General features: G+C 45.2%; 1 protein-coding gene and 1 pseudogene across 1 annotated transcript; both read right to left on the reverse strand.

Moving 5' to 3' along the window:
* Window positions 1-10,120: 10,120 nt before the first annotated feature.
* NRROS (negative regulator of reactive oxygen species) lies at window positions 10,121-38,583 on the reverse strand. Its single transcript, XM_044255148.1, has 3 exons — window positions 38,511-38,583; window positions 15,735-15,855; window positions 10,121-12,348 (listed from the first exon to the last, which is right to left on the reverse strand). Exons 2-3 carry the CDS (start codon window positions 15,840-15,842, stop codon window positions 10,378-10,380), a joined length of 2,079 nt encoding a protein of 692 aa, XP_044111083.1. The 5' UTR covers window positions 15,843-15,855; window positions 38,511-38,583; the 3' UTR covers window positions 10,121-10,377.
* Window positions 38,584-43,387: 4,804 nt separating this feature from the next.
* On the reverse strand, window positions 43,388-50,827 carry LOC122910121 (annotated as a pseudogene).
* Between the last annotated feature and the right edge of the window lie 8,366 nt (window positions 50,828-59,193).

Here is a 59,193-nt window from a genome sequence, read left to right on the forward strand (position 1 = left end):
CACCGGGGAATCTGATTCTCCCTCTCCCTGTGCCTGCCGCTCTACCTATGTGTGCTCTCTCTCTCCATCTCTCAGTCAAGTAAACAAATAAAATCTTAAAAAAAAAAAGTTAAACAAAACTAAAGGGTCTGTGATGTTGAAATCATAGAGAAGACACTGAGCTGTAATTCCCTGATAAGGACATCAGATTTGAGGATGTGGTAGTGGAGTGATAAAGCTGTTTCCTTTTTTTTTTTTTTAAGTCCCGGTTGACTGATACCAAGAAACCTGTGGGCAGTTCTCCAGCAGAGCACCCCTTGTCATGCTTGGTAACGTCTAACCTTCCTCTTGCCCTGTTCTCCTCAGCTGCTGTCCGTTGGTTTGGGGCAGAGGGGAATTCCAGCCCACTTTGAGGGCATTAAGAGGGAGGTTTCTGGTCAGTATCCCTTAGGTGGACCCTGGGACCCTGAAGAGAAAGGCAGAGCTCGGACATACCAGTCTCAGAGGTTACTGGACCAAAGTTGGTGAAAGCCTCACAGACAACAACCAAACAAAAAAATCCATATAAGTGTTCTCAGAAATCTGGAAGCTCACAGTTATACACAGTAAGATAAAATGTGTAGCAGAGGCTAATGCAGTTTTATTATCATCTCTGGGCTATCAACACGCCAGGAACCTTTATACTGCTTCATCTCTTACCTAAGCTGACCCCCCAACTTGGTCTAATTTTGTTTTTCAAATTAATATTTTATTTATAAACATTTATAATAGTTGCCAGCTTCATTCACATAGTCCAACAGAAAGCTCCTTAGAACCACGGAATGTTAGATTTGCAGAATGCTATAGAGATGATCTAGTCCAACTTCCTTATTTTGCAGGCGAGGAAGGCGAAGTACAAGAGAGAAATGTGTGTATTTAAGGAGACACGTCGAGTGAGAAGCCATGCTGGGACCATACCCTTGGCTATAACTCCCAGTCTAAACCTCTTCTGTTGTCCCAGTGTGCTCCTGACTTGTGAGTAACCTCAGAATAGATTCAACAGCCAGCCCTGAGACCGTCCCGCCTTCCTACTATCAGTGCTCAGGAACTGACAGTGAAAAAACTTATCATTAAATGGCTAGTTTAAAAAAAAAAAATCATGGGGCACCTGTGTGGCTCAGTGGGTTAAGCCTCTGCCTTTGGCTCAGGTCATGATCTCAGGGTCCTGGGATGGAGCCCCATACTGGGCTTCCTGCTCAGCAGGGACACCCCCCCCCCGCCACCGCCTTCTTCTCTGCGTACTTGTGGTCTCTGTCTGTCAAATAAATAAGTAAAATCTAAGAAAAAAATCAGGGTGCCTGGATGGCTCAGTGGGTTAAAATCTCTGCCTTCAGCTCAGGTTGTGATCTCAGGGTCCTGGGATGGAGCCCCACATCAGGCTCTCTGCTCAGCCGAGAGCCTGCTTCCTCCTCTCTCTCTGCCTGCCTCTCTGCCTACTTGTGATCTCTGTCTGTCAAATAAATAAAATCTTTAAAAAAATTTTTTTAAATAAAAAAATCATTTATGTAGAAAAGAATAGTTTGGGCTTGGGAAGAAGACTATCTCCCATGAAAGGTAGAAATTGTTAGTCATTGAGGACTGAAAGGAACAGGATCATTCAAACAGCAACCCTCCCTCATTTGATACAAGCCCCCGGAAGAGACTGTATTCAGTCATCTCATAGGAGGTGATGAGCAAGCATTGTCATACCCTGACAGAAATTAAGCAGGATCTAGAATTTAATATTGAAACCCAGTAATATAAGAACCTAGTAGTTTCGGCTACCAACTCAAACTTGAATTGTCCTCTAAAAATGAACAAACCTTACAGACATGAAAGTTCAGGCATCAGTTAAGTCTTGACAAATGAGCCATGACGGTAACCATCTTGGTTACCATGCAACAGAACTACTTCTCCCTAAATGACTCAGTGATTAAAACTACAAACAAAATACAAAAAGAAACAGTAAGTCCAACATTTTGTGAGAGTACAGAGACTGACATTTATGGGGCAAATAAATCAACATTGGACCTCCAAAAGAAATGAAATTTGGTCATGAACTCACAAAAATAAACCCAAGAAGAGCACCTAAAAATGAAAGAAAAGCGAGGAGTGGGGGCAAATGCGTGCAAACTGGTAAGGGAAGATTAAATAAATCAGGAGGGGAAAGAGTGATCAATTCAGTGACCACCCAATGGATTTCAGCACCAGCCACCAGATGCTGAGCTTCTTGAGTAATTAGAGTATTAGCAATATTCTTCCTTTGAGGCTTGGGAAACAAATTGTACCTATTTATGAGGTCTTAAATGCCAAAAAAGGGGAGTGTACTTAAGTTAATAGCTATCAGAAGAAAATAAAATCCAGTCGTTAAAAGGTTTTACCACTTGTCTGAATTAACTTAAAAAGTACGAAGTTGGGGATGCCTGGGTAGCTCAGTGGGTTGGGGCCTCTGCCTTCGGCTCAGGTCATGATCCCGGGGTCCTGGGATGGAGCCCGGCATTGGGTTCTCTGCTCCGCGGGGGCCCTGCTTTCTCCTCTCTCTCTGCCTGTCTCTGCCTACTTGTGATCTCTGTCTGTAGAATAAGTAAATAAAATCCTTAAAAAAAAAAAAAAAGTACAAAGTTGAAAAAAAAAAAGTACAAAGTTGTTCTACCTCCTAGAGGAGGAGGGTGGGGTGTGGGACCGCCCAAACCCAGAGAAGGCTAAACAGTTCAGGAACTCCTCCCCCTTGAGAACCTGAATGCAAGTACCAGCAGCCAAAAGTAGACAAAGTATATTTTATCTATTTATTTTTTAAAGATTTTAAAAATTTATTTGACAGAGAGAGAGAGAGAGAGAGAGAGAGAGAGAGAATGAACACAAGCAAGGGGAGTGGGAGAAGGAGAAGCTGGCTTCCCATCGAGCAGGGAGCCCGACATAGGGCTCCACCCCGGGACCCCGGGACCGTTACCGGAGCCAAACAGACGATTAATGACTGAGCCACCCAGGTGCCCAACAAAGTGTATTTTAAAGAATCTGTGCCTTCATTCCTTTCATGCACAGGATTCTATTTCAGGAGGGACTTCACAAATACCAGTTTCTTGTTTGTGAACACACTCTTTATGCAAACAATCCTTTTGTTTCTGAAGGTAACTGCCTTTATGAAATCAAATCTCTTTAATTTCTTCCCCTTTTAAGTCTTTTTTTGTTATTAATTTGTCCTATTTCATATTTTTGTACACTTTGAGTTTCTACTGTTCTGTTAAGCTTTTATTCTTTAATATTCATAAAAATTCTTTTTCCATTTTTGGACTACCTTTTTTCTCTCCCCATATAATTTCTTCATCTGTCTATCCTCATACAATATCCAAATGGTACTAAAATCCATGTGAAACTAGAACTTAAATGAAGGCCACTGTGTCTTTGCCTTACCTTGGGCAACTATTTTCTCTAGATCCATTGGATTGACCTTGTTCAACAATTTAACATACTCATGAGCTGCACTGTGTTTTCATTTCTACCCAATCCACATAATGTTACCCCACCCCTTTTTTACATTATGATCATTTAAGCTTTCAATTCCTGGACTATATCTGTACAGTCTTTTCGTTCTTTCCTTCTTTCTCCTTCCTTCCTTCTTTCCTTCCTTCCTTCCTTCCCCTCTTTCTCTCTTATTTTTAGTAGGCTCCACACCCAGCATGGAGCCCAACATGGGGCTCGAACTCATAACCCTGAGGATCAAGACCTGAGCTGAGATCAGGAGTCAGATGCTAACCAAGGAAACCACTCAGATGCCCCCAGTTTTTCCTTTCTTAATGAACCACTTGCATCATATTGGCTTCAGTTAATGCTTTAGTAGAATTGGTAGCCGTTTTTGCAATTAATGGCAATTTCAACAATGAAAAGGAAAAGAAAACTTAACTTGGTCTTCATCACAGTGCTCGCCACTCCCAAGGAGAGCCAACTGAGGGAGCTGGGCACCTTCCTCTGCAGACCTTTGGTGTGTCAGGTTGTCCCTTGACACAGACATCAGGTCTTTTCTCCAGGATATGATACATATTGCAGAATATCTGATAATCTTTGAGAACCTTCAGTCCAGAAGTTAAAAACCGTTGGAGCTTCTAGCAAAGAAGAGTGGAGTGAGGTAGGAAAACATTATCTTTAGAAATAAAGTTGGATATAACAAAAAAAAAATAAAGAAAGAAAGGTGATTTTAGTACCCAGGATATCGGTGCCTCTTTGCCTCTATCACTATGCTCCAGGCAGCAGATACTTGGCCAGTTAGGAAAACAGTAGGACACGCAGTTGGGGTAACAAACTTAGTCATATTTCAAGGGGAAAGTATGACATTTTTGAAAAGTCAGAAAGTCGGAGGGAGTTTCCTTTTCTAATGGACCCTGACGATCACAGTGGAATTTTTGTTGTTTTTATCTCCTTCGGAGGAAGGATGTTCTGTGATGTGAAACACGGGCAGTAGAGGAAGATAATATTGTTAAAGAAATCGAGTTCAGGAAAGTCAGGGTTGGCCTGAAGAGTTTAAAAGAAGTTTCTTGCATCATCTCAAAGTTTTAGGGGGAGGGGACATTAGCAGACTGCAATTTGAAAACAGCCTTTCCCATAGATCTCCAAAAAACATGATCTAACAGCATGGCTTGGGGAAGGTACGTGGCCAAAGCAGATTTTAATGGGGATAAAACTGGCTTTTTAAAGAACTGAAGAAAAAAGCTGGCCAGTGGAATGCAAGGTGAGAATAGCTTATTTTGCTAAGTGGTTTAAGTTTTCTGATGATATAAATAAGTAAATCCGTACGTATGGCAACCTGTTGGTGCCACCTGTTTACTCCACGCCAGGGGCCAGGACGTTATTTCAGTTAAATCTCAGGAAGTATCTCGTAGAGGGTGAAGAGCAAGAAGATGCTCTCAGCAGCAAAACAAAACCGAATCTGATTCTTTCCAACACTGTAAAACATTGGGGGTAAATTCTCATACACAGAAGGATCTTAAGGGCATTGAACCGACATGCGGGTGGGGTGGGTGCATTTCTTTGGCAATATTTCCCTGTACACATTTCTTTATTCTTCCTTATAAGATCTTTGACTTTGTTGTCTATTCTGTTGTCTTTCAAAAAGGTCCTTTTCATGGGAGATGATTTTCTGGATCCAGACTGATGTGAGAAGCAGCTGACATCTGGGATATACCTTTTTCTCTACCTCTCCGGGAAAAGGGGAGCTGCATTTCCGCCTGGAGTCTGGTATCCCTGACCTAGCCAGAGGAGCTTCCCATTGCTTTCTCTTTTCCCCATTTTTCTTTATTTCTAGCTTGCATTTTGCAGCACTGGTAAGACAACAGGAAGCTCGGGGCTTCCTCTCCAGGGCATTCAGCAGAAGGGACGTGCTTACTGCATCGATAACAGTAGCCGGAAAAGAAAGAAACACACCCACCCTCCAGAAAGCATGACCCTCCTGCTCGCTCTCTGTGCCCTCCCCACGTTGGCCCCATTTCTCCCTTGGAGGCCTAGCGGCCCCTTTGGGGTTGTACTTTCTAGACCAGTCCAGTGTTCAAGCCCAATTTTATCCCCATTTAAATTGGATTTGGCCATATAGCTTCCCCAAGCCCTCCTCTTAGATAATGTGTTTTGGAGATCTGTGCGAAAGACTGTTTTCAAACTGTGATCTGCTAAGGCTGCCTCCCCTAAGATTTTGAGATGACGTGAGAAATTTCTCTTAGTCTCAGCAACACGGGGGGGTTGCCTGAAGTAAGTAGGGGTTAATCTTTGTGACACAGGCTCAGTTGGTATCAGTAACTCTGTGCATGGTCTTATACATAAAATGGTTCATGTTGCCCTTTATAAGCGAAACAGCTGTGAAATAAGCCAAGGGAGGGACTGTCATGTTCAAGGATAAGAGCTTTCAAGATGACGGAAGTTTGGAATCTAGTTTTCCATATTTTCCATATTAAGGGATCTGAAGGCGGCAGAGGTGGAGTACTGAGCGCCTGAGGAACATCCATGAAAAGCTGCTGAGGACACCATTGCATGGATGTGATGACGGGACAACGAAAACGAAAGTGTGAAAGACACAAGCAGCCCCTGGGAACACGCATTAAAGAGCATTTTAGGAGCCCTAAGAAGACAGTGTGAGAGAGGCTCCATGTGGAACGTGGAGGCCTGTGTCCAGCAGTTCTCCTCCGCTTGTCCTTTCTGGGGTTTGGGGTCCTCGTAGACCACGCATGGTGACACTGAGACCAAGAGCCGCCTGGGCTCTCGGAGGTCTTCGATACTGTGGACTTGCTCACCTGTGCCCCATGTGAACCTCCCCATACCGACCATTTAGGCAGCCCGTGTGCGCTGGCCAGCAGTGGCCAGCCCTCTGGGGGGTGCTGTCCGAGGATGGTTGGGTGGACTTGGTAAAGATGGTCAAGTTGCCAAAGCCCCATTCTCCTCTTCAGCTTAAAGCTGATGTCTCCCTGCCCACCCCGCCCCTCTCACTTTGACCTTGGGTAAAACCGAACTGCCCTCAGCCAGACATTTCCCCAAGTTAAATGAAATTCTCCATATAAAAGCTTAGCCCCAAATAAACACTTACTAAATAATGATAAGGATGGAGAAGACACTGCAGTTAGTGAGGAGTATTTTCCTTTTTCTTTGGTTTATAACACTTTTCTCCCCAACCCCATTGCCTATTTTCTTTGGCGCCATGCCATCACAATACCCAGGTTTTCAAATTTTATTTTATTTATTTATTTATTTATTTATTTATTTATTTATTTATTTATGTATGTATTTAGAGAGAGGGCATGATCAGGGAGAGTTGGGGCAGGGCAGAGGGAGGGAGAGAATCTCAAGCAGACCCCCCCACTCAGTGCAGAGCCTACACGGGCCTCAATCTCATAACCTTGACCTCATGACCTGAGCTGAAATGGAGAGTCGGACGCTTAGCTGACTGAGCCACCCAGGTGCCCCACAATACTCACACTTTTTAAAAGAAGGTCTCCAAGCCTGGAAACTTCTCCCTCTCTAGTTTGGAGAGAGACGACCAGCTGTAGGGGATTTGCCTCTACACCCCTGGCTGGATCCTTTAGCCGTCTGTGGCTTTCCAGCCCCGGTACCAAGATTTCTCTGGCTCAGCATTACTGAATACATAGCCGACTGCATTCCTCAGTGTCCCACTGGAACCAGATGGGTAAATGTAGGAATCCTAGTCAAACAAGAATAACTCAAGGAGGATTTAGGAGACTGTTTACGGAGGGATGGGCAGGGAAAGGCAAAACACAAGGCCTAATGCAGTGACATGGGGTTGGTAATGAACTTTTACCCATCTCTAGCAGCTCCTAGAACCTCGATACAGCAGTGTGTGTAGAAAGTGCTACCTTAAGAGGAGAGTGAATTTTGGTTTTAAGTGTGACCAGTTTGAGACAAATCTGTAGGGAACACCCTGACCTCACTATCTTCTTCCTCTCTGATCTACCAAGGCTTCTTCTTAGCCAATTACTATTGGAAACCAGAAACGAGGAAACCCATTGAGGTAAATCTCTCAGGGCAGGACAGGGGAGGGTGGAGAGTGCATCTGGAGGGGCACCTGGAAGCTATCTGGCGCATGAAGCAAAAGTGGACCCTGTATGGATCCATGATGACAAAGGACCAGTGATACTAAATAAGGATTATAGTTTAGCCAATTTTTTGCAACTAGGGGCCTTCAAAAAAATCAGTGGACCCCTAGCAACTTATTTTGTGCCTCTGGGAAAAACTTAAGTGCTTGTTTTATGACTGAGTTTTAAAAATCTGAATAATTCTCACTCGGGTTAACAGTTCAGTCTCTGACATTATTTATCTTTAATTCTGAATATTCTGGCATGTGGCAACTAGAGGTGGCCCCGCTTCCCACCCACTGAGGAAGACCCACTTGGTTCAATCTGGCTGTCTGGGAGGCCCTAGGCACACACCTTCTGGTCATGCCAGGGAACTCGAAACAGGCCCTGTGGGTCCTCATGCCTCAAGTGGTAAACTTGAGGAAGAGTAGAATCTTCTCCTGTAGGTGGAGGGAGGGATGGGCCAAGGAAGACAAAGGGACAGAATTTGCTGGTGAACCCTAGCTCAGGACGGGATACAGAAATCCACCCGCTCTTCCCGTTCTTCTCACCATATTGACACAAACCTAGGAAATCACCTTTGGGCCCTGGTGATGGACTGATCGACTTAGACAAGGCCACAGCCTTCTGAAGTCACTACCAGGGGCAAGAGGAGGACTCTGTCCTAAGTCTGCAATTTGCCATTCTGCGAGGCTAGGCCCTAAGAACAGGTAGAGTGTGGGTGTTGAGCTACGTGGTGGGACTTGAGTGGCTTTGAAAGCCTTGCCCGACCCCTTGAGTCATTCCTTCATGCCAAGAATTTGCTTCACGAAGTCCTCTGCTGAATGCACATGCTGCCTGAAAGGGTGTGGTGCACATTTGTCTTTCTGTCTTCTCAACATTGAACTTCCCTTCCTGTTTTGAGAACTCCACCCCTTGTAAGTATTTATAGGAAGCAGAACCCTTTTTCTGCTGCCTGGGCAGGGGCACATGACCTAAAGTCAACCGACTCTGGACTGTGGCTCAGGAGCTAGTGACACAAGATGGCAGAATTTGGGAGGCCCTTCGTTTGGGCAATGGGTGGCAGCAGTGGTGGTGACCCCAGTAGCGGTGGCCCCGTCCAGAGCTGTCCAAGGCAGCAGAGCAAACTGTGTTGTCCAGCAGCGATGGCTTGTGGCATGATTTGGACTGTGGTCCCAATGGTCGAGTAGCCTCCTGGTTCCTGCCCACTTCCCAACTCTGTTCCTCAGCCTTCCCAGAGAGGCTGGGCTTCCAGATGTCCTTTTACTCAAACTGTATGCCGCTTAAATCAGACAGAGATTATCCTCGGTTGCAAGAAACTGAGAAAAGTAACTGATGTGAGGGGTAACACATTAACTCAACGGAAGCCATAAATGCACAAGCCGTGGAAAGACTGATTTGTCTCGTTTAGCTATTTGTCACCTTGGGAAACAGCAGGACCCCAGGAAGAAGTGTTTGTGTGGATGGGAGGGGAAATCAGGCCAGTCTGGTCTTTGGGGCATGGCCGGGGCTTGTAGGCAACAGCCCTGGACAGAGGCTCCAAGGGGTTCTGAGGTATGTGCAAGGCTCTGGGCTGGGGCATGCAGGCTGGAGAGAGCGCACTGGCAGGAGAAGGGGAGGGGCGGTAAGGGCAACCACTAGTGAGCACAGGTTATCTCGGTGAGTGCCAGAGTGTGGAGCCTTACCCAAAGGGCCTTTGGTGCCCTTGTAGGGCTGCTGAGGAAAGTCTCTGTTTTGTCAAATGAAGACCACTGTTTTTCTCTCTCTGATCAGCCCGAACACTTCTGCTGACGTGTAGTCTCCATGGTAATAGAATCAGCTTGTGGGACTTCTGTCCTTTCCCCACCCCCTCACCCCAACCCCACCCCTGCAACTGGGCCCTTTATGATTGGATAAGTGGGATAAAAAGCACAAAGACAGTGACAATTCTAAACTACCAAAAGGGCAAGTCCGTGTCACCCCCCCCTCAGTCCAGTCTCCCCCCAACACTGCAGAGGAGCAAAGAAATTGTTCTCTATTCCCACTGAGAGAAGGAGAAGGAAACCAGGAATGTCGTGAGTACAGGTGCTCAACCTCTGCTGAGTTGTTTGTGGGTTTTGTGAAGAGTAGGGGCAGCCTACAGGTCAGCAGAAGCACTCCTGTCTACATTTTTTTTTTCCTTTCCATCAGATCAAGGACTGTGCCTGGTGTTCAGCTTATTGCTTGAATAAACTCAGGGCCCGGTTGTCATTCTCTTAACTTCTCCATGAAAGGGACGTGTTTGCCTGCACAAACTGTGGGGCATTTGGGCCACCCTGGCTGCAGTGGCAGAGCCAGCCGCCACAGGAGGTGAGAACCCTTCTCTCAGACTCCCAGCTCAGAAACTCCTGTCCTTGGGGAACCCCCGGGGCACGGACTCTCACAACCATAGGACAGGCTCTTGGAGTTGTCGTTGTCGGGGAGCTCTGACCTGCCGCCCTCTCTGGTCAGCTCCATGGGGATCACCCAAGGGGAGGATGCTGAAAAGTAATCTGGGTGAAATTACCAAAAAATACGGAAGAAAGAGAAAACAAGCCAGGTTTGATTTAAAAAATATTTAAGAGACACGTGTTTTATTGTCACAGAACATCACTTAATAAATATTTTAGCAGAATGATGAGCCTGAATCACAATGATAGAGGAAGAGCTTGGGGACAACTAGGAAGGCAACATTTTAAACTTTTAACTTAAACCTCAATTCACCAGCTCCATCCTCTGCATCAGGCCCCGAGGTCGGGCGAAGAACCTGTGTCCTTTGGCGCAGGGGCCCAGTTTCTCACCTCAGTGTGGAGCCGGGTCAGTATATGGAAGACCAGTAACAGCGGCTCTTGATGACCTGAAGCAGAGGCTTCCTGAAGGTGAGGAAGATGACGGTGCAGGCCACCAGCAGGGTGAGGCAACTGGGAAGAATGAGCACCAGGTACAGCAGGCCCATGTCCACCCGCTCCCATTTACAGTCCTGAGGCATGCCTCCGGGCAGTTCCATTAGGCGAATGACCTTGGAGGAGAGGTTGCAAGTGACCATGGCCAGGTCAGCAATGGTATGCAGGTGCTGCAGGGACCCCCAGCCCTCCACCCCACAGCAGTCATAAGGATTCTGACTGAGGTAGATGGTGCGTAGACTTCGGGTGAGCTGCTCAGACACGGCCCTCCAGGGAAGGGCTGTGAGAGAGTTTCTGCGCAGATCCAGGGTCTGCAGGGCTGGGCTGCCCCTGAACCGTGGGAAATTGGTCAAAGAATTCCCTGACAGATCCAAGTCTCTCAGATTCCCAAACGCAGAGAAGTCCAACTCTGTGGAGCTGGAACCAAGGCCCACGTTCCTGAGAGACAGGACCTGTAATGTGGGGGCGATATCCCGGAGAGGGGTGACAGTCCCGTTCAGAATCCCCCAGTTGCCGGACAGGTCTAAGTGGGTGAGCGCGGTCCCCTGGAATGAACAGTCTTGTAAGGCCCCCAGCCCACAGCCCTCCAGAGAGAGGCTCCTCAACGAGGCCACGTTCCGGAAATCCACACAGCTTGGGGGGCCCCGGCGGTGCAGGTCCGCCGGCGGGGGGCAAAGGGAGATCTGATTGTGGCTCATGTCAATTGTAGTGATGTTACTGGCATCAGCAAAAAGGCCAGTGGGGACGCCCACGAGCTGGTTGGAGCTCAGGTTGAACCACCGGAGGTTCCTCAGGCAGCCGTGGAGGCCTGGGGCCAAGTGCAGCTCGGACAGCTGGTTTTGGCTCAGGTCCAGCTCTTTGAGCGCCCCGGGGGGCTCGTGCTCTCGGATATGAAGCGTCACCAAGCAATTCTGGTTGAGGTTCAGGTGCGCAAGGGAAGGCATTTTCTTCAGGAAGCCGTCGGGCAGGTACTGGAACTGGTTCTGGCTCATATCCAGGAAGCGCAGCTCGGCTAGGTCGCTGGAAGCAAACTCCTCCCAGAGGTTGACGGTGGTGATGTTGGTCACGTTGCCATCCACGAGGAGGAACTGGGCCACCATCTCCCGAGGCGAAGAGGCGTTGTACAGGTCCCCGTAGAAGCCCATGTTGTTGTCCCGCAGCAGGAGCGTGTGCAGCTTGCCGCACTGGGGCAGGAGCGGGAAAAACAGCAGCTGGTTGTGTGAGAGGTCCAGCGTCTCCAGCTCAAAGGCAGCCTCGGCCCCGGATGCCAGGAACCATTCCAGGACATTGTAGCTGACATTGAGGAGGCGCAGCTGGGTGAGGCTGAAGTCCACGATGCAAGGAAGGTTGTTATAGGCCAGGTTGAGGTGCCTCAGCTCGGTCAAGCCATCGAAAGCGCCACCCTCAATCTCAAAGATGTAGTTTCTCTGCAAATCCAGCTCCCTGAGGTGCCCCAGGCCCTCAAAGACAGAGTCGTCGAGCCTCATGACGGTGTTCCTTGCCAGGGACACGGACTCCAGTGAAGACAGGTTCCGGAGCATGAGGGCCACCATGTCTTCTGTCAGGGAGTTCCCCGACAGGTCCAGCGTCCGCAGAGCCCGCAGGCTGCGGAAGGCAGCCGCCGTCTCCCTGTAGCTCTCGGACAGGGAGTTGTCGGGCAGCGCCAGGCTGCGTAGACGGGCCTGTTCTTGGAAGGCGCCACAGCTGATGCGCTCCAGCTGGCAGCTGCGCAGACTGAGGCTCTCTAGGAGCCGGTAGTGCCGGAGGGAATGGTTCCACAGGGTCCTCAGCGGGTTGGCGTCCAGGAGGAGCATCTGGGAGTAGGGCGGGAGATGGCTGGGCACCAATTCAAGCTTCTGCCCTCGGCAGTCGGCCACTCCATCAGCCTAGGCCCAAAAACACACTGGTCAGCAGGAAGGGGGCCTCCAAGGCGGACATTTATGCACAGAATCCTGGCCTGTTCCCTGGACTATTCCTCCAACCACTGGGAGGGACTCTAGAGATTATTTTTTTTTAAAGGGAAAAAGGACAGGAAAATGTCGCACAAAAGGAACTTTTCTCTGTTCTTTACCATCACGGTGAAACAGTCAGCTAGGAGCTGGGGCCCAGACTCACTCGAGACCCGCTCATATCAGAGGAGAGGTGAGCTCCTGTCCGTTGGCTTCTGAGCAGGGACAACTGTGTCACAGTGTGGTTTCAGCTGTGAGAGGAACTGAGGATCAAGGCGGTACCTGGGTGTAAATCCCACCTCTGCCATTCATTTCCCAGCTGACCTTGGGCAAATAACTTAGCCTAAGTCTGTTCTTCCCTGTGAAGAATGGAGATGAAGAAGAGAGTGCCTGCCTCAGAGGACTGCAGTGGGATTGGAAGGGAGGCTGCACAGTGCCTGACACAGGAAGCACCGTTCACCCAAATGGCCACTGTCATATCCTTATCGCTATTACTGTGACATCTGTGTGTCCAGCAGGATCAATGCCAGACAACTGAGATGCTGTGGCATCTTCATTGCACCTGAAGGAATTTTGCCTGGGATATTCCTCTACATTCTGGATTGATCAATATTAAAGCTGAAAAGGACTTTAGAGCTCATCGCCCCTCTGAATGGTACTGAGAAGTGGGGCCTGGAGAGAAGTGAAGAGTCAATGGCATTGCAGGGACAGGAGCCCAGAGCTCCTAATGCCCAATTCAGTGCACTTCCAGGGTGCTGTTCCAACCCGACTGTGCTGCATAAGGAGGCAGGATGGATGAGATGACCCTGTTCTCTCTGCAAAAATCACACAAGCCTCAGGATGCTTCAGCGCAGCCCCATGTTTTACGAGACTGGCAAAAACAATCAGTTGCAGGATGTCAGATGTCTAGGAAAAAAAGTTTTAAGGGATAAGATAGAAGAACAATGGCCTTCCTTTTCAAGGACTGGTCAGTTAGGACAAGGCCAGTGATAGCAGGGAAAAAAAATTTTTTAAATTTTATTTATTTATTTCAGACAGAGAGGGAGAGAGAGCGTAAGGAAGGGCAGAGGGAGAACCAGACTCCCCGCCGAGCAGGGAGCCTGATGTGGGGTTCAATCCTGGGACCCTGGGATCATGACCTGAACCAAAGGCAGATGCTTAACTGACTAAGCCACCCACTCACCCCCCAAAATTTTTAATGAGACCACACTCTGCAAACTGTCTAATAATCTTTTACCATCCTTGATAATATGTGCAGACATATTGCTGTGGCAAGAAAAATAAATTTGACCACATCTGTTAAGCAGCTGTATATTACTTCGCTGCACAAAGAGCACAGTATTAAAGAACAAGAGTTCTAGGGTCGGTCCAGTCTGGTTCTGCTTTTCAACAAATGGGTGACTTTAGGCTGTTACCTAACCAGTCAGGACCTTCATTATTCCATGTGTAAAACGGAAATTATATTTACAATTTTCTCACAGGGGCTTCTTTTTCTTGAGGATTCAGTGCGATTATTTATGTAAAACAATACAGAACCTGGCACGTAAGTGCTTGATAAATGTTGGCTTGATGATTAGCATTATTTGATTAATTAATCTGTTGTTGAACATTGGAGTTGTTCCTAATTTCCAGATGAACATCAGAATGAATTTGTCAAGTTCCTGTCACACTCCCCCGAAAGACTTTGGAATTTTGATTGGGATTGCATTACAATTATGGGTTAATGGGGGGGTGTGTGGATAACTGATGTCTTTACAAAACTCAGTCTCCCCCTGCAGAAATAATGTATTCCTTTATTTGAGTAAGTGTTGGTCTTCCCCTAACAGGACTCTCTGGAGAATGTTGTGGTTAGGGGCTTTCTTCAAGCCATGGGACCCTGTTAAAGCACAGCCGCTGCAACTCTGGAGTCCCACCTCTGTAATCCCCTGGCAGCCCCAGTGAAGGGCTACAAAAAGACCACATGACTGTCAGAGTCCAAGAGAACCTCACCATGGCCACTTTATGACCACACATGGCTTATGCAAGGAAGGGCACTGGAGATAGCTGGACTCTGGAAACTCTCAGCACTAAGCGAGCCACAGGGAATCCAGTCTTTGAGCTCCTGGCAGCCCCCTCACCCTCCACACCACTCCTCCCCACCAGGCTGGAAAGGGTCAGGTAGGGGGTCTAGCTGGAGCCCTGAAAGGCTATCAAAGAATTCACACTTTATTCCCTCTTTGTTCTAAGCCTGACTCCCTCCTGAATCAGCTACTGGGAGATTCACCTTCAGTTGCCTCTGTAAGGGAATAACGGAAGTCTGAAATTGTAGCAGAGACTAACAACAATAATACTAGATAAAACCCATAGCTCCTATTACATACAAGGCACTGTTCTGAGAGCCTTATATATACACTATTTAATCATCATAGCAATGCAGTATTATGGTATTATGGGCTGGTACCACTATTCTGTATTTAACAAAGGAGGAAACTGAGACACAGAGTGCCCCCTGCCCTCCACTGATGTCACCAGCTGGTAAGCTGGGGTTTCAACCCGCTCTGGCTCATAACCACCACTCCATACTGGAGTATCTTACAGCACAGTGGTTAGAGGCTACTAAAAGTGGTTAAGAACCATGATCAGCTGGGCTTTGAGATTTATTAGCGTTGAATTCAGGTATTACCCCAACATGCAATTTGTCCTCCCAGTGCCTTGTATATAATGGGACTCAAGGACTGTTTATTAAATGTATGTTTCCCAAGAAGACTTTTGATATCACAGACTTACAGGCAAGGGAGAACATTTCCAGAAACGTGCTCAGTCGTTATGAGCCAAGTCTGTTTGCACATACAGGCCAAAAGTCCTGCAGAGGGTAAGCTGTAAAAGCTCAGCTCTCCACTCCCTGGATCATCCTCAGCCTGAACGTGATTGAGGATGTCGCTCTCAGCAGCACCCCTGTATTTGAGCCCTTGCTACTGGCTCACCCACAGGCTCTGAGTCAGGGCTTCTCCAACTGTACTATGCCCTGCTCAGGGATTCCAACATCATGAGTGGATCTCGACCGTCCAGACTTTTAACAAGCTGTTCTTGTTCTTGACCTCGGTCTCTGGGGCGTCCTATCTTCAGCAAGTATGAAAAAGATGGGGCAGGGACTGCCTGGTCTTTCCCAGGTATCATCCTGACCTTTGGTTCAGGAGCAGCTTGCACACGACAGCCCGTGGGCAGCTGCAGAGTGACTCAGACGCCTTCCTTCTCTGCCCTCTTGGATGGACAATCCACCAAAATGAGCTGATCTTTGTCAGGGCAGAGGCAACAGACAGCTCAGAGGTCCTGGGAAAACTCACCAACTCGCAGCCCCCTTCGTAAGCTGCTGTGGCCATTCCACTTGGATTTCTCCATTCCAGTGTCAAGAAGTGAAAACCCAGGCAGAGCCAGAGGGGCAGTAACTCCATCTCAAGTGCAGCACTGCAGACAGAGGGCAAGGAAAAAGTGGGTCAGAGAAGGACATCTCTGAGGGCTGCTTTGCACTCTCGGTCAAAGGAGCTGGTTCCCAGCTGTGTCTGGTCTTGGAGGCCCACAGCTATAAGGAGGCGGAAACCCACAGATTCTTCAAATATCTCAGGTTAGCCAACACTTTCAGCCTCTCACTGCGACTATAGACGGCACTTATTTTTGTTTTGCCTCTGCCATTTGAGGGACAGGTGGCTGAACACTGAAACTTGTAAGAGAGAGGCAAAGGACTCAAGGAACCAGGTCTCAGGTCACCTGGAGTTTTCCATGTTTTGTAGTTCTGTTGAAGTTTTTTTCCCAAAGCTCAAATCTGCCCAGTGCCTTACCTGAGCTCGATAAATATTTGCTGAACAAATGAATGAATGAAAGAACAGTGAATTGGGATTTAAATATTAATGGTAGCTTCTGGTCCCATAAAGTTACTAATTATTGTATTGACACGAGGCTTTTAGGAGGGTGGATCTCATTGGAAATGAGCCCTTTGAATACAGCCCTTTGGGAAAGAAAAAGGACTTTGATATTGTGCCTGGATGAGAGAAAAAACTGAAGGGCAAATGGAGAGTCATCTTCAGATATAATAAGGATTATTGATGAAGTGTGGTCGCCAGCCCTTTGGCCAGTTAACACAGAACAGGAACCAGGAGAAGGCTTAAATTTATACATCTACCAGCAGAATTTTAGAACTAAGAGACTATAAGGCAGAGACATCTGGTATGTGCTCTGCCATCACAGTTTTACAGAAGAACATTCAAAGGCCCAGAGATAATAACGGCTTATTCAAGACTCCAGATCAACTTAGGACAGGGCTGAGAGCAGGCCCCAGGCTCCCTTCCCTGAGCTCCCGTAGTAAGCAGCATCATTTCTCTCGCTGAAGGTGCTGTTGAAATGACTGCCCTCTTGTTGGGAGGGCTGAGAGCCCAGTGGCATTCCCCTCTCAGCTCTGTGTTCCTTACTCTCAGAGGCAAGCACCTGGCCCCAGCATTTCAACTGCTCCATCCTCTCCTTGACATCCCCCCAGGAGGGACCACAGGCCCTGCTCCCTAGTCTTCTCCTAAGCCAGCAGCACCAGCACTCACAGGAACCTCCTCACCTACTTCAGGGGACCCACAGACCTTTCTCCCTCACACATCCAGGCCATCTCGGGCCCCTTCCTCTTTCTCTTTCTTTGAATGAGTTTACACATCTCTGAGGCTACCTTCAACTTCCTGGTCAGATCTGAATACTCACCAGTGAAAACAGAATAGCAGAAAAGCAAAGTGAAACCAGGTAAATCAACTATAGCTTTTATGTCAGGTCAGGTCAGCTCTCCTTACCACAGAGGGAACCTCTAACTCAGAATTCATCAGTCTTTGCTGGACACTGGGAATCCCCTTCCAATCTCCCCTTCCGCTTCTGCGCCTGTGCAGAAACTAATACCTCATGGCAGGTACAGGGCACAGATGGCAGGAGCAAAACCATATGGGCTTTGTCCTTAGGATCATTGAAAACACACACACACACACACACACACAGGAAACAACCTTGGGATCACTGCCCAGCTTGAGATAAGGTTGCCAGATTTAGCAAATTACAGGATGCCATTTGAATGGAAGATAAACAGCAAATAACTCTTAAGTGCAATATGTCCCTTGCAATATTTGCATAATACTTAAACAAATTGTTTATCTGACATTCAAGTTTTCCTGGGCATCCTATATTTTATTGACGACAGACAGGGAAATGGCAACCATGGACTTGCCCCCTGCCGCCTTCCTCCCTCACCCCCTCTATCAGGCTTGGGATGGTAGATGCTGCTGTCACAATCAACCTTCCAGAAGAGCCATTTCAATCTATATCGAAATGCCAAATCTAGATGGGTGCAGGGCGAACTTGGGATTTCTTCAGGGAGAATGTAACTCTTTAGCCTGGAATGCTAGATAGACCCAATGTCATGCCCAGGGTGTAATTTTAATTTCTGGGTCAACGAGAAAATTTCTGCGAATTTAAAATATACTTTCTCCTTTCTCCTAATCAGCCAAGCAGGAAAGAAAAATTATTGCTGTTCCTTCTGGGTGACTCCTCTCATGAGGCAGCATGGGAAAATCATAGGCTTTAGAACCAGACAGACAGGGGTTTGAATTCTGGCTCCAGCATTTGTTCTCTATCCTTGAGCAATTCATATAAAGTGGCTAAGACTCAGATAATCCTTCTATTAAATGGGGATAATAATAACTATTCAGAGTTTTTATGAGGTCAAGTAGCATATGTGAAAGTGCTTCATTTACTATGAGGATGCTTAATAAAATAATTACTATTTATGAGTTTCAAATACTATTGAGCTGGTTGAGTGGTTGTTATTTATTAGCTCCAAGGTAATTTAAAGAAGGAAAAAGAATGGAAAGTGTGGAAGGAAGAAGAACTATATCATTATGCCAACTGAACATGTGAAAGGCATGCAGGAAGACTGCATTAAAAATTCTGTGTTAATAAATTCCAGAACAAGGTTAATCCCACTAACAAATGATTATGCTGGTTGAGAGCTGGTTGTCCTCAGAGAACAGTCTTACCCTGCTCTGTACCACAGGGAGTTGACTTCTGAAGGCTGTTTCCCCAGCTCTGGGTGTCAGCTGCTCTCCCGCTGGTTCGGTCAATGGGAGGCACAACGGGAGGTTAGACAGCAGAATACCCCGAATCCAGGGTATTTCTTTCCCTCTCTCTCTGCCTTGGACAGAGAAGTCCTTGAGCTTCGACTGGTGACTACTAGACTCTAGTAACATCCTCTTGCCTCTATCCTTTCCGAAGATCACAGCTTCCTGAAATTGCGAACCTCTGGATTGACTGTCTACTTGCCCATTACCTTCTTAGCCTCTTCCATCATGTTTAGCCAATTTCCTGCATTAAATTTCCTCTTTAAAAAGTAATCTGGGTGTTTCTGTTTCCTGGTTGGACCCTGACAGATGAGATGACTTAAGTGAGAATGGCTTTGGATCAGTCCTAAATATGGGGCGCCTGGGTGGCTCAGTGGGTTAAAGCCTCTGCCTTCGGCTCAGGTCATGATCTCAGGGTCCTGGGATCGAGCCCCACGTCGGGTTCTCTGCTCCGTGGGGAGCCTGCTTCCTTCTCTCTCTCTGTCTGCCTCTCTGCCTACTTGTGATCTGTCAAATAAATAAATAAAATTAAAAAAAAAAAAAGATACATAATGACCCTAAAAAGAATAAAAGGCTTTCAAAATAATCACCATTCACATTGAGAAACACTATTCCGGGAGCGTACAGAACGATTTCTCAGAGGCATAGTATTGCAAAGAGTACAAGATGAGTTTGGATGCCAAGTCTTACTGGAAATCCCAGGAACCCTATACTGCGTGCTTAAAACAACTTCCCCTCCACCCATAATTAACCCCAGCTGGGGGAGGACCACTCCACAGAGTATCCAGCTGTAAGAGAGCATCTAAGCTTATAGCAAATAATAACTGTCCCACTTCACTCCAATCTCTCTGACATCTTCTAGAAAATACATCCATGTATAAAGCCAAGTCATCTTAACTACGTTTTTGGTAGAGAAAGAGAACCGAAAGGAAAATAATTATAATGGAGGGCACACAGGGCAGTATGACATTAATAATTTAAATAAAGTAACCTGGAAACCCACCCCCCAACCCCAGATTTAAAAGGGCCTGGATCCACGGTTCCCATTTCACGGACTGTGAACCACTTTCAGGAGCCACAGAGGAAATGGAGCCACAAGGAACTGCCAATCAACCTGAGTAGGGTTTGAGTAAGTACCATGTCTCCTCCGGGTCTGGGTGGCCAGTGGGAAAGTCCCCTGTATAGAAGCTGAGGCCCTGACAGGAGAAGCAGATGGCATCTACAGACTCTGCTTGTATCTTCTTCTTAAACCAGATAACAAAATTGAAGTGTTCCTTCTAAGTGTGGAGGCAAAAAATGGTAAGTCTTGCTCTCTTTTATATAGAGTCTACAATTCTGTATTCTTCTATTCAGTTAACAATTTCTATAAGATCTCTATTTTATCCAGTCATGGTTTTCATGGTCATGGCTAACACCAGAGATTGTGAGCTTCTAATTAATGAAAGACAAGGCACTAGTGACCCAGGTGCTAGCCAGGTCTGTAATACATCTCACCTGGAGGTATGAGGACTCTAAATCTGACCTTCTGTCACAGGAATTCTTCTTAGTATTGCATTTATATTTCTTCTTTACCTTCTAAATATTTTGTTTGTGTTTAGTCATCACAAAATGTCCTTGCCAGTTCTTCCCCAAGAAGTCCTTGAAATATTAGGACCTCCAAATGCTTTATGGCATCCCCTGGGCAATCCTTAGTCTTGAGGTGCAGCATTCTGATTGACTATCATGGAAACCTATGACTCAACCCGTATCAACCCCAAGTCTATAACAGTGTTCCTTTTAAAAAATTTTATTTATTTATTTTAAGTGATCTCTGTGCCCAACGTGGGGCTCGAACTTTTGACCCTAGGATCAAGAGTCTCATGTTCGACCCACAGAGCCAGCCAGGTGCCCCTATATAGAGTTGCTTTTTCAGGCAGAAATACGATATAGCTTTTTGTCTGGTTTTTCTCTGTTCGTACCTAGTTATAATAAATAAGTGGTGAAATTCTTTTCATAAAAGCAACACAAATCAAGACTATATTCTAGAACAAGAGAACACTAACAGTAAGGAAGAAGATCGCAGATCAGCTGTAAAAATTCCTCTTTGTTTTAGAAAGTATGCTTGTTTGCTTTTTCTGGTTCCACAAAATAGTACGGAGAAGCTCCTGCTTCACTGAGCCAAGTAAGGTCAAAGAAGACCAAGGGAATGGTTGTGCGGGCTGAAAGGGATGGAGCATAGCATTTCCTCCTCTCAGACAGGGTGTTCCGATCCTGCTGGCAGCAGCTGGGCTGTACACTGGGGGAGCGCTTTCCATATCCATTCCCATGCCCACCTCAGTTCTGGGCTCAGGACTGCTCGAATGGAAGATGGCAACATGTGGCCAAGGAATGGCTTTAGTGAGGGGCTGTGCGGGTGTTGCTTGCTTTTGACAGGGAAAACATGGACATGGAAGAGAGGGTGAGTGAGATCTTTTCACTGAAAACATGGACATGGAAGAGAGGGTGAGTGAGATCTTTTTGACTTCCCTGATATGGACAGGGAAGAGAGGGTGAGTGAGATCTTTTGACTGGTCTCTGCTCCTTGAAGTCCTGTCATTTCCACATCCCCGTCGTAACAAAATTTACAATTATTCAGGGGTGCAGCAACATCCCTAGTTTTGTTAGACGGTCTAACACTGAAACATATACGTATACTACTTTTTTCCCCCAATGCATAGATTTTCCTGTATTAATAAAACCTTTTTTAAAACGAGTGATTAATTCCAAATAGTTTCCTGTCATGATATAATGTCTTAATCAGCAGGTAGTAAAACCCAGCCACACATAAAGGCTTATCCACAGGTTTTGGGTTTTTTTTTAAAGATTATTTATTTATTTATTTGAGAGAGAGGCAGTGAGAGAGAGCATGAGCGAGGATAAGGTCAGAGGGAGAAGCAGACTCCCCATGGAGCTGGGAGCCCGATGCGGGACTTGATCCCGGAACTCCGGGATCATGACCTGAGCCGAAAGCAGTCGTCCAACGACCTGAGCCACCCAGACGTCCCTCCACAGGTATTTTTGTCCGTAAAAAGATCTCATACTGAAAGTTTAGGAATACTAAGGAATAACTCTGACTTGAGTTTTGGTTTTATTGTATGGGAGGGTTGTGATTCATTTTCAGGAAAGGATGCCGGATTTCTAATATCCAGAGGCACCCTGAATACCTCACCCCCATATTCTCACTTCCCCACCCCCTCTCACCACTGCTACTACAGAGCGAGGATGGCACCCTCTTTGCTAAAGGTGCTATCAGTAAGTCTTAAGAGTGTTATACATACATTAGCATGTAATCGAGAATTTTCCCCTTAAAAGAATCAGAGAAGCTGAAAAAGTTTTAAACAAAGGGGTCTTTGGAGAAAGATGGCAACTCAGAGATGCTGGTGGCAGAAATAAATATTTATAGGGACACCTGGGTGGCTCAGCCATTAAGCTTCTGCCTTCAGCTCAGGTCATGATCCCAGGGTTCTGGGATGGAGTCCCCCACATCAGGCTCCCTGCTCAGCTGGGAGCCTGCTTCTCCCTCTGCCGCTTCCTCTGCTTGTGCTCTTTGCTCTCTTTCTCTCTCACCCTCTTTTTCTCACAAATAAATAAATAAGTAAACATATAAATCAACAAAATCTTAAAAAAAGAAATGTTTATAGACTGGTCTGAGGGGAAGAAATCTCTAGAAGCAGAGAATGCATAAGTACAGGGTGTGAAAGTGTGAGGTTGGCCTCTGTGAACATAAAAGGCACAGGCACTAGCTGGAGGTCTCCACAGAAAGGGAATCTGCCTTTGTTTAAAAGTAAAAGAGCAAATCCCACCTGGGATCCTAGAAGAAAGAGAAGGGCAGCTGGTCACACACTGTAGAGAGCAGATATTAAAGAACAGAAACCCCAGTCTGTGACCACTTCAAATAATTCCCACTACCAAGAAGTATTTGAAAGTCTCGGGCAAACAGCTCTGGTCTCTTTGATCCATAGCAAAAAATTATCGTTCCAATTTTAGTATATGTGCTGCCGAAGCGAGCACAGATCCATAGCAAAAAATTAGAGTGACTTTAGTCCTCACCAAATGTTCAAACTTAGCATCTCCCATGGTGAGATCACTTGACACTCCGAGCTTCTGGGTAGGGCACCTTGGGAAACAGAGCCCCATCTCTGCAGTACCCTTGCCAAGGACATTTGCCCTGGACCCAGTCATGAGGAAACAATCAGATGGATCCAGGCTGTATACTGTCCTATGAGACAACTGGCTTGGGCTCTTCAAAGAAGTCAAAGTCTTGGGGCGCCTGGGTGGCTCAGTGGGTTAAGCCTCTACCTTCAGCTTGGGTCATGATCTCAGGGTCGTGGGATCGAGCCCCGCATCAGGCACTCTGCTCAGCAGGGAGCCTGCTTCCCCCCTCCTCTGCCTGCCTCTCTGCCTACTTGTGATTTCTTTCTCTGTGTGTCAAATAAATAAAATCTTAAAAGAAAAAAAAAGAAGTCAAAGTCTTGAAACACAAAAGGCAGTGGAGGGGAAAGGGGGGAGGTCTGAATACAAGTGAAGAAGAAGCATAGTAACCAAGGGTAATGCATGCACCTCAAGTGGATTTGGGAGTTTAAAAAAGTCTCTAAGAGAGGGTGCCTGGGTGGCTCAGTGGGTTAAGCCTCTGCCTTCGGCTCAGGTTATGGTCTCAGGGTCCTAGGATCCAGCCCCACATAGGGCTCTCTGCTCAGCAGGAAGCCTGCTCCACCTGCGTCCCCCCACCCTGCTCCTGCCTCTCTTGCCTCTCTGCCTACTTGTGATCTCTCTCTGTTAAATAAATAAATAAAATCTTCCCAAAAAAATCTCTAAGAGAAAAATTCGAGACAACTGGGATAAACTTATATGTATCTCGAATGATGTATTTTCAGATGGTATTATATACAAGTGATATTATCAGATTACTGCTCCTTTTCTTAGGTATGAAAATGATTTTTTGACTATGTAGGAAAGTGTCTTTATTCTTGGGAAATGTCTGCTGAAGTATTTAGGGGTGAAGTTTCACGATATCTATAATTTATGTAACCTACTTTTGCATGGCCTGGGCTGCGGGTGGAGAGAGAAAATTAAAGCAAAATATTACCAAAAGATAAATTTAGCATGATACTTTCTTTTTCTCTCTTTTTTTAAAGATTTATTTGTTTATTTATTTATTTGACAGAGAGAGATCACAAGTAGGCAGAGAGGCAGGCAGAGAGAGAAAGGGGGAAGCAGGCTCTCCGCGGAGCAGAGAGCCCGATGCAGAGCTCGATCCCAGGACCCTGGGATCATGACCTGAGCCAAAGGCAGAGGCTTTAACCCACTGAGACACCCAGGCGCCCCGAGCATGATACTTTCTTTTAACTTCTCTGTAAATTTGAAATTTTTCAAAATAAAAATAAACAGGGAACTTGAGATAAATGTTGGAGTTCCTAAAAGAAGAGGGGTAATAATTGTAATCTGTTGTCCCAGTATTTCTTGGAACATAACATTTTTTTTTTTTAAGAATTTATTTTTTTGTCAGAGGGAGAGAGAGCACAAGCAGGGGGAACAGCAGGCAGAAGGAGAAGCAGACTCCCCACCGAGCAAGGGGCCTGATGCAGAACACAATCCCAGGACCCTGGATTATGACCTGAGTCGAAGGCAGACACCTAACTGACTGAGCCACCCAGGCGCATTCCGGAACATAACATTTTTCAAATATTCTCCCGAGAAGAGTACTCAGTAAACATCTGATAAAAATGCATACACATAAACCTTAAAGATAGCCTAAAATTTCTAGCACTTGACATTCAAACTAGAGCCTCCTGATAGCTTCTCTCCTATCTGAAAGGAACCCCTGAGTGTTAGATCACATGTTCTGACTTGAGGTACTAATATAACTTCCATAACTGTCCAGGCCGGTCGATAGCTCTGTCCACCACACCTGCAGTCCCTCTGAGAGGCAGCCCTCAGGGGAAACACATGACCTCCCTGCCACCTTCACCTCTACCTCCACCTCCAACAAGCTCATAGAATCTTGGGGAGCACCTGACCAGAGGAGGTCAATCCTTACATGCAGCCAGCACCCTCTGAGTGATCCCGATGCAGAGACAAGGGAAAGAATTAGGTAATATTTTTTAAAAAATAGGCTCCACGCCCAGTGTTGGACGCTTAACTGACTGAGCCACTCAGACGCCCTAAATTAAGTAATGAACAGTGGAAACTGGAGCTAAGAGGCACAGAGAGAAGGCAGAATTGAATATTTAAGGGCTCCTGCCATGAGGAAGCAGAAGCTATGAATCAGATGACAAGGTGCATGAATAGAAAAGAATGAGCCTGGTGGTGGGTAGTAAGGAGGGCATGTATTGCATGGAGCACTGGGTGTGGTGCATAAACAATGAATTTTGGAGCACTGAAAAAAATTTAAATTTAATTAAATTTTAAAAAAAAAGAAAAAAAGAAAAGTCAATAGAGGGCAGAGATCAGAGAAACTGAAATAGGAAGAATGACAAGAAGGTGGGCCCTGCAGGCTGGGTGGCAAAGACGGGCTCTGAGGCTGCCTTTAGCGCTCCTGACAGTTCTCTGCAAGGCCAGGTCCATTTCCAAGCTCCATGTTTTCTCATGATAGCATCCCCATGCTCCAAACCCCCAAGGGCAACTGTGGGATCTTGCCAACAAAAAGGAGTTAACTAAAATAAGACTTGTTCTTTGGGCACCTGGGTGGCTCAGTCGTTAAGCATCTGCCTTCGGCTCAGGTCATGATTCCAGGGTCCTGGGATCAAGTCCTGAGTCGGGCTCCCTGCTCAGTGGGAAACCTGCTTCTTTCTCTCCCAGTCCCCCTGCTTGTGTTCCCTCTCTCACTGTGTTTCTCTCTTGTCAAATAAATACATAAAATCTTAAAAATAAAATAAAATAAGACTTGTTCTTTAATAAGCTTAAACACAAAGGACAAAATTGAACAACAAGGTGCATGTGAGTTTTATGATGCTACCTGAAAATTAGAGAAAGTGGCTGAAATACGAATCTAGCAATGTATTTTTCAAAGTGCATCCTACAGGCAAGAATGACAGAGGGACAGGAGAACTAAAGAGCAGAAATTTGTTGGGAAACAAGATATTAAACTAGTCTTCAATTATCTCCCTATAGATTACTTATTAATTTTGCAAAGGCAAAAATAGCAGTTATACGGTGGAGAAACTGGCAGCCACCTCCTTAACCAGATGGTCAAGTTACTACAGGGACTTACTGGGGTTATTTTGCAAAATCCAAATATAAACCATGGATGAAATAACAATATTATATAAGGGCACCTGGGTGGCTTAGCTGGTTAAGTGTCTGACTCTTGATCTCAACTCAGGTCTTGATCTTAGGGTCGTGAGTTCAAGCCCCGCATTGGCATGGAGCCTACTTAAAAACAAAAAACAAAAACACAGTATTATAGTAATGTTAAATGCCCAGATTTTGATCATTGTGCTACATTTATGTAAGAGACAAATCTTGTTCTTAGAAAATATACGCTGAATTGTTTGGAGGTAAAGGGGGATGTCTGCAACATTATTCTCAAACCATTCAGGAAAAAACCACAAGTGTGTGTATGTGTGTTTTAAGTAGCCTCCACGCCCAGTGTGGGGCTTGAACTCACAACCCTGAGATTAAGAGGCATGTGCTCTACTGACTGAGTCAGCCAGGCACCCCCATATATGTAGTTTTAACTAAATAAATAAAGAGAGGGAGAGAGAGAAAACAAATATGACAAAATTTTAACAACTGGTGAATAGAGGTAAAGAATTTATGGGAATTCTTTCAGTTAATTTTGCAATTTTTCTGTAAGCTCAAAATGGTTTCAAAATTAAAAGTTACAAAAAATTAACGCATAAGAGCACAAACAGTTTTAGGGGCACCTGGGTGGCTCAGTCGGTTGTGGCCAACTCTTGATTTTGGCTCAGGTCATGATCTCAAGGTTGTGAGATTGAGCCCATCATGGAGCTCCTTGCTAGGAGTGGAGCCTGCTTAAGAATCTCTCTGCCCTGCCCACCACCCCACCCCCACCGACCCTGCTCCCTTCCTAAAAAAATAAAATTAAAATTGAAAAAATAAAAAGTGTACTCTAAAACTAATTATATTCTTGTAACAGGAAAATTGACTTATTTTGGGTACTGACAAATCATCATGTTAGATAACTGAAGACATCATCTCTGTTTTATGAGAATCTGCACATAAAACTAACTTGATTTGCAAGATTTTTGCTTGGAGAAATTGTTCTGACACTAAGCAAATGGTTTAGGAAGATATATTTACTGCTTAAAATGTAGTCTGGAAAAGGAAAGAAGAACAGGGAGGGAGAAAGGAAAGGAAAAAAAAGAAAAGCAAGAATAGCATTTTGGCTCAAATTTTAAATTCAGGATGAGGGGGGACCTGAGTCCTTCTGACCAAGGCCCAAAAGACAGACAGATAGATAGATAGATAGATACAAGATAAAATCTATTCAACTTTTCAATAGTGAGTTTAGGATTACTTTGGTAACAAGCTATGAAATCTAAGAAAGATGTCTAAAAATTTTTCAAATTTAATTTGTGCTCTCTTTCCCTACAAATAAGCCACAGGCATACTTTAAAAATCGAGAAAATCTAAGAAAAATGTCTAAAAAAGTTTAAAATTTAATTTGTGCTCTCTTTCCCTACAAATAAGCCACAAGGCATAATTCACATACCATATAAACGTGTACAGTTCAGTGGTTTTTAGGATAGTCACAAAGTTGTATAGCTATCATGACCATCTAATTCTAGAACATCTGCATTACCCCAGAACAAGGCCCTATTTCCATTAGCAGTCACTTCCCCCATCCCTTGGCAACCACTCATCTCCTTTCTGTTTCTATGGATTTGCCTATTCTGGACATTTTATGTACATTGGATCATAAAATATATGGCTTTTTATGCCTGGCTTCTTTCACTTAGCATAATGCTTTCAAACTTCATCCATGCTACAAGCATGAATCAGTCAGTAGTTCCTTCCTTTTCATGGCTGCATAATATTCCATCATATGGCCAAATTTACCACATTTGCTCATGAATTCACTAGCTGATGAACATCGGACTGTTACAATCTTTTGCCTATTATGAATAATGCATCTATGAACACCCATGTTCAAGTTTTTATGTGGCCATGTTTTCAATTCTCTTGAGAATACACTCTGGGAAGAAAATTGCTGGGACGCGTCATCCTTCTGTTTGATTTTTTTTTTTTAAAGATTTTATTTATTTATTTGACAGAGAGAGATCACAAGTAAGCAGAGAAGTAGGCAGAGAGAGAGAGAGAGGAAAGCAAGCTCTCCGCCCAGCGGAGAGCCCGATGTGGGACTCGATCCCAGGACCCTAGGATCATGACCTGAGCCGAAGGCAGCGGCTTAACCCACTGAGCCACCCAGGCGCCCCTTCTGTTTGATTTTTGAAGAAATGCCAGACTGTTCTCCAGGTCCTGCACTATTTTACATTCTCCCTAGCAATGTATGAGGGTTCCAATCTGTCCCCATCAACACTGGTTATTTCCTGTCATTTTTATTCCAGCCATCCCAGCAGGTGTGAAGTGCTATCCCTTTGAGATTTTGATTTGCATTTCCGCAACATCTAACAATGTGGAGCATTTACATGTGTTTATTGACTTATTTCTACATCTTCTTTGGATAAATGTCTAAAATGTGTACTGTTAATTCCAAGATATTTTAAACTTGATTTTGGTATTATATGTGAAAGAAAATGAAGAATAGTTATACAAGTAAAGAACTGGGTGGCTCAGTCGTTAAGCATCTGCCTTTGGCTCAGGTCATGATCCCATGGTTCTGGGATGGAGCCCCCATCAGGCTCCTTGCTCAGCAGGGAGCCTGCTTCTCCCTCTGCCTCTATCCCTCCCCACCTACCGATAGTTCTCTCTCACTGTCTCTCTCAAATAGATAAATAAAGTCTTAAAAAAAAAAGTCGTAACTCTTTGGCTGTATTAGTACATTCTTATAATATGTAAAGAATCAATGTTCAGATGGCCAATATGGCTCAATCATTGAGCCTCTGCCTTTGGCTCAGGTAATGATCCCAGGATCCTGGGATCAACTTCAGCTTGGATCCAGCTTCCCTGGTCAGTGGGTAATCTACTTCTCCCTCTCCTTCTGCTGCTCCTTCCTACTTGTGCTCTCTCTCTCAAATACATAAATTTAAAAATTTTTTAAATTAAAAAAAAATAAAACCTACATACTGAGGATTGGAGTAACATGGCATTTAGAATTTTGATGTGTGAATTCTGACTTCATAATTTGCTTCTCTGGCTTTTTCTCTTAATAACGAACTTGTTAAAATACAGGCTCTAAAACTTGTTAAAACAATGGCTTTTGAGGGCCCTTTGCCCCCAGAACTTAGACCCTGAAGATGGGAGAGAAAATGGGCACACTTCTAAAGGACAAGTTTACAAAATTTATTGAAGGTGTTGAATATGTAGATTATTTTTGATTCAATAATTCCACTCCTGGGGTTTATCCGAAGGAATTATAATGTATGTAAAAGTACTTTTACGGAGATACTCAGTGCAATATTAGTAATAATAAATTTTAAAAGTGGAAACCAGGGGTGCCTTGGTGACTCAGTGGGTTAAGCCTCTGCCTTCGGCTCGGGTCATGATCTCAGGGTCCTGGGATCGAGCCCTGCGTCCGGCTCTCTGCTCGACGGGAGCCTGCTTCCCCCACCCCCTGCCCTCTGCCTGCCTCTCTGCCTACTTGTGATCTCTCTCTCTCTCTGTCAAGTAAATAAATAAAATCTTAAATAAGAAGATAAAAGTGGAAACCATCTACAAGTCCAACAATGAATGGATTGGTTGAATATGTTATGATACACCCATATGATGGGACTACTGTGCTGCAATTAAAAATGCTTCAGTGGTAATAAACTTAGCAACATGGAAAAATGGTCATAATAAAATATTAAGAAAAAAAGGAAGATGCAAAATAGAATGTATAGTGTAATCTCCAGTTTGTTAAAGGAATGTGCATTCATGTATGTGTATGGAAAATAGTTGAAAAAGATGGAAATAGTTGAAAAAGTGGAAATAGTTGAAAAAGGTACACATCTGAATCTCAGCAGTGGGCAGAACTGCACCTGTTATTTGCTTTCTCCATATCTGTATTTTTGCTTCTTTGTGTTTTCTGATTTTCCAATGATTAACTTTAATTACTATATTAAGACAAGTTGTGGGGCACCTGGGTGGCTCAGTCAGTTACACATGTGCCTCTGGCTGAGGTCATGATCCCGGGGTACTGGGATGGAGCCCTGCATCAGCATCAGGCTCCCTGCTCAGTGGGGAGCCTGCTTCTCCCTCTCCCCCCACCCCACCTCGTGTGTACACACAGTCTCTCAAATAAATAAAATCTTTAAAAAAAAAAAAAAGACAAGGTTTAGAAGAATGGAATCAATCTATTATTAATTAAAATAGATGTTATAATCAGAAGCTAATAAATATCACTAAAGTACAGAATTTCTTATAGGTACTTAGAATTGAAATTACTGTGAGCATGCTTAAAATGATCATATTTGGAGTCAATGGAAGAAAAATATATCATTGACTAATAACCAAAATAAGTTGTTTTATAGACATTATTTTTCTTTTTTGGGGTCCAGGGGATTTAGATTTGGGGCTGCATGTTCTCAGTCTGGCTTCTGGGAAGGTGGCTACTAACGGCAAAGGAGCAGCACAGGCTAAGGGGACAGATGGAACAGGTTCAAAGCCTGGCTTGACCTTGAGTACATCATTCAACTTCTTGGCCTCGATTTCCTCCCCAGGAAAATGGGAATCATAATGTTTGTATTATAAGGCAAGCTTTCAAAGAAAGTTCAAGAAATAGTCTTTGTCATATTTATAGTGTCATCCTTAGCAGGTTAAAGGTTATCGACTTGCCTGTGCTTAACCACACCCTGGTGGGAGCCCCCTGCTTTGTAAGCAGCTGGTTGTGCAAATACCCTTCCTGTTTGCTTCTAGGACTTGGGTCCCACACTCAGCCTGCACAGATAAGTGAGGAGTTGTAACCATTTGAATTTGCTGGCATCCTCCTTGGACGTGTGGCCCTAGGAATTTATGTGAGAAAGGACTCATCTGTTGCACATGACTGTCCTGGCACATGCCTGTTCATTCAAATTTAGTAACCAACCCTATTTTTCAGAACTGTAGCATTTCTGAAGGCACTGCCCACCAGTATTTTGGAGGTGAGAACACTCGGGTCAGAGAGATGACATGATATGGGCAAGGTGCCACAGGGGACACAGTGTCATGGTTTCCAAGCATGGTTCAAAATACAGATGTCTGGTCCCCACCCCAATTTTCCTCTCTTGGGCTCTTCCCTAGTGACAACACTGGGCAGTCAGTGTGTGGAAGGCTGCTTAAACACTATCCTGCCGGACTTTGTCTCCTGGGGCTACAAAGGAGTCAGTGGCTTCTGTGTGCTCAGGGTCAGCCCTTTAGAACGAATAGAGGTCAGTTCACTCCATCCTGTTCCACAGCCACAGGTTTAAAAAAAAAAAAATGCAAACAAATGTGCTTCCAGTGGGGTGACAACACCTTGCTCTTACTGGGCTGGCGGTGGGAACGTGCTGTCACTCTTGTTTATGAGAGCCCCATATAATCTCTGTGGACAGGCACCCAGCCAAAGATGCATCAGTTTCAAACCTATCATTTCCTTTCAATATCACAGGTTTGTTCTCTCTCACACTCCAGTGGGGCCGTGGGTGACAATGAGTCCACCACCTTGCTGATCTCACAGGGTCATGTCAAGACTGAATGAGAGAATGTGTGTGGAAAAAGTTGTCAATGTAAGGAGATGTGTGGACTTCATTAGTAAGACAAGGTAGCATCAGAATTAAAGGGAAGGCAGATTTCCTTTGTGCCAAAGGGGAGCGGGTATTAAACAAGACGGAGGAGTGGCAGTACTGTCTTCCACCTGAGTGGAGTGTGGACCTGGGGACATTCAGGGATGGAGAGACCACCCTGAGTCTGTGGGAGATTATGGGCAGGAAAGGGGTTATAGGTGAGAATCAAGGCTTATGGCCCAGAGTGGAAACATTACTGCCACTCCTCCTACCTTGGCTCTCTTGAGAAAGAGCCCAACTGAAGAATGACACGATACAGATTCTGGAGGGCTGACCAGCTCAGTGGGGTAGGATTGAAGCTCCCAGCTTGCTCCCCAGGCTCTCAGTTGCAACAGCTAATGTTGATCGAGTGCTCACCTTGGGATAGATGCCGTTCCAGGGTTTTTCCATATAACGATCCTCACAAAATCCTATAGCAGGTGAATGTTATCTCCATTTCATACATGGTAAATTGAGGCTCACAAATGTGTAGGCTGTGGAGCCAGAGAATGTCAGAGCTGCAATTGAAACCTCGTCTGAATCCAGCAAAACTCAACCTCAATACCGCAAGCCCCAGCCACCCCCAGATATTTGCTATCCATGACTAAATCATGTATTTTCACACACTGGTTCCTCTGTGGGAAAGGCCCTTTTTCTGGTCTCCTCCAGCTGCCAAACTCCTATTCATCCTACATGGCCCAATGCATGTGTCTTCTTCTCATCACATCCTAAGAGTTCAGTTGGGCAATGATCCATATAATAAAATTTGGTACAGAAAGTTGTAGCTCTTACAGAAGTTTTTAAAAATTTTTTATTATTTGATTTTATGTTCATGAAAAGGAATATGAGCAGTTACTAGGTATTGTTAGTAATTTAACTTTTCCCCAATATTTTATTATGAACATTTTAAACATATAGCAAAGTTGAAAGAATTTGATGGGGCTTGCTGGTATACCCACCACCTAGCTTCTACTCTGAACATTTTACCACACTTGCTTTTTTCACACAGCTCTCCATCTACCAATCCCTCTCTCCAGCCTTCAATCCACCTTAGTTTTTGACGCATTTAGAACTAGATTGTAGTCACCAGCGTACTTCCCCCTAAATACTTTAGGAAGCATATCAAGTGGTGTAACTAAAAATAAGGTCACTCCTTGTTCAATCTTCTGGATCAGTTTAATTAATTTAATCTCCATTTAATTGAGATTGCAAAGGCTATTTGGGGGGAAGTTTGTCTTGTTAAAATCAAAAATAAGATTTGATAATCACTGCTTAGTGTCCTCAGCCAGAATTAGGAAGAAAGCAGCTGCCACTGCAGTGTGAACGACTGAAACCCTCTTTTATGTGCTGCTCTGTAATGGGTATTTAGATAGGTAATGGTGAAAAGTAATAAAGTTTTCATGGTGTAGTTTCAGGATGGCAAGGGAGATCATTTTGTCTTTTTCAAAATTCCTCAAATTGTACTGGCAAGGCGGCTATTTGTTCTAAGGCTGGTGTCCCCCCCTCCCCGCTTTCTAAAATCTATTTGAATTCACAGAAGAATGGGAATAATGGGATTTAAAAACAAAAACAAAAACCCTTCCTCCCCAAAATAACAATGGTTTTTTTTAGGAATTCTTGGATAAAGCCAAAACAAGTGGATTGTAACTTACTGCTATTGGATACTAATGGCAATACCAGCACTTGAGGTTGCAAAAGTTTCTTACAGACATTTGAGCTCACTTAGCTCTCTGCAACATTTCGACAAACTAGGCAGTATTACCTCTAGTTTTTACTGGGGTAAAATAGGCATAGAATCTACCATTTTAACCCTTTTTGAGTGTACAACTCAGTAGCATTAAACACATTCACATTGCCATGCAATTTCACCATTGTCCTTCTCCAGAACTTTCGCAGCATCCCAAAACGAACCTCTGCCCACTAAACAGTAACTCTCTGCTCAACACCCCTGCCCCGCCCCATTAGTTCCTGGTAGCTGTTGTTCTTTCTTTCCCTAAACATTCACCTATTCTAGGTACCTCCTGTAAATGGGGGTTATATATCATATATCATGTCATATATCGTGTCCTTCTGTACCTGGCTTAGTTCATTTAGTCTAATGTTTCCAAGGACCCTCCAAGGTCCTCCAGCAGAACTTCATTCCTTTTTATGGCTGAATAATGTTCCATTGTATGTACAGATCACACTGTGTTGGTCCATTCACCCATCAGTGGACACTTGGGTTGCTTCCATCTTTTGACTGTTGTGAACAGTGCTGTTGTGAACATTGGTGTGCAAACATCTAGGTTCAAATCCATTATCTCCATTTTACAGATAGGAAATTCAAGGCTCAGAAAGGGCAAAGATAATTGCTCGGTAAAGCCAAAACTGGAGCTGAGTTCAGGCCCGGGTAGAAGGTACTAGAAATGCACCTGCTTGTTGAGTGAACATTCAGCAGGAGCACAGGTTTGTACTTGTTGGTAAATAGATATCCTATGAACCAGGCCCCTCTCCTGGACATGCTAGGACCCCACAGTGATCCAGTAACCAAGAATCCAGCAATCTAGCAACCTCTGCCCCAGCAGAGGTCCTAGGACACTGCTTCTTCTTTTTTTTTTTTTTAGATTTTATTTATTTATTTGACAGAGAGACACACACACATTGAGAGAGGGCACACAAGCAGGGGGAGTGGGAAAGGAAGAAGCAAGCATCCCATCCGTTGAGCAGGGAGCCCAATATGAGGCTCGATCCCAGGACCCTGGGATCATGACCTGCGCCAAAGGCAGACACTTAACAACTGAGCCACTCAGGTGCCCTAGGACCCTGCTTTTAATGACAATGTCCATTCTGACTAGACAGTGCCCATCACTTGCAGTGTTTGATGTTCTGAATAGCACCCTCCAGTGTTCATGGGGAACCTAGGGCTTTTGTGGGGATGAGGTAACCTATGAATGCCCTGGAGTGTATTTGTGACAAATATGAGGGCCTTCACAGTTCTGTAAAAGGAGTTAGAAAGTCTAGAAAAAATCTGGGCCATTAGAAGGAAATAAGAAGCCATTATTACTAAATATAACAGAAACTTCAGTTCAGGTCTTGGAGAAAGGGCTCAAGAACCTCGAACAAGAGTAAAGCCATCAGGAGAGCCCCATGAGGAGGTCTCAGAGTGTCAGTCTGGGAAGCGATAGGGAAACCATTAATGTATATGAACCTGAAGGAAGTGAACCAGGGCCAACCATGGAATGATCTGAGGGGGAGAACCCGGGCTTGGCATTGGGTGGGACCCCCCAAGGAAACATCAGAAAGGCAGGAGAGACCAAGTGACTGCAGCTGGACCAGATGAGGAGTAACAACAGGGAGGACCAGGAGGAGCCAGTACCCAGCCTGACATCTAAAAAGGAGTGACATGAGGTTACTGGAGAATATGATGTGTACCCCAAGATGAGCCCCTGCTGGCATTGTGGGTCCTGGGCTGCCTCAGACATTGAGGTTCTGCTTGACAAGAGTCAAGGTAAAAAGACAGTGCTCAAATGCTAACTTCTGTGGAGAAATTCCCTCCTGATTCTTTTCTTTCCTGGAGGCGCAGCAGAGAGTCTCTTGGGACACACAGTTAGCCCCTGACCACAGCGATATTTGGGTTTGGGCTGGACGTGGGGTGTCCCTGTGTCCTCACAGCGCTTCGTGGCCACATTCAGTCCATCACAGGTACCAGCCCTGCTCCTCTTGCCCACCTTGCTGCTGAGAACATGACGCGGTTCTACTTCCTCCTTTATTCCCTTTGTTCAGTCTGAAATCACTCATGCATTGAAGTGAGAAGACACATGTGGTTTGGTCTCAGCACCTGACTCCATTTACTCTGGAAATCAGTTGATATTTCCTACCCACAATCATTTTGCCTTCTGGTAACAACTCCTCAATTCCCCTTTGAGGAAATCACCTCTTCCTTTCTTTTCTTCTTTCTTTCTTTTCTCTTCCTTTCTTTCCTTCTTTCTCTCTTTCTTCGATTTTTTAGAAAATTATTTATTTGAGGGCACCCGGGTGGCTCAGTCAGTTCAGCATCTGCCTTCTGCTTAGGTCGCAATCCCAAGGTCCTGGGTTCAAGTCCCGCATCAGACTCCCTGCTCAGCAGAGAGCCTTCTTCTCCTTCCCCCTCTCCCTCTGCCCCTCCCCCTGCTCATGCTCAATCTCTCCCTCTACCCCTCCCCTTGCTCATGCTCAATCTCTTTCTGTCAAATAAATAAAAATCTTTAAAGAAATTATTTGAGAGAGAGAGCGCATGCAAGTGAGCGAGGAGGTGGGGCAGAGGGAGAGGGAAAGAGAGTCCCAAACCAACTCTGTGCAGGGTGCAGAGCCCAACACAGGGTTCCATCTCACCACCCTGAGAGCATGACACAAGCCAAAACCAAGAGTCAGATAATTAACTGACTGTACCACTCGGGTGCCCTTCTTTCTTTTTTTTTTTTTAATTGTAAAATACACATAACATAAAATTTACCATCTTACCCATTTTCAAGCATAAAGTTCAGTAGTGTTAGGTACATTTAAATTGTCATGCCACCAACCACCTTCATTTCTTAAGAAGTCCATGTTTGTTTGCATTTGACCTCAATCCCTGGCTCAAGGAGAGGCCTAACCACCAGGCTGGGCCCATCAGAGCCCTCTATTTTCTTAACCACAGTGATTGGCTTACAATGGGTACATCACAGATGACAAGCTCATGAGAATCAACAGAAGGATTGTTGTTAAAACTATCAGGGAAAGAGGCTTTCTGTTCCTGCTCCAGATGCCAAACTGGTGGGAACTAAGCTTGGAGCTGCAGTTCTTTGAATTCACAGAGGAATGGGAGTATCTTTGCCACCAGCTTTAGGACCTGCCTAATACCAGAAAAAAAGCAAAGCTGGCCATGTTTGAGCACCTGGCTCCAGCCATGCCTGAAGCTTTTCCACAAAGACTTTTTAGTTATTTAAAACAATACTTTTTTTTTTTTCCCTGAAGCCAGGCTGAGTTGGGTTTTTGTCATTTGCAACTAAAAGACCCCAGAACTCATGTGGCTTGTGAAGCTTGTTAAGATCTAAATACCAGGGGCGCCTGGGTGGCTCAGTGGGTTAGGCCGCTGCCTTCGGCTCGGGTCATGATCTCGGGGTCCTGGGATTGAGCCCCGCATCGGGCTCTCTGCTCAGCGGGGAGCCTGCTTCCTCCTCTCTCTCTGCCTGCTTGTGATCTCTCTCTGTCAAATAAATAAATAAAATCTTTAAAAAAAAAAAAAAGATCTAAATACCAGTGTCCTTTACCACTGTCTTCACCTCTGGGAGCATTCAGAGAGCCTCACCTAGCCTAGCCCAGAAGCCCCCACACACTAGCATGTAATGTTTGTTCAGTGATGCTGAGAAGAATAGTTTGAGGGGTGGGAAAGGTGTATAATAAAGAAGTTCTATCCAGGACAAAAATGTTTGTCACAAATATGCAGGCCTGTCAGTAAGCATCACTAAACATACAGTCTCCCCTGAGAAAGATTATGTTTTTCAGCCATAGTTGAAAGTCCACTGTCCTCTAACTTATGTGGTTGCAGTGTGGGTCTGAGGACAGTGTGAGGCACATCCAGTTGTCCATCCAAGAGTCTCGTTACACACTGCAGCCAGAATGAAGATCATAATTGGTATTGGCATTGCTCTTCTGTGATGAAGAAAGAAGCCAAGGACAGACAGAGGTCAATGCATTCCCAACACAGGCCCCAGGCCAAAGACTCCAGGCCCTACTCTCTGTCTGGAAGCTTCCTGCTCTTGGACGACAGGTGTAAGCACTAAGTGGGATCAGGTGTATATGAGTTTTCATGAAGATCCTATGAGGGGACCCACTAGATGAAAGCAACTTCTTTGCGAAACTGGTTTGTTTTGTTTTGTTTTAATCTAAAGGCAAGAATCAAAGTCTTGTTTTATTCCACTTTTTTTTTTTTCTTGGTCCACGATTCCCTAAAATCACCTCTAGGAACTCTCAGACATACCACGTACAAACCTATAGGTGTGTGAGGAGAAGAAATAAGTCTCGGGGCTGTGAAACCCAGCAAACCATCGGCATCCACAGAAGCAGTTTTTGCGGCGCAGTAGGTAGGTGAAGGGGGCACGCGTGATCTCGCAAGGCAGGTCCTATGTAGTGAGAGTTTCTACCATCCAGACTCCTACAGGCTGTACCCATAAGCGAAGAAACATCCAGTGGAGTCTCCTCTGTTCCCCTGGAAGTGCACCACTCACGACCAGGCCTATCTAGGCACTCCATTCTTAGGAACCTGCTCAGCCTCCTGTAGTCCCAAGCACGGTTGGACACGTGGCCACCTTCTCTCTGGGGCAAAGTGAGCCAGCAGCCCATTCTGAGGCCATTCCGGAGAAGCCTGATCAGTGGCCCCTCACTTAAGACAGCCCTTAAGGGCGTGGGAATACAGCTGAACCCACTATAATCTGGTCCACATGGAGAGGCCACCAGGGCTGGGAAGAGTACTGGACAAGGGGTCGGAGGCCTGAGGTTTAGTTTCTCTCTGATACTTAACAAGCTAAGAGGCAAAGTAACAGAACCCTACAGAACTTCCCAAGGACAAACACTTGGGGGAAGGGGCTCTGCCTGTCTTGCTCAAGTTCTATCCCCAAAGCCTTAAACACACCTACCAGCTAAGACAGCCGTAAGTGCGTGTCTCAGTGCCTTCATCTATGAAATGGTGATTCTCAAACCACGTTATGGGGGAGGAAGGGAGATCCAAGCACTCAGCAGGCTCAGTATTCACAGATGGTCTCATTACCTCCAGTTACTCAGCCCAGGGAGGGAGCATCATTGTTCCCATTTCACAGATGAAGAAATTGAGACTCAGAAATTCTCCCCGGAGCGCCAGGACGCAAACCCTCAGAAGAGGAATCTGAAGGCTCCACTGTTTTCACTACACCACACCACCTCTGTCAGCTCAAGTGCTCCCAGTGGGAGGTTTTCCACCTCCCCGGCGCAGTGGCCCCCAAACTGAGCAGCAAAGCGGTGGCGTTCGTAGGCAGCAAGCCACAACTTCCCCGTCCGTCCCAGGCTGTGGGCCCCGGACACGGACCTCCCATCAGCCGGCGGCGCCCGAGCTCGCCCACCCCAGCACCGCCGCCCCGCAGGAAATACTCACGGCTCCCGCAGGCCCAGGCGGCTCCGCGGGGCGCATCCTCTCCCGGGGCTCCGGCCTCCTCGAGAGCAGCCGAGCGCGGGGCTGGGCTGCCTCCTCTCCCTGGGGCATCGGATTATTTTAGCACTTGCGGAAGGAACGGACGGAAACTGTAGTCACATGGAGAGCGAGGCGCTCAGCGACTCAGCACTCGCGGAGAGCAGGCATCTTAGAGGGAACTGCGGGCGGGGGCAGGGGGATGGGAGGGGGGGCGGCCGGAGGGACGCAGAGCCCCAGGGCGCCTGCAGGTGAGCCAGGAGGCTGGTGACTTAGGGTCTCCCAGCAGTCCTAACCAAGGCTCCCAGGCTTTCTTGCCTTAGAGATTTTCTTTTTTAAGTTTTATTTCAATCACCTGCTGTTCATCACAACACGTGCACTCCTTAATTCCCATCGCCTGTTTGACCCATTCCCACACCCACTTGCCTTCTGGTAACCACTCGTTTGTTCTCTACAGTTAAGAGTCGGTTTTCTGGTTTGCCTCTCTCTTTTTTCCCTTTGCTCATTTGTTTTGTTTCTTAAATTACACATATGAATGAAATGAAATAGGGTATTTGTCTTTCTCCACCGACTTGCTTAAGCATTATACTCTAGCTCAATCCATGTGGTTGTGAATACCAAGGTTTCATTCTCTTATGGCTGAGTGATATTCTGTTGCATCCCATAGAGCATTGCATATATATATATATGTACATATATTCATATGTATACATATATACGTATATATGTATATATATATTCACATCTTCTTTATCCATTCATCAATCACTGAATCAATGGACACTTGGGCTGCTTCCATATCTTAACTAATAATGCTGCTATAAACATAGAGATGCATGTATCCCTTTGAATTAGTGTTTTTGTATTCTTTGTAGTATGATTACTGGATCCTAGGGTAGTTCTATATTTTTTTAGCTTTTGAGGACCCGCCATACTGTTTCCCACGGTGGCTACACCAGTTTACATTCCCACTCAACAGTCCATGAGAGTTCCTTTGTCTCCACATCCTCACCAGCACTTGTTTTTTCTGGTTTTTGATTTTAGCCGTTCTGACAGGTGTGAGGTGATATCTCATTGTAGTTTTGATTTGCGTTTCCCTGATGATAATGATGGTGTGTCTATTGAACATTTGTATGTCTTTTTTAAGATTTTATTAGTTTGTTTGTTTATTTATTTAGAGAGCACAAGCAGGGGAAGGGCAGAGGGAGAGGGAAAAATCTCTAGCAGACTCTGTGCTGAGCATGGAGCCTGACATAGGGCTCTATCTCATGACCCTGAGATCATGACCTGAGCCGAAACCAAGTCAGATGCTTAATCTACTGAGTCACCCAGGTGCTCCCATCTGTATGTTTTCTTCTTCTTCTTCTTCTTCTTTTTGAAGATCTTATTTATTTATTTGACAGACAGAGATCACAAGTAGGCAGAGAGGCAGGTGGAGAGAGAGATGGGGAAGCAGGCTGAGCAGAGTGCCAGATGAGGGGCTCGATCCCAGGACCCTGGGATCATGACCTGAACCAAAGGCAGAGCCTTCACCCCACTAAGCCACCCCGGTGCCCGGTGTATGTCTTCTTTGAAGAAATATATGTTCATGTCTTCTGCCTATTTTTAATTGGATTATTTCTGGTTTTTTGGTGTTGAGTTGAATAAGTTATACACACACACACATATATGTTATATATTATATTATACATATTATATATATGTATATATATAAAACAACTCTTTTTTTAAAAGATTTTATTTATTTATTTGACAGAAAGAGACCACAAGTAGGCAGAGAGGCAGGCAGAAGGAGAGGAAGAAGCAGGCTCCCTGCGCAACAGGTAGCCCAATGCGGGGCTCCATCCGATGCCCCTGAGTTGTGACCTGAGCCGAAGGTAGATGCTTAACAGACTGAGCCACCCAGGCGCCCAAGTTATTTATATATTTTGAATACTAACCTTTTATCAAAAATGTCACTTGCAACTATCTTCTCCAATTCACTAGGTTGTCTTTTAGTTTTGTTGTTTCTGTTCTGTGTAGAAGGCTTTTGTTTCATCGTTATCCAAATAGTTCATTTTACTTTTGTTTCCCTTGCATCATGGGACCTATCTAGAAAAATGTTGCTAAGAAATGTTGTCAGAGAAATTACGGCCTGTACTCCATTCTAGGATTTTTATGGTCTCCGGTCTCATATTTAGGTCTTTAATCCATTTTGAATTTCTTGTCTTAGAGATTTTGGGGAGTGGCGAACCACTGCCTATGAGCTCTGTTGACCTAGAAAATTTTCTTAAAGGTTACATCCAAGAGTAAAGCAGGAGCAGACTTGGGAAATGGGGAGGACATGCATTTTTCCAATAAGGAGAGAGTCCACCTTTGGAAGAGCCATTTGCTCAGGTAATCTTTATTAATAATCTCCTCTCATGGATGCCAGGCACTATGCTAACAGCTTTATTTGCCTTATTCATAGCTCCTGTTCTTAAGGAGCTTGAATCTAGTGGAGAAGACAAGATATTTACAGTGTCTCCGGCATCCCAAGTGAGAAATGCAGGCAACCACACTAGGAGAGTCAGAGAAGGGACCTCCAGTTCTGTTCTTTCCTATAAAGAAAGAGGTTTGAAGTGTCCGGGAGGGTTGGCTTGTATCTCTTATAGCCTGTTGATTTGTGATTCCGTGTGGCATTATTATCCTTGGAATCTCCATCTTAAGAAAACAAGAGGGCGCCTGGGTGGCTCAGGCAGTTAAGCATCTGCCTTCGGCTCAGGTCATGATCCCAGGGTCCTGGGATCAAGCCCTGCATCAGGCTCTGCTCAGCCAGGAGCCTGCTTCTCCCTCTGCCCCTCATCCCACTTGTGTACTTGCTCACTCTCTCTCTCAAACAAATAAATAAAATCTTCAAAAAAAAAAATTAACCAACAACAACAAACAAGAGCAAGTCCTTCCTGCTCCAAACACCCAACAAGTTGTCTTTGCTCCCGAAACTATTCATTCATAATGGTAATAATGATGACATTAATGAAGAAACTAAAGTCAAATGAAAGAGAACAAAGACTCTCTCCCAGGCCTTTTTCTTCACGTGGTATGCATTTTCTAGTCATCTGGATGTAATCACCTTTGTGTCTACGTATATGCTGATAACTCCTGGATTATAATCTCTAGCTCCAATATTCTCTCCCAAGCTCTTCCCAAGAAGATCCAGACTTATATTTTTAACTGTCTGGGGGTCAGTTACTCCTCCCAGAATGGCTGCAACACAATGTGTCTTTAACTGAATTCTTATCGTCTGTCCTAGCCGGTTTCTCTCCCTGTTTGGCCACCATTGTTAATGGCACGCCTGCATCCAGGCAGCCCAGCCCCTGACGACTTCACCACTCACATCCAAGCGGTCACCCATTCCTGCTGATTCTAACTCAGAAATGTTTCTTGTCTTTAAAAAAAAATTTTTTTTAATTTATTTAGTTTAGAGAGGGGGTAGGGGGCAGAGGGAGAGGTAGAGAAATCTCTAGCAGACCTCTCACTGAGTGTGGAGCCTGACCCAGGGCTTAATCCCATGCCCCCGAGATCACACCCTGAGCTGAAATCAAGAGCCTGGACACTTAACGGACTCAGCCACCCAGGCACCCAAACTCAGAAATGTTTCTTGAATCCAAACCTACCCTTCGTCCTTTCTGCTACTGCCCTGGATCTAGATTCATCATGGCGCATCTGGACTATTTCAGCAGCCGCCTTAAACAGGGCTGTCTCCAATGCCGATTCTGCCCAGCAGCCACGGGCATCCTTCTAAAATGTATATTGGATAGTCTCACCCCTGCTTTAAAGCCCTTTCATGGCTTGCCATTGCCTTTCTTACCTTTAAAATCAGGTTCAACAGCTTTAGGGGTCCCCAGAGGTCCCTCCAGTCTGCCTGGTGGGACTCTAAGCACGCTATCTCCTATTTATCCCAAGCAATTCCGCTTGTAAATGTTTTATTTTTTTTAATTTTTTTATTTATTTGACAGGCAGAGATCACAAGTAAGCAGTGAGGCAGGCAGAGAGAAGGGGAGGCAGGCTCCCTGCTGAGCAGAAAGCCTGAGGCAGGGCTTGATCCCAGGACCCTGAGGTGGTGACCCGAGCCAAAGACAGAGACTCAACCCACTGAGCTTAATGTTTTATATATTAAGGTTCTTCACAGAATTTATTTTGAGGAAGGCAGCAGTTACCCCTCAAATAAATCCTTAGAAAACCAGCGGTCTTGATGGATTTGCGGAGACAAGCCAGTTTGTTGGCAAATAGCCCCGGCAGCTCTCCCTCTCTCATCTGGACCAAGCTGAAAGGACCTGAGACTTCCAGCTGAAATCGATGCAGCTCTACAGCTGAGAACAACACTTCCCCATGCCAGCAAGACTGTACCCTGACTGCAGAACTCAGGATTGGACCCTCTCCCCTGCAGGCCGCTTAACGCAGAGGGGATCGGACTACTTCCTCTGGAGCACAACTGATGGCACATCCAGCCCCGCCCTTTCCAGGCACATCCCTCCTTGGGATGGTGAGAGTTTGGGGGACTATGTGCCTTTTTCTTTTACCCTGCTCCAAGCGTTGTGGATTCCGTACCCATCTCCTGTTCAACTGTATAACAAAGCCAAGTTTAGTGTCCAGTAGGACACCAACATTTCCGGGGAGAGCTGAGGTGAAAGCAAGGAGCTGGGCGCTTCTCAGCTGGAGGAGAAAGTCCAGATGCCTCATGTAGTCTAATCTTGCCTGTAGCCTCTCTTCATTATTACCTGCCATACTTCAACATGTGTCTACAAGTGGGTTTCATCCAGTCATTTTTTTTTTTGAAAGAGAACTTTTATTACTTTTACATATGGAAGATTCAAAGCATCCTCTCAGCCTAGTTTGGTGACCGAGACTCTAGCCTTTGTCTCTTCCAACTTGGCAACGTGAGCCACCCATTCTGGATCCAGGATGTTGCCTCTCCAGTGATGGTGGGTCTCATCATATCTGTCATTGTAATTGGTCCTGATGGCTTCCACCAGCTTGGACAGAGCTCCTCTGTCTTGCGAATTAACCTGTGTGAAGGCAACAGTAGTGCAGGTCTTCCCATGAACCAGACGCCCAGGCTGGCCTTCCACTTGGTAATGCGGTAGGGGACCACCATCTTACAACACAGGGCAGGCATGAAGACAACCAGTTCAGTGGGATCCACATCATGTGCAATCACTACCTGCTGAGCCTGCTTGTTTTCCACAAGGTGGTGACAGTATTAACCCTAGCTTGAAGGACAAGAGGCATCTCAGTGGAGACATCTGCTTTGCTGACAACTTTCTTCTCAGCCCAGGCCAACGGTCTTGGCTTCTCCTCTTGCTCTGTCTCTGGTCTGTATCTGGGGGCCAGCTTGGGCAGTTGAGCAGCTGTTTGGCAGTCCAGGGTCTGGGTGAACTGGTTAATCACAGGAGGCACTTTTAGACATTTATAGAGAATGACCCTTTGTCACTGCAGCCAGATGTAGCGGGCCCACTTGACAAAGATGGTGAGGTCCCTTTTGGGCTGGATATCCTGTCTGATGCCAGAATTCTTGGGCATTTTCTCAGACAGGGGATTGACCATCTTCTTGTCCTCCTGCTTCTTCCCATAGCAGGGATTAGGGCCATGTTCTTCCTCTTAGCCTTCTTTCCTTGGTGGCATCTCGGATGGCCAGAGGAGAGAACGGGTTTCATCCAGTCCTATCTGCTCACAATTTCCCTAAACACAGAACAAATGTTCCCCACTCTGTACTCCCCATACAGTAGGGTTGTACAATAAGACCTCCCTTCCTTCCTTACAATGGTATCTCCTCCGCCTACCCCAGTCCACCCCATCCCCAAGTCATTGCTTGGGCTCCCCTCTTCTGGGAAGCCTCCCCAGCAAGATCTCCACCTGTGGTGTTTTCCACTCTGCCTTGGGCTCTCCGCTCCGGCCACTGACCGGCAGCCCTACCATCTGGGCCTTTACTCTGATGGCTGGGCCTGGCCAAGCAGTGAGCTAGTGCCTCCCCCGCTTCTCCCGGCCTCAGCACATGACAGGGAGGGGATTTCCTTTGGGGCCTTAACTGGGAATTGTTCTCTTGCCCCACATCAGCTGGCTCCTGGGGGACAGTCTTCAGTAGTTTCATTTCCCTCATTTGGAATGTAGTTTTTAAGAACCAAAAGTCGAAAACGGAAAGAGGAGAGGCCACCGCCCACATTGGAACCACTCAACCCCTCATGATGCCAGTCCTGGAAGAGCTTAGGGGTCAATGCAAAGACTGAGGGCAAGTGAGGCTGTCCCGGCTGAAGGTCCTTCTTGGCTTGTATACTCCTCTGCTCCAACCATCTCAGGGAGCGGGTGGGTCTCAGATCATTGGGTCAGCTCCTCTTGCTTCTTGGGGCCCACCAGGTGGGGACTCACACAGTTCATGAAACTCTCCCAGGAGAAGGAGCCCATGGCCTCCCTCAGCCACTCATTCCAGTGACTGGCCTCTGTGTGGATATTGCCTCTTCCTTTTCCGGAAACACTGACAGTATCAACATACGATCGAAGATTTTGTGTGGCACACAGATGACAAGAATCTGGCATAAATCTCCTGTCAGTGCCAGGGTGTGGTGAGCCCTGGGAGGTTGAGGGGGAGGGACACGCACAGTAAGCATGTTTCTGTTCAGGGCAGAATTGGGGGAAATCATAGACAGGAATGAGGCGCTGGGAGGGTCGTGGGGGAAGCACCTACAACTAGTGGGTGACTTCAGAGGCAGTTTTGTGAAAGAGGCAGCATCTGAATTGTGTCCTTCAGAGATGGAATTGGGTGCCTGGGTGGCTCAGTGGGTTAAAGCCTCTGCCTTTGGCTCAGGTCATGATCCCAGGGTCCTGGAATCGAGCCCCACATCGGGCTCTCTGCTCAGCAGGGAGCCTGCTTCTTCCTCTCTCTGCCTGCCTCTCTGCATACTTGTGATTTCTCTCTGTCAAATAAATAAATAAATAATCTTTAAAACAAAATAAAACAAAAAAACAGAGATGGAATTGGGACTGGGGTCAAAGTCTGAAGAAGAGATTAAGGAAGACCGTGTGTGCAATAAAGTCCCCACAAGGAGAGACTATAGGAGAGATGATGGGATCTCTTTGTGTCTCTATGGGACTCTGATCATGGTTCTGTCTAGTGCTGCCCACCGCCAGTTCTTGTTCTGGTTCTGCAGGTCTTGGGGTCAGGGGTCCTGCCAGGGATTATGGTTTGCTCAACTTGGTGTGCATTCCCAGTAACACCTAGTCTAGCACCTAGTGCGTACCTAGCAATTTTTTTTCTTTTTTATTGAATTATAATGGGTACATAACACATATAAGATTGTATTTTGTTTTAGGCGTACAACTTAATGATTCAACATCTATATACATTAAGAAGTGATCTGTGATAAGCCTAACTTTTGTCACCATACAGCGTTGTTATTAACTATATTCCCTACGGGGTATATGACATCGTCTTGATTTATTTATTTTATACCTGGAAGTTTGTGCCTTTTAATCCTCTTCTATTTTACCCATCCCACAAGCCCCTTCCCTCTGGCAACCACCAGACTGTTTTCTGTATGAGTCTGTTTCCGTTTGTTTTGTTTTTTAGCAACAAAAATTTCTTTAAATGAATGAAGGTTAAAGTGTCTTGCTCTGGAGCAGTTGGAGAGGTTGCAGTTTTGAAAAAAATCACTTGTTGGTCATTGAGAAATCCTTTTTCATAATTGATGACTATAAATCTGAGTCCTTACCATGGTTTCTAGGCCTTGCATGATCTGGTCCTGTTGGGGGAATGTGATCAAAAAAGACATGACCCCTGGGATGCCTGGGTCGTTCAGTCGGTTCAACGTCTATCTTCGGTTCAGGTCATGACTCCAGGGTCCTGGGATCGAGTCCCACATCGGGCTCCCTGCTCTTTGGGGAGCCTGCTTCTCCCGCTCCTTCTGCCGCTCCTCCTGCTTGTGCTCTCTCTTCTCTCTGTCAAATGAGTAAATAAATAAATAAATAAATAGAATCTTTTACTTTAAAAAAAAAAAGACATGACCACTGATTAACCCATGAGCTGGACCAGGGTACTTTCAGGTTCTTCACTCCCTCCTGTATCCTGGGAATGTGGGTTCCAATTGCCTTTCCCACTCCCAGAGGCTGCTGCATGGACATAGCCTTGAGATGGTGACAAGTTGTTGAAAACACCTGCAGGGTATATGTGGCTGAGCCTGGTTAGGTCCTCTTTATAAACTTTTAAGATCGGAGGGCAGGTCCAGGGATCTATTCATCTTGCTGCTGCCCATGACAAAACTGGTATGTAAGTTTCCTTTGCTATTATTAAAACTGCCACCTACCAAGCCATCTTCCGTCCAGGTATATCGTCTCTTAATAACTCTGAGAAGTAGGTAGAAGTAGGTACTGATAGTCTTAATTTACAAAAAAAAAAAAAAAAAATCAAGCTCAGGTTGATCACGTGTTTTGCCCGAGGACACACACTCAAAAGTGTCAGTACCAAGTTCTTTTTAGTAACAGTTAGTGGTTTCTTTAAAAAAAAAATCCCATTATAAAAGCATTACACAGATACTGGAAAGGCTAAAAAAGAAGAAAATCAACCACAGAGGCATAATACAGAGACAACTCATTATTAACATTATGTTCTGCTGCCTCCCAAGCTTTTTCTATGCCTAAGTGATATTTTTTAATATAAAGTTAAGACAAGATTCCATGTGTTCTTTTTAAAACTTATATATAAATAATTTATAACAATACACTGGACTTGTTTTCCTAGGTCCTTAAGTTTTCAGGGATAGGATTTTTATTTGCTCCACAGTATTCTGTCACATGGGTGTCTCTAATTATGTATCAGTCCTCTTTCTTGTGGCATTATAGTCCAGGTCCAAAATAATTGGTTCTTATGCCAAAATCCTGGGGCCAAAGATGTTTTCAAAAATCATAATTTTTCATGATTTATAAGGGTAACACAGGGCATATGCCTGCTAATTCTTTCAACAGGGTCTAGAACCACACTGCCAAACCACATTAACATTTTGGCAACAAACGTACATATCCACTTTCCGGGGTAAATGATAAAGGGAACAAAATAAGCTTCTGTCAGTTCAGGTCAGGTTTTGCAACCGAATGAATTTGTGCCCAACACACACACACACACAGACACACACACACACACACACACACACACACATTGCTGGCCTTTAGAGTTTTTTGGGTTTCAGAGTGGTGGACTCCTGGGGCAGATTCGAAGCCCAGCTTGTTCCACATGCCTGAAGACTATGGCATTCTAGAATGGCAGCAGAAGGGAAGGTATAATCATGAAACAAGGTTCCAACTGCTCAGGGACAAAAAAGAATTTAAAAAAAAATGGTGGGGGGCATCAGGCTTCTTGCTTCTCGGGGAGCCTGCTTCTCCCTCTGCTTCTGCCTGCCTCTCTGCCTGCCTGTACTCTCTCTGTCTCTCTGACAAATAAATAAATAAAATCTTAAAAACAAAATGGTGGGGGGATTCCTCAGACGGGGAGGGGTGCAGGCCTGAAGGCCAACTGTAGGACAAAGAGCAGGTTCCTTAGAAGTGAGGGAGTGCTTGGGAGGGAAGGAAGTGCAGGTTATGGAGACCAAAGGGGCCTCAGCAGTGAGGCAAAGTGCAAATGTCACAGAGCACTGGTCAAAAGCTCCCAAATTCACTTCACACACACACACACACACACACACAGCCCTTGGAAGCTCTACATGTCAAAGAGGAAGACTACCCCAGAGGCTCCTGCCAGGTCTCCTGAGACCCTGGCATTGAGGAGAGAAGGGCCAAAGGCTCAGAAGCAGCCTGTTGTGGGAGGAGGAGCATAACCATGTTGATTTCATAGAGGAGTAGAGTGTAGGCCCCATTCTCCTCCCTGTTCCTGTGTCAAGTGTGGTTTGCTGTCAAGTGGTAGCAGGTTCAGCCACAGCCAAGGCAGGTAGTGGGGAGAGGCGCCCAGAGAGCGAGAGGCCCTGTGCTGGGCGCCCCGAATCTGGAGGGTGATTTGCTACGGCTGCTTTCAGCTGGGGAACAGAATGAATGGTGGGGACTGGGGCTTCTGGGGTGTGCAAGGCATGCTGGGAAGTGTGGGTTTTAATTGGCAGTTGGGCAGTTTAGCCACAGGCTGGGGGCAGGGTGGGGTCCAAAGAGGAGGGGAAGCTGGTGAGCCGGAAACAGGGAGGAGTGATCTTTTTTTTTTTTCCACATCAGCACACCAGAGGATGATTGACCTATCAGAACCCATTTTTATTAGCCTAGCACTGACCAAAAAGGCTGAATTTAGGCCTTTCCCCGGCTCTGAAGGACATTCTTCCTCTTCTTCGCTTCTCAGCACAGTTACCAAGATCTATCACAGCCACGATGCATTTCCCATATGCATCTTGCCAATTCCCTCCTTCGGGAATCTCCTCATCTCTACCAGGTCATTGTCACGACCCTCTTAGTGATTTCACTAAAGACTCACCTCCCCAGAAACCTGCTCCAATGAATCCCATCCTATTCACTCTATTATCTCTCCTTACACAAAAACAGCACCTAATTCTTCCAACTGTCAGCATCTTGATGCTTGAAAACATTATACTAAGTGACAGAGTGACACGGTACTTGACTGTACTATCTTGAAAGAGTTGCAGAGTTTCTCTTTGTAGCTGTGGGGTATTTTGAGGCTATACATTTAGCTTTCCAAAGGAAAAATATTTCCCTGCCATTGACCTCTACATTTAACATCTATTTAAATGTTATGTTTTGGAGATTTTTTAAGTTACAGATTTTTTTAAATTTATCACTCTAATTTCCATATATGTGCCGCCAGAGGGAGTGCCACAGATTTCTTATTTAAAATGGAATTATTCTTGGGGCGCCTGGCTGGTTCAGTCAGTTGAGCCTCTGACTCTTGATTTTGACTCAGGTCGTGATCTCGGGGTCATAAGAATGACTCTTGCATGGGCTCCATGCTCAGCACGGAGTCTGGGAGTTTCTGCCTTTCCCTCTGCCTCTACCCCTTCCCCTGCTCATGCTTTCTAGCTATCACTAAAATAAATAAAATCTTTATAATACAATTATCCTGGGGGGCCAGGGTGGCTCAGTTGGTTGGGCGTCTACTTTGGGCTCAGGTCATGATTTCAGGGTCCTGGGCTTGAGTCCCACATCAGGCTCCTTGCTCTCTAGGTAGCCTGCTTCTCTCTCTCTCCCGCTGCCTGCCGCTCCCTCTGCTTATACTCTCTCTCTCCCTGTCAAATAAATAAATACAATCTTAAAATATATATATATAAAGAAACATTTATTTCTCTCTACATGTGAAATAAAGAGCCCTTTGGCTTTGACTAAGAAAAGCTTTAAAAAATAAGTAAAATATGGGCACCTGGGTGGTTCAGTTGATTAAGCAACTGCCTTAGGCTCAGGTCATGATCCTGGAGTCCCCGGATCGAGTCCCAGCATTGAGTTCCTCATTGCGCTCCTTGCTCAGTGGGGAGTCTGCTTCTCCTTCTGACCTCTCCCCTCTCATGCTGTCTCTCTCTCAGATAAATAAATAAAATCTTTTAAAAATAAAGAAATAAAATAAAATAAAATAATCCTTAATCCTATGTTGGAGATGGTCGCTAAGGAAATCTTTATTATTATTAATTAAATTTAAAAATTAATTAATTAAAAAGTATATTAATTAAACTATATTAATATACTATCCAATTGTGTTAAGTATAATATAAAGATAATAAATACTTAAATATTTATAAATTTGTATAATTTAATGTAGAAATTAATTATATATCATTAGATATCAGAAAACTCCAGGCAGCTGGTATTCCTTGTTAGAGAGAAAGGGACACTCATCCCTCTGAGAGAAGAAATGACTCCCTTCATCTGTTTGGGGAAAAGAAGACTGTGTACCCAAGGCTTGGATCTATACTAGTATTTTCTGGGTTGTTTCTGAGGAGTGGTCAGCATCCAAACCCCCTTACTATGTAGGGCAGTCATTCTTTGCCTGGCCTTGGTAGGAAACAGAGCCCCATCCCTTGGAAATTAGGGAATGATTGCATGATCCAGGCTCATCCTCCTGAATCAGAGAACCATGGGTCTGAAGTAAGCAAGACAAAGAAGCTGACTGTACCAGAGGCATGGCAGGAGCCTCTGATGTCTGAGCCAATGGTGGCAGCAATGCCAGGGCCAGGGCTCAGCAGCCAGAGAGACACTGCTTTCCAACCAGGCTGTCCCCTTAGCATGACCACGGCTGTGGTTACAACTGCCCACTTCCCCTTGGTGCTGCTCATTTGCTCATCAGGATCTTCAGCCTTCATGTTGACACCCACCCACTATCCTTCCAAGAATCCCTTTCCTGCTCAAAGGAGCCAGAATCAGTTTCTGTTGGGTGCAGTCAAGAATCCTTGCAGTCGAGAATCCCTCCAAATGGGGAAAAAAAATACCAAAAAACCCTCTTAAAGTTGGAAAAGTTGATGGGGGAAAGAGGAGAGGCAGGGGAAGGGAGGAGGTATTGCAATTTAGAAGGTAAACTATAAGGTTCTTCCTGGAATTAGCAGAAAGCCATGACAGCAACAACTCTTGCTGGAATAAGAACACATTAAGGGCTCCTGGGTGGCTTAGTCGGTTGGGCATCCGACTCTTGATTTCAGCTCAGGTTATGATGTCTTAGGTCATGATCTCAGGGTTGTGAGATCAAGTCCCACATCAGGCTCTATGCTCACTACGGAGTCTGCTTAGGACCCTCTCTTTCTCTGCCTCTCCCCACCACCCCTGCTCTCTCTCTCAAATAAATAAATAAATCTTAAAAAAAAAAAACTCTCTCCCTCTCCCTTGCCCCCCCACCCATCTCTCTCTCTCTTTCTAAAAAAAAAAAAAGAAAGAAAAGAAAAAAGGTATAAGAGTACTTACATTCAGTTATGAGCAAAGCTTTTGGACCCCCAAGGAAACCAGGACTACAATTCAACAGGCACAAGTCAAAAACTAGAGTCCACCACCATAGAAGAACTTGTGTGAGTGACAAAATTCTTTTCAGAGACAGCTGCGCCTGATATTCTGAAATGGTGTTTTTGGTGGGTGTACTTTAGGAGTTAGGCCTGGAAACACATTAAAGAACAAGAGTGAGGGGCACCTGGGTGGCTCAGTGGGTTAAGCCGCTGCCTTCGGCTCAGGTCATGATCTCAGGGTCCTGGGATCGAGCCCCGCATCAGGCTCTCTGCTCAGCAGGGAGCCTGCTTCCTCCTCTCTCTCTCTGCCTGCCTCTCTGCCTACTTGTGATTTCTCTCTGTCAAATAAATAAATAAAATCTTTAAAAAAAAAAAAGAACAAGAGTGAAATGTTAGCCAAAACTTGATAGTAAGAAAACTGAAATATTTAAAACATGCCAAAAATATTAGAGGAAACATTATGAAAGAATAATTTTTTCAGGTGAAATCATCTCAGCTCAAACTTAAGAACTGAGAGAATTAGCTTATGATTATGTGGTAGAAATATTGCAGTTTGGGTTATAATTGCTATTTAAACTATTCTGAAATTAGAATTCTATGTAATTATAATCACAGTTGTTATCATTTAAATTATTGACAAGAAAATGGTATTTTCTAAGTTTATAGTGATTTATAGGTTAAATTTGGCAATACTGAATTTAAGATCATTTTAATGAAATGATCCTTCTTTCAACCTTAGGATCATGCATCTTCAGTCATACAGATGGTGATGACTGGGTTTTTTATTCCGTGGGGTAAAGTCAGATATACTCCCGGTGACTGGAAAAGGAAGCAGGCTTGGGCAACAGCTTAATTGAAACAGCATTACTTAAGAAACCCAAAAGGTATAGCACTCTCCAAATTCACATAACTTTAGAAGAGAAAGAGAAACAAACAAAAAGAGCAGAACTCTTTCTTTCAAGGAGGAGCCACAGGAATAACCATTCTACTTGGAATCCATCCCTAACCTCAAGTGGTCCCCAGAAGTGTGCCCCTGTTTTCGTTCTGCCAGTCCGGTCTGTGAGGAATGCAAGATGGTTCATCGGCAGGAGAAGGCAAGGGTGTTTAAGAGAAGCCTCCCTGCGCCCCTTGTTCTAGGAGGGGATAAAGGTGTCTGGGAGGTTAGGAATGGAAATGGTGTCGGGTTGTAGGTCATGGGGATCAAAGGCTGAATGTGGAAGGAGAGAAGAGATCCAGAAATCAGATCACCAGCCTCTGCATATCAGAAAAATGGCCCCAAAGTGGGGAGATACAGCTGGACGGGGGAGATCTTTCCATCCTCAGGCCGGCTGGATGTCTGTCCAGCTAGAACCAGACCGTGTGACAAGCTCTTTTAACCAGAGACAGAACTTGGGCTTCAGAGTCAGACTCTGGTTCGAAAGCTCATGCTTCAGCAGCTGGCAGGAGGATGAACTTGAGCAGACATGTGTCCTTTGGGCCTCGGCTTCCTCATAGGGAAGGCACCTCTCACACAGCAAGTGTTCAATAGACCTTAGCTATTATTATTGCCTGCTGACAATTTCATCTTTTAGAGAGCAGAGGAAGTACTAAGGGGAACTGCCACACTGAGCCTAAATTTGGCCAGAAGGAGGAATTGGTTGGCAGAGTGGAAGTGACAGAACCTTGCAAGAAAGCAACTGCGTCTTCTTGAAGTTGGCGACGGTGAGAAAAATGACAGCGCACTGGGAGATGTGATCCCTCGATTTTAATAATTGAAAGAAAATACAGGGCTTGAGACTTTAGAAAGATAATTTCTTTTCTTTTCTCTCTCTTTTTTTTTTTTAAAAGATTATTTATTTATTTATTTGACAGAGAGACACAGCTAGAGAGGGAACACAAGCAGAGGGGGTAGGAGATGCCAGCTTCCTTCTAAGCAGGGAGCCCTATGCAGGGCTCGATCTCGGGACCCTGGGATCATGACCGAAGCGAAAGGCAGACACTTAACAATAGAGCCACCCAGGCACCCACAGTTCAGTAGCTTCATAAGAATAGTCACTTTACCCCTCAGATCCCAAGTCAGCGAAAAAAGGGAAAGGAGCTTAAAGAAGCCATATAGGTACATATATGTTTGACTATAAGAGAAAGGCAGCCTAAGATGAACAGAGAGGGGCATGCCCATTGGAGACCACAGAACATGGAATGGATACCCAACACACTTTTGAGAAAGTGAAAGCCTCACATGAATAAAGGCCCATTAAGTGCTCCGTAAAGTCATATTCAAAGCAAAAAAGGGATACGCTGTTTGTGGTCAATGCTGTCATGTTGGTGGGTGACAAAGAGAAAGCAGAACTCCTCAATATGTGTTTTGCTTCTGTTTTCTCTGTCAGCGGGAATGTTCTTAGGACAGAAACACCCGGAGAAAAAGTTAACTCAAGGTGGGAGAAAAGGCAGCAAGAGACAACCCCAGTTTCTTTACACGAGTTCCAGGAACCCGACCAGAAGAAATGATCTTCCAGAATGTGGGGGGATTTGCGAATGGATTACCAGGGAAGCATTGTCCAACTGTGGAAGCAGGCCCTCATCACAATGTTCAAAACAGTGAGAAAATTCAGTTCCACACACCACAAGCCATTGTATTTATTCTGATTCCTAGAACCAAAATGGATTATTAATGAGAAGGTTCATGGGCACCTCAAAGGGGCAGTGGTCACTAAGAGTCAGCATAGAGGACTACACATTTTGATCCTTGCCATCTCGTCCCCAGGGAAGTTTGCAATGCAAAACTTTAAATGAATTGTACCAACATTGATTAATTTCCATCAGGAATGTGTTTTCTGGAACAAACAGTAAGTCACTTTAATGCTTTGATCATCTTTCGATGACACTGAGACATCTCCATTTTATCTGTTTTAGTTTTAGTCAACTGAAAGATTTTTCACCAGGATCAATGCTTCTTCATTTCAGTTTTTAAATTTTGTCTCATGGCTTGGTTCCTTTATCTGTGTCAGATTGGTCTCAAATTTTACTAAAGTTCCTATCATTTTAGGTGACATTGTGATTGCATCCCTGCCCCCCCCAACCACATCTGTTTCCTTATTCCTGGTGACTACCCCAACTTTTGTCCATATCTCCACCAGGCAATCTGGGAACTCTGAGGGAAGCGAACACCACCCCTGGCTGAAGCAATAGGATGTTATTATGGCAGGAGATAAGACATGACTTAATTCAGGCCAATGAGGTTTTTAAAAAGCCTTTTGTGGGGCTTCTAGGGAAGCAGTTCCCTTTTCTTCCTTGCCTAATGTGGTATGAAGATGTGACTCCTAGAAGCACTGCAGCCATTTTGCTGCCATGAGGAAACCTCAGCTGAGGGCTAAGCCAGCACACAGAGTAGGTCAGGACCTGGAGGCTTGCATGGAAACTAAGCTGACAAACTATGTTTGAAGGAGTTATTTATGGGCTTTAAAGTTGTAGAAGCCATTAAATCCCCCCTCTCTGCTCACCCCCCTTTTTTTTTAGCTAAGTTTAGTTGAACTTCCTGTTCCTTGCAACTGAAGCTGTCTTAACAACTCTTAGGAGTTGTTTAAATGGCCATTATGGGTATAATTTTTCTTTTTTTTAAGTTTATGTATTTATTTTTAATTTTTTAAAGATTTTATTTATTTATTTGACAGAGAGAGATCACAAGTAGGCAGAGAGGCAGGCAGAGAGAGAGGAAGGGAAGCAGGCCCCCTGCTGAGCAGAGAGCCCGATGTGAGACTCGATCCCAGGACCCTGAGATCATGACCTGAGCCGAAGGCAGCGGCTTAACCCACTGAGCCACCCAGGCGCCCTATGTATTTATTTTTAGCAACCTCTACACCCAATGTGGGGCTCGAGCTCACAACACCAAGACCAAGAGTTGCATGTTCTTCCAACTGAGCCAGCCAGGCGCCCCTACGAAGTCTAATTTTTCTGCCTCAAAGTTTGCAGGCCTAAGTTTTGTTAAAAATTTTATTTTCCATTGTTTAGTTAAAAAAATTTGGGGGGTGCTTGGGTGGCTCAGTCCTTAAGCATCTGCCTTTGGCTCAGGTCATGATCCCAGGGTCCTGGGATCAAGCCCCACATCAGGATCCCTGCTCCCCTGGAAGTTTGCTTCTCCCTCTCCCACTCCCCTTGCTTGTTTTCCCTCTCTCACTGTATCTCTCTCTGTCAAATAAATAAAATCTTTTAAAAAATTTTATGTTTCATTATAAGCAATTATTAGTTTTATTTTCTATTGATTGTGTCTGTCAATGATAGTCATTATGAATGGGATAAAAGATTAAAGATGGTTTATATTTTTTTGGTGAATTCCTGAGGGTATTGCTAGTAGTGAGTCAGAAAGAAGGAGGGAGAGAAACAGGTGGAGGGTAATCCTGCAAGCATAATGTAAGAATATAAATGTATGCAACAGAGAAAACACTCAACAAAGCTAAAAGGCAACCTACAGAATGGGAGAAGATATTCACAAAGGACATATCAGATAAAGGGCTAGTATCCAAAATCTATAAAGAACTTATCAAAGTCAACACTCAAAAAAAGAAAAAAGCCAGTCAAGAAATGAGCAGAAGACATGAACAGACATTTCTCCAAAGAAAACACACAAAGGACCAAAAAACACATGAAAAAATGCTCAACCTCACTCAGCATCAGGGAGACACAAATCAAGAGCACAATGAGATACCACCTCACACCAGTCAGAATGGCTAAAATGAACAACTCAGGAAACAACAGATGTTGACGAGGATGGGGAGAAAGGAGAACCCTCTTGCACTGTTGGTGGGAATGCAAGCTGGTGCAGCCACTCTGGAAAACAGTATGGAGTTTCCCCATGAAGCTAAAAATAGAACTACCCTATTGACCCAACAATTGCACTGCTAGGTATTTATCCAAAGGATACAAAATGGTGATTTGAAGGGGCATCTGCATTCCAGTGTTTATAGCAGGAATGTCCAAACTAGAAGACACCAGATGTCCACTGACAGCTGAATGAATAAAGAAGATGTGGTAGGGCGCCCAGGTGGTTCAGTGGGTTAAAGCCTCTGCCTTTGGCTCAGGTCGTGATCCCAGGGTCCTCAGATGGAGCACTGCATTGGGCTCTTTGCTCAGCAGGGAGCCTGCTTCCCCCTCTCTCTCTGACTGCTTGTGATCTCTGTCTGTCAAATAAATAAATAAAATCTTTAAAAAGAAAAAAAAAAGATATGGTGTCGGGATGCCTGGGTTGTTCCATTGGTTAAGCAGCTGCCTTCAGCTCAGATCATGGATCCCAGGGTCCCAGAATCGAGGCCGGAATTGGGCTACCTGCTCAACGGGGAGCATGCTTCTCCCTCTCCCTCTGCCTGCTGCTCTGCCTACTTGTGTTCTCTAGCTCTCTGTTAAATAAATAAATAAATAAATAAAATCTTTAAAAAAAAAGAAAAAGAAAGAAACAATGTCTCTAGGGGCATCTGGGTGGCTCTGTCATTATGCCTTTGCTTTTGGCTCAGGTCATGATCCCTGCTCAGGGGTAAGCCTCCTTCTCCCTCTCCCACTCCCCCTGCTTGTTTTCCCTCTTTCACTGTGTCTCTTTGCCAAGTAAATAAATAAAATCTTAGAAAAAAGTAAAAATAAAATAAAAATAAAAGGATGTCTTTGTGTGAGTTAGAAGGAATGCCACTCCAGCCAGATACAGCCTCCCAGTAAAAGAGGAGGTTTAGCCTTTCCTCCTCCCCTTTGCAGTAACCCAGCACAACTATATGGCGTGGTGGTCAGCTTGGCAGAAACTTTGGCCCCTGGGCCATGTGACTGGGAGCACCCAGCTGAGGGACCCAAAGTCTCAGGGACATCAGTCTGGGTCATGAAGGGATAGTCTGCTGAGGAAAGAAGCAATGACTGGACAAGTAGGTTGGCTCAGGGCTGTATAGCCTCCCAAGAGCAGGGCAAGATGAAGTGGCCCCAGCATTGCTCTGATTTTAAATATAGATTAAGTATTAAGTAATTGTAATTAATTTTGCTAGGTATTATATTTTTATTTCAGCTCTGCTGGAAAATATTCTTTTTTTTCCTTAAAAATTTTATTTATTTATTTGAGAGAGACAGCATGCAGGGGTGGGGCAGAAAGAGAGGGAGATTGAGAAGCAGACTCCCCACAGAGCAGGGAGCCAGATCTCGGTCCTGGGATCATGACCTGAGCCAAAGGCAGATGCTTAACTGACTGAGCCACCCAACTGTCCCTGGAAAATATTCTTATGTTGTAAAGACATATACGGAAGTATTTAGGAGCAACATGGCATGATGTCTTTAAATATACTTTTAAATATGTTAACAAAAATTAATAAAGTGAGCTGAATGGGGGAAAAAATATTCCCAGAAGACACTAGGGACACAGGAGGAGGAAAAGGGAATTTGTCAAGGTTGTAGTAAACATCGGGGTAAACCCCAGGCTCCCGGGCCAGGAAAGAGCTCACTAAGGGCATTGTTCTCAGCATTTCCTTCCCACTTAGGTTCCTGTCCTGACTCCCTTTGGGTTTGCAAGTTTCTGAGAAACTCGTGCTCTTAGCAGGATCTTCCCGGGGTGTGAGCAGTCAGCCTGAGGACCAAGACATCTGAAGGTCTGTCCCATGTAGAGATGGCAAGAAGGACTGAGAAAAGCAGATTTCAGTTGGAGAAAAAGCAAAACAAAGCTGATTTCTTGGGGAAGCAGCCAAACTCCCATCTCTGGAAGTATCAGGCATAGGCTGGAAGACTTGAGATCGTTGGCCTTGACTTCTACACCCTTTCAGCCTCATAGGCCAGGATCCAGGGAAAGGGGTGTGTGAGGCCAGAGGCATAGGAACAAGACAGAGCTGTAGGAAAGGAGGGGCCAGAGCTGGGCCTTGAGCTATTTCTCTGGCTTCCCTCCTGGACCCTGCCTCATAGTGCTGCTTCCTGTCTCTCACCATCTGGAGAAGCCAGTTTCCTTCAGTGGCTGATTTCATTTGATAAGGAAAGGGAGGGGAGCCCCAAGTTAAGCCATCATGGGGCCTGTCCTTGAGCAGAAACTGGAGCTCAGTCTCTCCAGTTCCTACTCCCATCCCGCTCGGTCCCCCAAGGAGGGAGAGTTAGGAGAGAAGATGCAAGCCAAATTATTGCTGCAAGGTTTGTTTTGAACTTGGAAAATACTGTATTTCAAGAATGGGGACCACCTGGGTGACTCAGTCGGTCGGTCAAGCATCTGCCTCCGGCTCAGGTCCTGATCCCAGGGTCCTGGGATCAAGTTCCATAGTAGGGTCCCTGCTCAGCAGGGAGTTTGCTTCTCCCCCTCCCTCTGCCCCTCCCTCCCACTTGTGCATATCCACTCGCTCACTCGCTCTCTTTCTCCAATAACAAAGTAAAATCTTAAAAAAAAAAAATAAAAGGATTTTCTATCTCTGTTGAGGACAGAACAATACAGATCAGGTCAACAAAGAGGGCCCCAGGACCATTTTGTGCTGGGCTTAGATGGGATATGACAATGAATAGAGACTTTCCTTCCCTCAGAGCATTCAGAAACCTCAACTGCAGCCAAAGGGCAAAAATAAAATATATAGACTCACTGTAAAACATACTTAGTTCTGAGTTACCAGGAGAGAATATAGAATTTCACTGGAAACACCTAACAGACTATCTGCCACATTTTTTCTTATCCATCTGGTGTAGTTTAGATGCAGGCTTAGGTGAGGGGCAGGGAAATGGCCAGAGACTAATGACTCTCTGGTGGTCTTGTCCAGACCAGAATTCTAGAG

Source organism: Neovison vison, chromosome 6, assembly GCF_020171115.1.
Source record: "Neovison vison isolate M4711 chromosome 6, ASM_NN_V1, whole genome shotgun sequence".
Lineage (NCBI taxonomy): Eukaryota > Metazoa > Chordata > Mammalia > Carnivora > Mustelidae > Neogale > Neogale vison.

Excerpts from the sequence above, each read along its gene's own strand:
- NRROS (XM_044255148.1), bottom strand. The coding sequence starts at position 15,842 with ATGGAGTTACTGCCCCTCTGGCTCTGCCTGGGTTTTCACTTCTTGACA. Across the intron at positions 12,349-15,734 it reads ACGAAGGGGGCTGCGAGTTG|GCTGATGGAGTGGCCGACTG; the intron begins GTGAGTTTTCCC and ends TTTTGGGCCTAG.